This window comes from Spea bombifrons, chromosome 1 (assembly GCF_027358695.1).
Source record: "Spea bombifrons isolate aSpeBom1 chromosome 1, aSpeBom1.2.pri, whole genome shotgun sequence".
Lineage (NCBI taxonomy): Eukaryota > Metazoa > Chordata > Amphibia > Anura > Pelobatidae > Spea > Spea bombifrons.
This window is the reverse complement of record NC_071087.1, coordinates 17,031,667-17,103,755: the sequence shown is the minus strand read 5'-3', so window position 1 is coordinate 17,103,755 and position 72,089 is coordinate 17,031,667. Positions and strand designations below refer to the sequence as shown.

Genomic DNA, 72,089 nt, shown 5'->3' with positions numbered 1-72,089 from the left:
TAGGCAAGGAGGGTACAAAAACGAGGTAAGGGGGGCTGGTCCGTCATATTAAACATTGTGTAAACCATCACACCGTTTCTCATGTTTTGCTTTGAAAATGAGAATTTTAAAACGATTAAGGAGTTGAGCAATATATAATTACACACACACACCCTAAGACGTCTTAGTAATGAACTCAGAAGACTCTCATGATAATGAATTAAGAGCAATTGATTCTGAACTGAACCCATGCCAGATATCACAGCTCCCAGTAAAAGGTGCCCTGCATGAAGGTCCTTTCCAGTATAATGGCAGGTGCTTACGGTGCCGGGATGTTTAGCACCATTTTTAATGAGCTAGTTATGATTGAGTGGAGCCAGATCCAAGCCGGGTTAACCTCCTCCTCTTGCACAGCATTTTGTTCCATATCCACAGGACTTTCCTAATGTTTCTTTTTGTTGCAAGTGAATGACTCTTAAGAAGCCAATCCCATTGTTAGGTTGGGCCTGTCGCTATACCAGCAGCTCTGTACCACCAGTTGGATTATCCATCTCTATTCTTTTTACTCAAGTAACAATGCCATCTGTTAAATCTCATTGGCAATTTATATATATAAGATCCTCTAAAGCAGGGCAAAAGGTGTAACTATTCAGGGCCCAAACATAATATAGGAGCCTACAGCAGCTGTCCCTCATATCAAAGTGATGTGGCAGGAGGGGGAGGTAAATGGGATGGTGGAGAAACAATAATTATATTATGGTGGGATGTGCAGTTCATTGATATAGAAGTTGTAGACGCTTGGTGGAGCTGTGCGAAAAGAGCTTTGGGGAAACTCTTGCAGGGACCATCTTGTATACTCTATGACAGATGTTGTAACATTTCAGGAAATAAGTGTGACATGATGTCCTTCAACAGAAACCGCTCCCCATTCAAACAAAAAGCCTCCTTTTTCCAGTAACTCTTTGGATGATTTTTAAAAAAATATTTCATCCATCATAAGTACTTGGGACTGGGGGGGATAACACACATGCTCATTTATGCAGCATAAGATCTCTCACAGATAAAAAATATCATGTTATGTTTTATAGACACTATATGACCAAAAGTGTGTGGACACCCCACCTAATTATTGATTTTGGTGGTTGCTAATAGGTGTTTAAAATCATGCACATAGGCAGCCAGGAGAACACTATCTACCCGAATGCATAGTGCCTACTGTAATGTTTGGTGGATGAGATATAATTGTCTGCTGCTGGTTTTTAGGGTTTGGGCCGCTTAGTTCCAGTGAAGGGTAATGTTAATGCTACAACCCCATTCAAAGATATTTTTAGACAAATGTGTAATTCCAAGTTTTTGGGAATAGTTTGGGGAAGGCCCTTTCCTATTCCAGCGTGACTGTGCCCCAGCGCACAAAGCAAGCTCCATAAAGACATGGTTGGATGGGTTTGGTGTGGAGGAATGCGAGTGGCCTGAACACAGCCCTGACCTTAACCTCCGTTCAACACCTTGTGGATTAATTAATGTGAGCCAGGCTGGTTGAATGGACACAAATTCTCACTGACACACTCCAAAATCTTGTGGAAAGCCTTCTCAGAAGAGTGGAGGCTGTTATATAAGTGTGATATGCTTTTGGCCATACAGTATATTTGCCACTGTTGAAGTGTTAGAGTGTATACATGGATTGGATGTTACACATCCAGCAAAATAAAAATTGAACATGCATTTTCATTTTAACAGAGAGTGTAAAATCCACATATGTAACATGATCACCCGATGCCCCCTAACAAGTAAGCATGTAAATGTATAGAATGCAGGTCCTTGAATGTTCTGAATGCCAAGCTTATATAAGCATTACATATGAACAACAAATTGGGTAGTGGGTGTATAACATGAACCTTTACACCAGCCCTGGTGGCACTGAATGGGTTAACTACCTCCCGACTGCTCTATAACCCATCTGGCACTGATAGGGTTAACCTCTGCATGGCAAAATGGGTATTAAACATTCCATGTTGCAGAAAAAAAACACCATTGGAAAATGTTAAATGCCATATCGTTTTACTTTGAAAATGCTACATTATATTTATGCAAAACACACTTCCTAGGCTCTAGGCGGCCATACGTTGCGCTCTTTTGTCTCCTTCCAGTACGTGTAATGGCATTCTGTGCACTTGCTACACTACAAAGAACGGATCGGGTAACAGAAAACAAGTAAATGATAGGGAAGCAGAACAAGGTGAGCAACAAAAGCGGCCGCTGCAGCCGCGGAGACGTGAAAGTGTCTGCGAGAAGCGCTGACCTCGTTTCTTGCCACTTACTGTGAATTTAAGCTGTGAGTGAGAACTAGTTCGGGCATGTGCTTCGCCACTTACTGCAGCCGCTGCCAACCAGCAGGATTTGCGTTTCTAAGGAGATGCAACAAAAGGGAACTGTCACAGTGCAAAGTGTTCACGATCGGAGAGAACCAGTCGCAGAGGTATAGACGCAGATATGTTTGGTAATATTATACCCTGGTTACAATGCTCCTTTCTCTGAAAAAACATTTAAAAAGAAACAAACAAAAAAAAAACACCCAACAAACAGCTGCAAAGAATACTGTAAATGCCGGATACCAACCCGTAACTGTGTTAAAGAGTTAATTATAACCCCTTTATAATATAATACCGACAAACGCAGCCTAAAAATTTGTTTCACTGTTCAAGAAAGCTCGCTGTTTTCATACGAGAACCTTTTGTGACTTATGATTTCCTTTCAGCAGGCACTCTGATCACTCACAGCCAAAAACCCTGCCATAGATAAACAGACTTAGCTGTAGTGACCTCTATTAAGGCGCAGCAGCAGCTCCTGATCGGGAGAAGGGCTCTATATTGTCATCTGACTACCTCTTAAGTGTAAAAAGTGTATATACGCTGGCTGATAACGAAGTTACATGTTCGATCGCGGTCATAAGCATCTATTTTTAGAAAACATTGAAGTAAAATTTCAGCACTCGCAAATGAGTGCAGCCACATGGCATCATTTTCCACTACCTTTTAGTTATAAATATCCCTGGCCATGCTCTTTACATTCATGCAGCCCAGTGCGGACCCTTTTTAATAAACTGCTATGTATGGCATGAGATATAGCCATACGGTGACGACGGCAGGTGTAATATTGTATACATGGGGGGGGGGTACTTCTTGCAGTATAAGAATGATAGAGACAAATAGAGGGATAGACAGAGCATCCTCTCTCTCTCTCTCTCTCTCTCTCTCTCTCTCTCTCTATATATATATATATATATATATATATATATATATACAGATACCTCTCCTGTACGTGAAATTCTCGCTATAACTAAGTTAGCATTATTTCATCCAGTCCATCTCACACAAAACAATCTCGCTCTATGGAAATCCCATTTGTACGTTTTTTTTCCCGGTTCAGCTGTTTCTTGTGACCCCTCAGTCGCAGGGGCATGACTGACATAGATTATACGGGAATAAAAAGACAACAGTGTTTTGCCCCATGTTCCTGATTCCCCACGGGGCCGTGTACGGTGCAATACTCCTCGAACTGCCATAACAAACAGGCCCGTGTGCACTTGAGTGTATGCTTCGTGAGCAACAGCAGATTAAATAACACACATGCCCCTTGAACACTCACTATAGCGTCACCATTGTCTGCAACTATGATATTTATAGCCAGTGTTTTGGGGCTCCTTCCAGCGCCGGTACTTGCCAAGCCAGAATCATCAGCATTCTGCAACCGGCAACATTCAGCTGAAACAGTTACAGGATCACTTTTTTTTTTAACAAAGTTACATTAGCATGCTGGTGGGAATCCATATTGAGCAAAATGTTTTTGTTTTTTTTTCTTTCAGAAACTGACCCTTTTAGCAAGCGTTTCAGTTTTAGAACAGAATCAGGCAGCTTGAGGGCCCCAACTGCCCTTGGGCAAGTGTTTTGGTTCCTCTCAAGCTCTAAACTTCTCTAAAGGTTTTCTTTTTTTTAGCATACTATAATGTTTCCAGGCATGTTTCATGGCATATGAGCCATTTATATGTGTCCTACTAGACATTCTGACTCCTTATTGTACTGCTTTGTGGGAAACAATAGAATGTATCAGTCTTAATCACCCATCCGGAGACTTCTGCAAATGAAAGTCTATTAAGCAACAGACACTAACAGTTCGATGTTGAACAGCGGAAATCACCCAAAATATCACATGACTGCCAACAATGGCATCCTCCAGGCAGTGGGGCCAGTAGGGTTTGTGCCACCCAGTGTGGTTGCTCCTGGTGTCAACCCAATGGACCTCATCCAGCACCAGGCCATACAGAATCCTTAGACCACGTCCCTGTACGAGGATGTCTGATTGGTCCCACCACCGTCTCTCTTCCACTCCCGCGGGAACTTAAACCTCCGATTCCGGCACATTGTCACTTAATGATGTCACCTGCACCTGCTGCTAATGATGTCTGCAGATATAGGAAATTTACAGAAACAAATAAAATCAGGTTTTTGTCAATGCTAATCTACATTACTGTATAAAACACTGGATTTTAGGAAGGAATCTTATTTTCCTATGTGCTTTCCCCTTTAAGTATGTTTTTGTGTGTGTATTGTTGGGTATTGCATCTGTATTGTATGGTACTATTTAATGTATATACAGGAATATGTATAAAACACCTTGTATTATACACCTTGTACCCTTACTTGGTCTTCCATTTATCCTTTCTTCCAACTTTTTGATTTACAGACCCCGGAAGATTACAAGGAAGCACAAAAATTGGATTAAAGGTGCTATGATAAAAAAAAAGAAAAAGAAAATCACTAATTTAATATTTAATTATTTTAGTGTTTTTTTTATAGCGCCATCAGATTCCGCAGCGCTGCACAAAGGGTGCCCTGTAGTTAAAGTGACAGTCTAGTGCCCCGAACAGCCTTACTAAACAATAATTCATATTAAACCACCTAGTAAGTATGTCCCACCCAGCTTTTGGCGGGAGTTTGGGCCGCTGGTTGCAGCGAACAAGGGCTTATGAGAGCTGGATGCTGGTTCAGTGAGTAAGCGCATCATAAAAATAATAATAATATTTGGTAATTATTGGTTTTCAGATGCATTAAAATCTCCATATCTTGTCTGTATTGTTATCTTTTTTCTACGCTTTTATTCCGTGCCTACTGTCATTAAGCTCACCATTCCTAAATCATGAGAGTATTTTTATGATACATGTGAGACAGGCATAAAGGCCAGACGTGAATTAAATCATTCATACCACCATTCCCGAATAGCATCACAGAGGCCTCAGAGGCTTCTTCTGGGGATAAAATATGGTCTAATCCTTTAGTTTGTTCAAATGCCATCTCAGAGACATAGAGAAATGGGGTAATACGGAGGAGGGAACGCAAAGCAGGGTGAACGATGAGGTGCCAGATATCGAACAAAGAAGGTAAAATGATTGTGGGTGCAGGAAGAATGGAGACTGAAAGACAGAGAGGAAGGTAGAGTAAAGTCATTACATGGGAGGAGAGGAAGAAAGGAGCATTAGACAGAAGGGTTCAGAAAACAGGTAAAAACTTGTGATAGAGTGAACAAGAGATATGAGATGGAGCAAAAAGGATAACTGAGAGCGGAGGAGCTATAATCGGATATGCGAGAAAACAAGGAGCAATGAGGTCAGGGCAGGGAAACGTTAAAATGTAATAATGACTTTATTTTTAAAATGGCACCCAGATTGTTCATAAACAGTGTAACAATCCAATAGATTGTAAGCTTGCACAGACAGGGCCCTCTTCTCCGCCTGCACCAGTATGTTTCAAAATGTGTTAATGTCATTGTCAATTTTTGTATATTATCAATTCTAATGCTGATGTTGGGTTTAACAACCTTCCGGAAACTGTCGGTGCTCTATAAACAAAATGCAGTGTAAAGAAATGCAAGAATTCCACAAAACCAAACCTCCAGAGAGTTCTAAATAAAATAAACAAAAACATAGTACAAATCCTATAAATCCTCCTACATTCTGCGCAGGTTCATTTTAATGGACGTTTAATGGATGTCCTAAATTTTAGAGAGAAAAAATCAATGCCTTGTGCTACAGTACAGTGCTCTCCGTGCGTTGTTCGAAGGGTTAACTCATGTCCTTTGGCTATGTTTTTTTACATATGCGGTGATTAGCATTTGATTGTCACCACAATCAGATATGACATGTTTCCACCTAACTGGTATTTACTGGATGGCAAATGAATTCTGTCTGATTTTGATAATCCATGCCGTTTAAGGCTTTAGATCCCAAAATGCTTTGTGTTCTGGAACAATAGCACAGAACTGATTCTGACAGAATAGAATCCAGCAACACAGATTTTCCATGCGTTTCGTACAGAATGGCAATTCCATCTTTTTCTTTTGTGATGAATGAAGTATGTCAAATTTTATATATTTATCTTACGTTACTTGCCCTAAATGAACAAAGACACTGATTTAATATACAAGGAATGCGAGCCATCATAGAATTGGTAAAAGCCTACATGCTTTAGAACACGCAAGGTCAGCCTTTCAATAGAGATGGAAGGTTACTGCCTCTACATTAGTTAGTAACAAAGTTCCTGGAGAGATGTAAGGATAGAGGTTAGGCTAGCCAATTGGAAAGGATCACATTTCCATTTAATAATGTAACTTTTAATCGAGATAAGGCACAAGTGCCGTATATGTATGGACAGACTGAAAGATATATTTAAATGCATCACTTTGCTATGTTAACCCCAGTGCATACACTACTGTGCAAAACTTTTAGGCAGGTGTGAAAAATGATGTAATGCGGTGATGTAATAATGGTTTAAAAAATAGAGTCAGAAGGTGAGTCGGAGGGATCAAGATGGAAGGAAGGTTTGGTAATCTAGAAAATAAAAAGTACAGAGTGGGATAAAACTAGTGTAATGCATTAGGAAGGACATTGAGAATGGTGAAAAAATGGGGGGACAATGAAAACGGCGTTTCAAAATGATGGATTCTGCATAAAAGTCACAGTTTTTACTTTCCAACATCCTGTGATCTGTGATGTATCTTGGCTGGATGATGTCCTGGGCTTGACCCAGGACAAAACCCGAGACCCCCCCCCCACAACTGATATCCAGAGCCACCGCTCTCCATGCTAACTTTAGAGATTTTACTTCATATCCCAGCATGTAGAGTTTAAAAGACTCTCCGAGTATGTTGAAAATGGAGGCTGTGCCGGCTAGGCACAGTGCACCGTGGTGTATATGGGCCCTTTATAAAGGAGATCTCCGATCTCCCCAACCAGCCTATGGAGCATGACTTCCAAGTGGGGTGATCTCCCCTGGGTGATATGCAGCATGGGATTGCCACCCTTGACCTAGGCCTTGTTGGTCTAAACCAGAATATGCTGTGATTTTGCTAATGAGACAATTCTTTTCCATGTTACCTATGACTGTGAGATGAGAAGATTCAGATGTATCATGGAATGGTTTCTGTAGGTTTCCATAAATCATTGGAGAACACATCATTTATGAGTAGGCTGTGATGCTAAGATATGATGGGGATATTTTGCCGGGGCATGAGTAAGGAGTCCAAAACCTAATTACTAGGTTAAGTAATCAGTTAAAAGCTGTCTTATATTCCTGAGAGAGGAAAAAATACAGTTTATATGTTATTTTAAGGAAGGCTATTTACTGAACCGTGTAAAAGCTGCCTCAGGATGAATACAAGGTTCCGTGTCTATGATAGGAGAGGAAGATTGAAAATCTACACAAACGCACAGTTTCTCTGCCGGGCTCTCTGAAATACAAAACTATTTCCACAAGTATTTTCTGTGTAATACACAGGGTTATTTTGACCCTTGGGTTCAACATCATTAATTCATTTTTTCCCTTGACATTTACTTTTCGATCCAAATTCTAATAATCACCCCACAATAAGTCATATTTACTTCTTCAACCCAGGGAGTAAGATCTTAAACCCAATTATTTGAATCATAACTTCTTATATGTTGGATCATTACAAAGTTAATCACATATGCTCAGCACCACTACATTAATCCCTGTATGTGATTCATAATATTTAACATAGGTCTATTTTAGGACACTTGGAGAGCTGCTCTGTTTTATACACAGGTTCAAACGAATGTCACAAATCAATATGAATGAACCTAGAACCCACTTCACTTATTATTGTCATTATTACTGTTGTTGTATTGCGCTCAGTTTGTGCTCAGATCAGAACTATAAGTAGCTGTCTTTCTGGAACATGATGTGTTCAACAGCTCTAAAACAGTCTAATATATATATATATATATATATATATATATATATATATATATATACATATTGTAAAACGTATATATATATATATATATATATATATATATATATATATATCAATGCATGGCTTAGTCCGTGATATGAACTTATACGGTTTATTGCTTTATACTATGGGCATTGATAAAGGGTATATACGTATATACTCTTGGTTTATATTAAGTAGGCGACAGGTCCGCTATAATTCAACTAAATATTAAAGCAAATAAAACTATTTCACTTTTTAGCCTAACTTGTGGCTAATACAGAAAGTAACGCAAGCAATCACATATAGAGCTTTTCCTTGCTGTAAAAAGTTTAAATCTCGATAAGTAATTTGCATTAAGAGTCTGTCTTTGGATAGTTTCATGATTTCACAGGATGTAGCGCATGCATTAGGAACGCTTTATTGTAGGCGATACTGCTATTAGAACACAGTGTTACAGATCTAATAAATGGTTAGTCTGCATATTGAATGAAAAGATAGAATACTTCAATTATTCTGAAATTTTTTTTTTCAATAAGGAAAGAAAATTAAAGAAAATGGAAGGGGTGTTGCACAGCAGCTAAAATGATAGGTGGGTTGTCAGGTAGGTGTTAAAAGGAGAGATTAGTTTTCCTCGATGTATTTTCTCTTAGGACAAAGGAAGGTTAGGGCTGCATATGATAAGAGGACTTTGATTTTCTTAAGTGGATTGACATAGTAGAGCACATGTATTATTTTCTTCTTAGTTTTGATGCTGAGTGCCATCGGCTATTATTCCCAGTAGTTTAAAATAAAAAGCTCCTGGGGACTGAAGAAAATGTTATTTCATTTGAGCAAGAGCATGTATATGGAATAGCCATCTAGCATAATAAAACGCTAGAATTGTGTACTCATTTGACATAAGAATAGCTTTAAGTAATTTCCTAATCTGTGCCATACATGAAAACATTCTATAATTACTCTTGTAAAAAAAAAAAAAAAGCTCTATTTTTATCCACTAGTATAAAACCACAAACTCTAAATTTACCTTCCAATAGACAATGCGACTGTTATGTATTGACATTGCACGCCATTAAAAGAGCTCGCTGATTGTTCTTCTGGGAGACTGTAATGTTTAGGCATATCATTTTGTGTCTACAGTCCCGTTAGAAATGTTTTATTGGGTAGGAGTGGATATTGTACATCACAAACACACAACTAAGCAAGAGACCAGCGCACAGCCAGCAATAACCATTCACAAAACACCTATATAAGGCATAAATATTGGGGATTCTGTCACACTATATGGCCGTATATAGCCCGCCACTACGTCAAAGGACCCCAAGTTTGGCGAGTCCTATCTAATTTTTCACGGCTATATCGCTTACCAAGCAGCTGAATCAGTGGGACGGCATTTTAACCCAAATCAGACTCTCAAGCAATTTAAAGCCTTCTCTGGGCACCATTAATAAGGCTCTTGTGTGTCAGGTGGGCTTTTCAACCCTAAAGTTTGGTCAGAACCTGAAAATATGCCCCAAAAAATGCAGAAAGGCAATCACACCCTAAAAAAACATACATATTCAGATTCCAGGGTGCTGCTGAATCGACCAGCAGAAATAGTGGGAGGGATTTAGGGCACAGAGTACGCTCTGATTGGCTGCTCAGCCGCCTTCTTGCCTTCCTACATGTTACATGGGCTTGTGTGCCCAGTCGCGGGTTGTGCAGGAGCTGGAACCCTGCTGGTCAGAGGCCTGCAGGCCCCAAGTAGCATGAAGAGCAATGGTCAATCGGCAACTTAAAGGAACTTAATGCTAGTTTTTTCCCACCTCAGTGTTGTGTTGTATACATAATATTACTTGCCAACAGTCCTGTCCAATGTCACGAAACATAGCTTGTACATGTGCAATGGCCAGGCCTTCAAGAAGTTGGGAGATAATGTGATGCCAACGCTTAATATGACCAGAAAGTGACATCATGAAGGAATGTAGAGAAATCCGAAATTAAGTTTTAATTAATATACTTTTTGTGCACATATCCCCTAAAATCAGTTGTGTGCCCGCTCCATATGTGTTATTAATGACAATCTTGAATTAAGTATTTATACTACATACAGAATAATCTAACGTCGATATTTATGTTTCCAATAGGCACGACTAGTAGGCTCCTGATAACCCAGGCTCATCTTTAGTTAGGTTACAAAGAAACAATTGTTTCTAAAGTATATTAAAGAAGCAACAGGTTTGTCCGGAGCAGCCATGCGTGTCTACAAAGTGAGCACTTGGATGTCATATGGCTATCCTGGAAAAACAGACGACGAAACAAAGGAGACTCAAATACACATAAATCCTGTATATTAAATACTAATACAAGCTCTACTTGGAGCAACCTGAGAGTTCTTAACTAAGCAAGAGCAGGCATTAAATATTATTCAAGACGTATTATGCTATAATGTTTATAGGACTGTTCTTAATATAAAGCACAGTTGGGCTTAATTAGAAAGTGATTGGCCTATCTATCACGAGCCTGCATTAGGCATCTGGATACCTACAACATTAAACTGAATGGGTAGTTACAATTAAATCATTTTTATTGAATAGTTTTTATTTCCATGGCTTTCTATGGTTTTGTTTAGCTTATGAGATATTCTGTGTCCTTTTTAAAAAAGCTAATTTGGTACTTGGAAAAACAATTTCATTGATATTTTATTGGACAGTTCATAGAGATTTTATGCTTCTTTTTTTTTTTTTACAAAGCGATGTCTTTTTTCTTGAATATTCTGCCTATAGACTTATTTAGTAATATTTCCATATATATTACACAGGAGGGATTTCTGAGAGATTTCACATTTGCTGAGAAAATAAAAATGTTTAAGTTTGATCATATAAGATAAAAGTTTAGCATGATGGCATTTGAGTCTTAATAAATGTTTCTCCTTGCTACAACAATGCATACGTGTCTCATATAAACCAATATGTCTTTTTATCCATAATTGTAACCCTAGATATGTTATGTAAATTAACAAAAAGTTGAGCGTTTTATGGACACAGTCGGTTCTTGTACAGTTGGGGGGGAGCTTCTACAAAGAAAAGCCTAGAGAAGCCATCAGGTGGAAGAGCCAAGAGAAGCCATTAGGTGGAAGAGTCAAGAGAAGCCATCAGGTGGAAGAGCCAAGAGAAGCCATCAGGTGGAAGAGCCAAGAGAAGCCATCAGGTGGAAGAGCCAAGAGAAGCCATTAGGTGGAAGAGCCAAGAGAAGCCATTAGGTGGATGTCAGCACTAGCAGGCAACTCAATGGGCTTTTTTGTTAAGGGAATACTTTTTTAAGAGTGAAATTGAAGTTTAGTGGCCCTTAAACACAAAGTGAATTTTGGAATGGCAAAGTGGTGGCACTATTTGATGGCAACACTATTTTTTTAGGAGGACAATTATCAGTGATATGAGACATCTATTCCTCTGAGATATAAACTTCTTGACAGTGCTTTGAGTATCTATCTATGTACATATGCATATGCATGTAGGCTCTGCTTTCTTTGCAGATCACATGCTTTGCGTTTCAATGTGTTTATGCAGCCTTTTCCATGTCCTCGCCTGTCCATGTTTCCCTGGTGTAAAGACATGTAATATTACTACAACTCACTCTGTAGTGGATCAGCCCCATTGCTTGACAACCTCTTAGTTTCCCTCACCCTCATAACTCCTGTTTCTCTTTATTTTCTAACCTTTGTCTTTCAATGAAACTGTATTTCCAGTTTTTAACTATCCTTGTAAAAATTCCAAGATGGCAGCATGCAACAGCTATACATCAAACTCTAGATAAAACTTTCATTTTGCCATTTTGTGAATTTAAGCCCAAAGACTTGGTCTGGGTATTACCTATAGGACAGACTTTACATTATATTTTCTCAACATACATCTGCAATATGTATTTTGATGTCTGCTAAAGACCAGCTTTAGGGCTCAAGAGTCCTTTAAGGGCCTATTTTTAGGTCTGGGTTGACAGTCGTAAGGTGGGAGATTTCTTAAACCTCTCCTCTCTGATTTGGCTATGCTTAATACAGGGCCAGATTTAGGACCACGGGACTTCTGTGAAACATTTCAACTCCCTGATATCCCTTTGGATTATGAAGGACAAGCCCCAGTCAGCTTCTTCTGCAGGAAGGATTGATAATGATGTTTCACTCTCCTACAAACTCCCTCTTAAGTAAATAGACCCCTTTGGCAGGCTGTAGTAGGCATGTTGTTCCATTCCTCCTCAAAGCGCTATGCACAGAAGACAAAGTCACCCTGTCTTCACGAGGCACAAGTGAGAAGAGCAATAGTTTTAAGCGACCAGCTACACAAACGTACTGTAGATACAGAAAGCAGGCGCGTACACTCTTAAACATTGTCTGCCTGCCATGAAGAAACATTTGCCCTTATGCTTCGATACTTTGGAGGAATCAAACAGACGTCATCTAATAGCACTCTTTGGGGCAAACCGGTGGCAGTTTAAGCGGTGACAGTGCCTACGGAAACAGCACGCTGTGCATTATCGTCTGAAATAATCACACCCATTCATTTGATATTTTTAATCAGGGTATCTGCAGAGAAGGACACATCACAGCAGAAGACATTTTGCCCTTCATACTAGATTAGTCTAAATGGGTATTGCACACCATAACTAACAGCCTCTGTTAAGCAATTGTGAAAAGTGGAAGATAGCTATTGTAGTAAAGAGAAGACGTATAACTGTGGTTTAAAAAATGCTCGTCTGCAGCACAGGGCTGTGAATGGTTTTACATACTGCAGTACAGACCTAGTTTATGATTGCTGCTTTCTCTCATTTAAAAGCCGTCTTATCACTGAGTCTCATCTAAATACAGACATTAAAAGATATCTCTGCTCTTCCTTTATCTTGAAATTTAAAAAGTAATGCACAATAGGAGCTGTTTTTATGCCTTTTTCCAATTAAAAAGCATTTTTTTCCTTGCGTCTCATCTTGTTTTATTTTTTTTTTTATTTTCGTTAGATACCATCGTGCTATAAGTTTTATTGTTCCTGAAACGCTTGTTTTGATTTAAATAACACACGCTTTCTCTTTCTTACATCTCTTTATGGTAGAAGCACAGATTATGATTAAACAATGGTTTCAGTACCAATGATCTCAGATGCCTTATTTGGTTATCCAAATGTGTAGATTTTATGGCACGATGAATAACAAAGAGATGGGAACACATCTGGAATGATTTTAATAGACTTTAGAGACCTTACAGCTGGCACAAAACTAATACTTTTACGCTGATATAAATTGTTACCGTTTACAGTATATGTTACTGAAAGTGAGATGTCATAAGGGCCGTGTGTGGGTGCCGAAGCATAAGAGCAGATGTTTATTTTGGGGTTTCTTTGAAAGTAGTCACTTCGGCCACATTGAGATTGCAGTAAGGTTATATACCGGATTGTAAGCCCCTTAATATCTCAGTTACAGCTGCAGCAGTGAGCATTGGGGCTATTATGACATTTGCTGGTTGCACCAATGCTTGGTGGTCATTAAAAGTCTTGAGAACTTTACGCTAGGTGCATCAGTGGTTATCAGAATGTTTAGCTTTCGTGGTCACAGTGCCTTGTTCTAGTTCATGGGTCTTGGTAGCTAAACGCTGCTATGTAGAAGTACATGAAAGTTATTTCTAGGTAATGTTTGCAAATCTCTTTCCGTGTCCATTATTTACCCACCAGCTGTTATCAGAGGACAACTGAGGGTTCTTCTGATAGTGGATGGCGGTGAAAATCTTTGAGCAACCTGTCATATTTTAATAAAGACATAGGAGTCCAGTCCATAAACTTGTTGGTCTTTTAAGCATGTTCACACACATGTTTTGATTATTACTCCCCATTTATTTTATTTCAACTTGGTGAAGGCTTTTGAAGTAAGAAGGAGAATAGACTTGGGCTCATCTCCCTTCAACAATGGACTATATAGGAATTGCCACACAAGGTACATCTGTTAGATCAAAAGTATGTTGAAATAAACAATAGTGTGTTTTTTATTAATGTCAATTCAATGAGATAAACATTTCAGAGATGATGGGACTATTTTTTTTAACTATAGTTTCCATTCTAACTTTTTATTGCCCAATAAATCTTATTGTTATTTACGTCCTTGGTGAAACGCACCTAAAAGATCAGAGCCGTGGACGGTAAATGCCTACGAAAGAGAAATCTGCAGAGAGAGCAAATTTCCAGACCACCTTGTAAATGTGGGAAATAATGGCGCCATCTGCACCATAATTGTCAAGCTAGGTCAGATAATATTTATTTGTAGATATAATAGAATGTCTGGATATACCTGGAACAAACCTGTAAACAAGATTGATATCTCAGTGTACTCTATCATTCTCTGCAGTATCTCTATATAGAAGTCAAAAGCTGTCTCTACTCTCAGTACACCTAATAACCCCTTTACCACCTAGACAGGTTACACATTGACATGAATTCCTCAGCAAGTATTCTTATTAGTGCTGCTTATTTTTACACTATATATATCTATCTCTATATATATATATATATATATATATATATATATATATATATATAACCCTTCCCTGGCCATACACTGCTTTGTTTGTGTATCATTAATCAGCCATCAACAAATAAATGGTGGCTTGCTCTCCGATATAGATTCATTTTATAGAATAGCTAAGCCTCGAATGCGGGTTGACAACTGGGTTCCTCTGATCTGAAGATTTTGCAACAATACCAATCAATTTTTGTTTCCTCTTTTTTGTGTATGTTTTACTTAACTTTTCGCTTCACATATAGACCCTATGATGGATAGTGTAGAAGTAGCAGTTCTGCAACAATTATACCATAAATTGATCTGTTCTCTGCTCCTTCTATGACACTTCCTTTTGGATTTCCTGATAAGAATTGTATTTCTATTAGAAAGTAGGTTTTTAATATGTATAATAAGTAAACTATATAGACTTTTTTAGGGCTATAAGAACCTCTCATTTTGCCTCCAGTGGGGCACCCAAATATTTGCTCACTCAGTAAATTTCTTTGATCTTAGTCAACTGTGCCTAGGCTGGCAGATCCTGGGCCATGTGATTGATTGGGAATGAGACAAGAACGGTCTACCTATAAATAATTTAATCTATATCTATGTGGTTTTGGAGCAATCTGAAGTTCATAGCTCAATTTTTTGGAAGTCCGCAGTCTAATTGTGTCCTCCCTGCTATCGTGTACTTGCCGGTTCACTGCCCGGTGATCATACTGTATTTCTGGCAGCCACAACAGCAAAGGGGTTAAATGACTCAAGGGTCAACATCTAAACTCTAGGTATAGCTGTATATCTGAGTGATTAATATACTAGAAATCGGTCCTTTATCTGCTATTCCTTCTCTAACTTATCATGCGCAGTATTGTCATATTTCGTTCTTTGTGCTGCTGTAGACATGACTCATTATGAATGATTCGCATAAATATTTGTTTACATTTCTGGGCATTGAAAAGTGAATCAATTCTAAATAATCTAGAACAAAACAAGCAAAATAGTATAATTCAGAAATGTAAGAAACCTCCAAACTCCGTATTTATTGTGGCAGACGATGTGGATGATCTCATTCTCTTCAAATGAATAGAGGTATAGAAAAGAGAATCTGGCAACGCTTGCTTTCGGAAACCAAAATGCGCCATTATTGTCTTCAGGAACGATACTCTTACGGACGAAGAAAACTGCCGACACTTTAGAATCAAGAGTTTAAACAGAAATAATACAAATCAACGAATTTAAAGACAAATCCACCGTATTAGAACAATCGTGACTTGAACCAGGTGGATTCCTGAGATATTGGCTGGGTCTAAAAAAGTTTCAGGAAAATTGGGGTTTTAGGTCATGGCCTGGATAAGGGTTGTGTGAGTTGTAGATCAACAATTGCATTTTAAAATATGTCTTCTTTATCAGATAGTTCACCCCCGTGCTAATAATGCATTTCAATACCCGCCGTCTCAAACCTGAGGAAACCTCTGCACTATGGCCGCATTCGAATACAATTCCCATCATCCACAAAGCTATGGCATCCAAACAGCTGGAACGCATTACCGCTGGCACTCAAAGTGTCAATGAGCTAAGAGGGGAACGTGAAATAAAATTTCCATATAAATCCAATAGGTATTCTAGCAAAAAAAAACCACAAAAACAATGGCATATTCCTAAACCGCATGTCGTATTTTCTGGCAAGGTGCTTTCTCTTCCTCGTAACGCCACAAGGGCAGAAAATATATAAATATTCACAATCCTTGAACTGCCTTAGTATATTGTCTCTATAGAGTAGCAGACTCCTAATCTGTCATTTTAAAGGCCATACATAGTGCAAGGTGGCATTTTGACCAGTGTAGACCTGCTGCGCATGTTTTCCATTAAAGTCTCCTTTAGAATGGACAATTATTCAAGCCGTGGCATTGTTAAAGTACAAAAGCATCATAAAGCTTTGAACTTACCGTTACTCTATTGTGATGTGCTCACTAATAGTGTGTTTGAAAGCCTTGTGGACAATTCCAGATCGTCATACAGAGAAGTGTTTACATTATTTGTTTGTGTTTTAATTAACAATGTTTACTGAGACCGTGTTTTAACAGCATTGGATTTCAAGAATATCGAGTGAGTAGAATAACCAGCCTTTGTGTCTTCAAAAGGGTAAACTGCCTGCAACCAAATATCAGCCTTGTATAACCAGCTTAATCTTGAAGGTGATGGGGGTTTAGATGGCGTCGTCCACTGGAGGAACGTTAAAATTACCACCAGACCTCTCTTTCCGCTTCAAGGTCATGTCTCTTGACAACACCCCAGGAAGATGGCATATTGTTTTGAAATAGGAGTCGATATGGGGGTCTGAGCATTCCTGAAATGTCGACCTCCAAGGCTCTTTGCCTTCTTCATGGCAGAATGGTCATGGTTCCGTGTTATGACTAAACTATTTATATCAGAGAGTTAATATGATGAGACTAAACATGGTCACGGAGGATATTTATAGCTTCATAGGTAAAATATATATAGCGATATTTTGTTTATCACCATTTCTGTTTAGCTGAAGAACAGTTGTCAGAAGTTAAAATTATCCCGATAGAAAGGAATTGTGTTTTTTACTGCTTCTGAGGAGCTCTGCATTATCATCTGAAGTGCACATTGGCGTTTAGAAGAAACATTGATGGGAGGCGTTTGCCTGCTATGTTTTCTCATGTATATTATAGGCTTGCTATGTTTTCTCATGTATATCATAGGCTTGCTGTATTGGCCATTCAGAGAGGATACCAATTAATTCTATCTTAACCCCTTAAGGACAATGGGCGGTCCCTAAACGCATTGAAAACAATGCATTTTGAGCCCGTACATGTACGGGCTTTGTCATTAAGGGGTTAAATGGTAGTGATACGTTTTCCATCCGTGTATGAATTTATGTCTGAGTATACATGTAGGATTCATTGCATTCATGTCTGATATGGACACATACAGTATGTACCTTCCTCTGTTAGTCTATTTTACCTGAAAACAGAAAGTCTATCTAAGTGAAAAATGTTTTGACCACAATTAACTGAGCCAATGAACTTTCCATTATAGCCAGAGGCATAACTAGAAACCCCGGGGCCCTGGTGCGAAAGAAGCCCCGGGGCCCCCCAATTTCAACAGCTAGTCTGTGCCACCATTGCCCCCAAACAACTTGTCTGTTCCTTCTTTGACATTTGCTCCCCCTTCCAACACACAAGAAATGTAAACGCATTTATACAAATGACACACACTTACTTTTAGAGGCTTTTCCCATTTCTATTAGTGCCTGCTTTAGTGTCACGTGACAATTAAGTGTACCTGGCAATAATTATGAATGAGACAAACTTTTACACGATTAAAGTTCTGTGATCTGTTAGGGCTTTCGGCCGTACTAGGAATGCTGTTTCTGATGCAGAATTGAGTTACAACAGGGTTACATTTTGTAAATTTAGAGTACCCAGAACAGCACCTTTGATATGTTTCCTTTACTGAGAATTGCTACCAAGTTATTCACATGATAGATGCCTCTTGGTCCGTGTGATCATGTGCCCAATCTCCCAATGAATTTTCCCTTATGACCAGGTTATTCATGAACTCCACGACATTGGTTTATGACATTGCATGTATGCCTGCTAATCAGGCTAGGGTGTCAGGTCCACAAGCATGCGGTTTCCTATAGAAGTACTATAGTCGTAATAATGATTGCTACAATAGCTGGGTACTAACAAAAAGTTTGCTATAGTTAAGCAGATTTTGGAGGCAATACCCCCCCACATACATACACCCTCACACACTCACACACTCACACACACTCACTCACACACACTCACACACACTCACACACACACACACACACACACTCACACACACACACACACTCACACACACACTCACACACACACTCACACACACACACTCACACACACACACACACACTCACACACACACACTCACACACACTCACACACACACTCACACACACACACTCAAACCTGCCCAGAGTATTCATCCCCGCCGTTAATGTGCAATCCGACGTTACATAATGAAAACAATTAGTTACAGACAGATTTTTCCTGCCAAACTCAGGTTCTTCCCTGATATTGTATTTCCAGCATTACAGCCTTGGTTGGACAAGTTTACAAAGCAAATGTGCCGTATATACCAAATGTGCTATATATCGTAGTTCTTTACTAAGTCGACCAAGCTTATGCCAGTTCTGTAGGGTAGCTACTGGGACCGATATATGACTGCATAGTTCACATCTAAAGGATCTGGTCTTTACCAACAACATAATTAACAACTGCTTTTCTAACATGTTTAAACCCCCGCTAGACTTTTATATTGCTTTGTCATTTGGTTGTAAGGAACTTGTGTATAATAAGTGTTGCAAAAAGTCGAATTAGTTGTAATTTTAGCTTTTATTTCACGTGAGTACTCACCTATTCCTTGCTTTTCGAGAAGCATTCTCACGACCCGGAATCCTCATATGGATCAGAACACGGCACCGATTGCATCACATGTGGCGTAAATATTTATAATGCGAATGGAGTCCTACATCCTTATGCAAGCCACATATTGTTACAAAAATATCAAATGCATCATTATTTGCAACAATACTCTGACTTCATGCAATGCGCTTCTGACTTTGGCTCTGCAAGCGCTGCCCTAAAGTGTCCAAAGCCCATTTAAGAAAGGCGACACTCACCTGTAGTGAACCCTGAGTTTACTGCTTATTAATCCCACTGGGAAAAGTAGGGACTAAGGAACACCTGTGCAAAATCCGTACCCTGTGTCCCTGCCCACGTAAGCAGATAGGTGGACAGATTCCAAAAAACAGGACTGTCTCGTTAAAACCTTGGAAAGTAAGAACAAACCTACTTAGCAAAGATGGCTAGGTACCCTACTGTCAGTAAGAGAAAAATAGGAGGCGTTCCCCTTCAACCCCTTTAGTGCTCGCAGTTTTGGGGTTTTTTTGTCGTTTTTACCATATGTTGGTTTAATCAAGATATTCTCCTTTTTCATGTTTGATCTACCCACACCGATTATACGTCCTTTGTTTCAGGACAAGTTTTAAAACTTTAGGCTCAAGCAAAACAACAATTATGAGTGCTAGTACAGAAAAAACGTATACTAAAGTAAAAAAAGCTACAATTTTTAGCAATTTCGCAGTAGGTGCCACTGCTGATCAGTGGCCCAATTAACGTTCATCAACATCTCATGATTACAGGGATACCCGACAAATATATTTTATATGTTCTAGAGGGCCAGGTCAATCATATGACCCTATAGTGTATTACTTTAATACTAATGGCTTAACGTGTTTTGAAGTAGTTTTTTAAAATACATTTTTTACTTGTAGTGCTAGGACAACAAGATGGGGAATTCTTTTTTTTACTTTTTTCATTTTTTGGAAGAGGGAGACAGTTTGTTTCTCGCTTTCTTCCCACTGATCTCCCCTGCACTGGTGTCACTGTGATCAGCAAGCATGGTTCCATAGTATTGTATTGGTGATCACATTGTGTGTGAGATCAGCCAGCAGGGGAGCAATTAGAGATTCCAGTAGGGCCTGGACAGAACCTCCTCATTCTCTTTTCACCTTCCAGAGGTTGTCAGCATTGACTCCTACCACAAGGGCATGCCTGATCGGACGATTGGGCAGTCATGCTATAACGGCTTACGACGCTCACACTGCGCGCCATTATATTCGATCTGCCAGCAGGAGCCAGTGATATCGTTGGGGAGCATGATCTCCTGTGCAGCAGTCATGAGATGACCCTGCCGCTGCAAAAAAGGCATGACATACCGGTATGACATAAGAGCTTGCCTGACCTTAAAGGGACGTACGTAGGTTAACAAACGGGCTAATATTACTTAGGCAACTGTGTTCTAAGCATTTTTTTCACATACATGAAAATCCATCAGTTTTTAGCTTGTTATAAACTTGGTCATGAACTTGTTTTGCTTGCTACTTTCATCATTCCGCGCATGTAAAGTTGGAGTGCAGCTAAGTTTTTAAATCCACTTTCAAACAAAATGAAAACTGCTAACAAAGTGCTTTTGAAATTTTTTTTGGAGCTCAAGCACAAATCTTCAGAATTTCTTCATAAACAAAGATTCATGAGAAATGGAAACAGCTGGAGTTATACCTCCAAACATCCCTCGGGGATACTTCACAGTCATCTTTATTTCGTATGCAGTTTTAGTTTAATAAATTGCTAAAAATACAATGATGAAATACTATTTTTTTTATTTGAAACTACTCACAGGATTTGCTGAAATGGTGCTTTACGCTGTGAAGTAATATGCTGATGCTATGCAGGGATATCCTCAAAAAAAGACGGGGCGAAAAAAACAAAACACCATAATCTCTATTTGCAAACCAAAATACCAGAAGAAGGCACCTGTAACTGAACAACAAATTTGAGTTAATTAATCTACATCAAAGAAAAAAAAATGTATGTTACATGAAAAATAAATTCATGGGTGAGAAGCAGATAAAATATTATTAATAATGAATTTCCGTCGAACTGCCTTTTTTCCTAGTGGCACGCGTGGCACATCCAGGTGCTTGCTTTACCCATTAGTAAAAGTGACCTAATCATTACTGTGGTAGAATATTAATGGGTCTAAGGAGGGTCAACATGATTTTTTTAATTTTTATTTATTTATTGTGGCCGCAGGCCTCATCTTAATTTAATTGAGCCTTTTCCTACTGTGAAACGCTATTTTTTTTCCTAAACACGCCAGCTGTAAAGCAGATCAAAATGATAATACTAAATAAAAATGAGCAATCATCATGAAATGGGGTGCTAGGCACAAAACATGTCCAAGGCACATATGCATTATGTATATATATATATATAGGTACACATATAATTTAAAGGGAACTGGTCACATGCATTGCTTTTATCATGACTTAATTAATTTAGTATAACTATGTTTGGTTTGTACGTATTTTGTTTTTCAGTCAGTTTATGATTTTTGGCGATTACTAGTTATTTTAAATGCCATAAGATGATGGACATTGGAATGAGATCATGGAAAACCACATTTTTTTTCTTTGAGCATAAAATACAGTGCTATATATACAGAGGCTCGTCATTAAAGAGAACTTGGTATCTTGCTCCAATAAACTTCCTTTATCTGCAGACCTGGAGGCCGCCATTGTTGTCGGTCATGTGATATTTTGTGGCTTTCCCTGCTCAAGCACCACACTGATGCTTTATGGCAATGCTAATGAAATCCCGATTATCCAAAGAAATAATTACCCGTCAGGCTAGGTGATTAAGACTGAGTCATTTTCAAGAAGTCAGGGTGTTTGTCTAGTAGTTTGGGCTAAGATAATAGCTCTAGAGCACATGCCAATGGCTACTATGAATATGTCATAATATGTAACAAAAAAAGAACTGCTTTAAAAGGAAAAACAGCATAATATCCTTGGAAATGTGTTTCTTATCCCATATGTAATGTAGTTTATAAAGACGGATGCTCTCATGGCTTCTAATACGTATAATTGCTCATTTTATGTGAGAAAAGTTCAGCCTGACGGATACTATATTTTTGAACTCAGAATCTATTTAACTACATTCAACTTACACAAATTAATGCTCCTAATCAGGATCATCTGTAGGCACCGAGAGGGTAACATGTATGATTAGCGGAATTAACCTTGGTAAATTGTTTGCAGTCTATAATTATGTTGAAAAGAGCAACACGGCAGAAATTCATATAAATATGAAACGGAGAAGAGCGACTTGTCCTAGCCGCTGTGTACTCATTATTTAAGCAATGGAGAACTTGCCAATTGGTTTATTTAAAGTATCACAAACTCCAGTGTCTACTTTTAGGGAATTAGCAAGAAGATCATGTCTCATAGTCATTTAAAGAGAATAAAAGACCTTGTGTCATTGACAACTGCCGATTACGTAAATAAGATAGCATCCCGAACGTATTATTTTCATTGTTGGTCAAATGCAGGTGGACATCATGCTGAGAAGTGCTGAAAATTACACGCATTTATTCTCTAGCTGAGAGCGTTAACTCAAACACGTTTAATAAGAAGAATTTTTATCCCATTTAATCCCTATTTTTAAGTATAGTGTAAATTATTATTATCTTTTATTTAGATGGCGGCAACAAGCTACACGGCGCTTCTTACAATACACATATTCAAGGGTTATGACAAACCAATACAGTAGGTGTTAAGAGGACCCTAAATGCAGAACAACATCCAGAGTAGCGTAACAAAAAATACAATTCTGACTTCTAACATATGTTAATTCATAGAACAAAATAGCATTTTACATTTGTTATTATATATGTAGCAATATTCTGGTTCCAGGAAGGTGGTTATGAATGAGATGTTAGATTAAAAAAAGGCTGTAGGTGACAAAAAAGTGTTTTTAAAAAAAAATAAAAATAAACTTATCATTGACTTTTCAATTGATTATATATATTTTAGAGTGTTTAGATATGACTTATTGGGTACTGTGCCAGTTGGTTAAACGCTATCAATTGGTACTGAATATTTTGAAAATAAAAATGTATTATCAGGGCCGGCCCTATAATGGGGCAGACTGGGGCAATTGCCCCAGGCGGCACTTTAGAAGGGGCGGCGTTTTAAACTTCACCCCAGGCGGCGTTAAGTCTTCGGCCGGCCTGTGTATTATAATAATAGTGACAGTGATGACTTGTTTGGTGGTCACGTCATGTTGACAGCAGAGATCCATTTAGGGGCTTGGGTGGCATTTGCTGCGGCTGAAGGACATCTCTGTCTTTCCTTGCCACCAAGCTAGAGATTCATGCATAAGAACTCGGTGCTCACAGGACCTCAGTATGTTCCCCATGGTGAACATAAGCCCACAAGAGCTAAGTGATAGCCCAAAATCATATCTGGGAACTCTCTGGGTTTGACCTGGATGAAAACCTGTCTCCACTGGTCTCTGGTTCCGTTTGTAATGTCTTCTGGCAGGGGTGGTGACCATACCCACTCTCTTTCCACTAAAGACCACCCTCGTACAACCAAACCCACCTTCATGCATGGCTCGCTCAGACCTTCCCAAGGCCGCTCACCCAGAAGAGAGAGAACTCCCAGGTATGCTGATCACCTGGTATTTTGTGTCATAACCATCTTTCATATCTCTATCACTCAGATCTATCTCTTCACATACTTATTTATAAATACTCTAGAGGTACTATATCATTATATATTGTTCCATTAATTACGTAATATTATAAGGACAGAACAGCCTAAAGTGGACCGTGTGCTTCAGTTTCATTCCAAAAGTTTCTTTTTTGTGACATCTGATTTGTACCTCGTGGTACCTTTGGAAATGCATTGTGCAATCGCTCATATGACCACTCGTGCGAGTTGCAAAATATACGCGCCTGGTACGTAAACGACACAAAATGTCCAAACCTACTGTTTGTGTTAAATCACATAGGGTTACCATTCTTTCATGTACTGTCACATGATGTGACCTTTTTCCATTCATTGATTCAGAGGTTTACAAAGTTCAATTCATCTGATGCCAGCAGTACAGTTACCAAAATCCGAGGCAAGGCTTGAGCAACCCACTATCCTCTCACAATGGGTTATGCCACCCCATAAACCTTCTGGTTGGCTAAGCATGATGGGAGGTATGTTTATGAAGTGTCTCACAATAAGTGATGCACAATACAATGACTTTTATCCTTTATTAAGGAACATTTACGTTTGTGATACGTTTTACTTGGCCAGTGGGGACAGGGTGAAGTGTAGTAAATTCTGAAGACCTCGGTGGTCCCTTTTTTGAAATATATTTTCTAGGAACAATATGGAAATATGTCATTTTTTATTAAGGGAAAAAAAGGGAGAAAAAAAAATAAAACATATTCTATTTACCACAAAGACTTTTATCACAACAGTTCCATTTTTGCATATATTTCCAACATAAATATGAAAATCACAATTAATCAATTATATATATATAATTGGCCAGAACAATTTTCACTGGTAGGACTCTTTGTTTTCAGTGTTGTGAAACGTACCTACAATGGTTCTTATCTTTGCTGCCAATGCTCTGTTTGGCAGACAAATGGTTAAGCACATAGTCAATGAAGTCTTTGTTGACTTTAGACACCTTATACGTCAAAATGACTGCCAGGCACTTTAATGATTGCAAAGAAAACACATTCCCATGAATTACGTTCCAGATAATAGAAATAATGGGATCTATGTATCCTTGAGTGTCTGGAACCTTCACGTGACAGGAATGTCCTGTAGTATCTACATTAAATGTAAGAAGCGTAGTGTTCCCCGATGCATAAGGTTTCAAGCTTCTATTATATATACTGTATATACAAGGGGTATGTGGTGAGCTCCAGGCTGGACTGGCCATCTGGCACACCAGGCAAATGTCTGAAGGGCTGGTGGCCAATAGGGACACATACATCCTACAGTTTGTGGCCACCAGCTGGATCCATGCACCTGTGTGCTGCAAGGATATAAAAATGGAACATGTGGCTGCACATATGTCACTTGGTGGCTGCTGGTCTTAAAGTGCCATACTCAGTCTGGACCTGGCCCAGCGCCATGTTTTTAGGGGTTCTGCAGGAGGCAAGTGGCTTAATTGTAGCCTTACTCATGCTTCGCTCTTTTTGACCAAGCTGTACCCCCTCTCTAACCATTCCCCTTCATGCTCTAACCATTTCATCCATTTGGCCTTCCTCTATATATTTTGAACATGGGTTCATCATTAGCCTAGGTGGCCCTATGTATGTAAATCCAGCCTTGTCTGAGATTATCTTTTTATTTGTCTTTGTAAGATTGGAACCCTTGGTTTGATGGAGTACCCAGGATAAGGGGCAATAAAGTGTATGGGCATAGGCCTGGCTCACCATGCCTACACATAATTCAAGCCAAGTGGTCTACAGAGGCAAAGGTGCGTGTGTTCCTAAAGATCGATGACCTCCTGACAGAGGCGAAGAAAGGGCTTTAGCCATTTTCTGGTTCCAACTTGCCTCCCGATAGCACTCTTCTCATTCTTGTCCGGCAGAACCAGACATCGTATTCAAACCCACTCAGGCTCACCCAAGATACCAGCCATAAAGTTCACCAAAATCTTACTAGTATACTATGACTGGTATACTCTGGAACTTTGTGGCTCCAGATGCCTGGTTAGCTTAAAAATAAAAGATTGTAAAGTAGCACAAAGCTGACCCATTAAAAAAAATTAGCCCAAAAGAGCATCAAACATAGAAACATAGAATTTGATGCGAGATAGGAACTATTTGTCCCATCTTCTTTGCCCATTTTTCCTGATCTAAGTCCTTGATCATGTCTTAGATTCAGAAAAGCTTTATGCCTATTCCATGCATGTTTAAATTATATTAGTCCCTACCATTTCTGATGGTAGGCTGTTCCATTTATCTACCACCCTCTCAGTAAAGAAAAACCTCCTTACATTATATTCAAACCTCCGACCCTCTAGTTTTAGACTATGACCTCTTGAAAACAATGGACCAACGTGGTCATAATATAATACAACCATACAAATGTGTCAAAAATGAGAGCTACTGTTTCAAAACGGCATTTCCAATATGTAAAACTAGTTATCCTTTTTCCTAGTTTATTATGCAAATGTATTTGGCTAAAAAAAAAATTTAAGAAGTTAATCATTTGTTCTTTGGGACGGGAGGCTGGAAAAAAAATTAAAACTGGTCACGGAAAAAGAGTATTGCGGTGAAAATGCGTTATTATAAAAGGCATGAATGTAAGTTTCACAAAACAATGCTCGTCGCAAAGTCAATAAACTGAACACAATTAAAAGAAAGAACATTGATTGTAGAAGAATATGTTACCTAGCACAGATCGGCGGATAATTTTTAACTCTTTGGATGCAGGAAGGCGACTGCCATTGACTGTTGAGGAATGTATGGTAGGGTTTCCAAACTCTGCGGGGTTAATATTCCAAATTGACTGCACTCGGATCAGTCAGCCAACGACATTATTTCACAGTTCAGTGTACGAAGGGTAGAGTGAGTGACCTTTACCCTATCTCTCAATAATTTACTGCAGTTTTATCATTAAATCAGAATCTAACTGCAAAGGAAATTAGTTTATTTTCAAAAGGAGGGTAAAGCTAAGCTGTTAATGTAATCACTTGGAGAAGGTACTCTTTTCTGAAATTCTAATTGCAATTTCCTAATTGAAGAGTGTTTTGATGTTTTTTTTTTTTTCTAAGACAAATAAGTTATTTTTGTTTGGTGTAGAAAATGTTTTGTTTTTTTTGTTGCATTGCTGATGCCCAAAGGACTTGGAAGTTAAATATTAAGACAGAAGGCGTTCGGGGTATTGTGAATCCCCAACGCCAAGTGCTAAGAATTTGTGGAATCGGGGGCAAGAATAAGAAAAATACTTGTAATTGTAACCTCAGTTTACAAACTCTAGCGAACATCTGTTTCAATTTTTTTTTTACCCAAACCTTACTTGTATTAATACTGAGGTTGGCATAATCCTCCTATAAGAGTTTCAGCAAATTCCTTATTTACTTACCTGTCGATGTCCATTTTTGCCCTACTTCTGGTCTTTTCTAAAAAACAGGGGCTACAAATGTGGGGTGAGGGGCAAAATATAACATAGGCGTAATAGGATGTCCATACTATAGTAAGGATTTGACTCCGCAGTATGGACATAGCCAGCCACCATAATGGGAGCATGGAGAAGGGGCAAAGGAAAGTTAAGGGGGTCTTCTCTAAAGGGAGCCTTTGGGCAAAAAAAAAAGGCTCCTTTATGAGCAAATGCGCTAAAATGCCATTTTTTACATACGTAAAACTTTTTGAGAAATGAAACAATATATACAAAATATTTATATGTTAATATTATTAAAATGCTACAGAAAATATTAAAAAAGAATGTTATCAACCCATATGGCCAATTTATTGTTTATTGGATTTATGCCACATTAATAACAGCACCAACTATATAATCACATAATATTTACGCACAAATGCCAATGCACCGTAGCGTTTTCATTGGAAAGTATTGTTCTGGATATCATCTCCAGTAGTCATGTGTTTTATTTCAGGGAAAAAAATGAGATTTTCTGCTATAGCACATGGTATATAAATAATATAAATAATCCACAGATATGATGGACAGGCCTGTATTAAAATCCAATCATAAACATGATAACATAATAACTATGGAGTTAGATAAAGTATGCATTTTAGTCAATTTTGCATATCACTAATTATTATAAGATAATGCAGAAGTGAAATACTACACAAAGTCAGGTTTACGGTATGAATGGCAATCAAACTTTGGACTTTGTAAAACTTGGTTGTTAAATGTTGGTCCAGACCCAGCACTCGCTAGAATTAAGAGGAAACAAGAACTGCAAATTCGACTAGAAAAGTGGACAACGGTGGCCACAGACCAACTAATCAACATCTCAAAGGGACAGTTACTATCCCATGCAGCCTCACCAACAAGTACTGCATACTAGATACTTACCTTAATGAGAAGCTGCAGCTCCAGGAATGAAGGGTGACACCTACTCCATGGTACCGTTTGTGCCACTGATTGGCTGCGTGAAGCTTGAGGTCTTGTTAGGTGTTGAGTACACCTTATGGGCGTTGGTAGCAGGAGATGCGCGTGGGTGGACAGCACTAGAGTTCCAGGGGGTCTAACAAGACCCCCGCATTCATATGCAGAAAGTGTTCCCGTTGACTTCAGTGATTGGCAGCTTTTTGGAAGTCAAAACTGGCGAAAAACATGGCGAGGAGAGTGGAACGAACAGAATGTGATGGTTTTCTCCAGGTAAAGAATGCATGCCAAAATACTTTAATATGCATTCTTTGTTGGTGGGGCTGTGTGTGTCATTAACCCCCCCCCCCGTTAATATCAGGGCAGAAGTTGATCATATATGCTGGTTTAGCCATCTTTCACTACTGATACTACCTGATGCAATCAGGTTTTACTGAGTAAAGTAGTAATTTTACTATTAATAGTCAGCTGTTACACTGATTGCATATCTCCCGAGGGTCCCGGGCACAGGGCATCATGGGACAGTTGGGAAAATCCTTGGACCTGTAAAATCAATGGAGGCCTGTGCATCCCCCGTGGCTCTTCCAGTACCGCTGGCCCACCCGCTCCACGCTCAGCATCCAGTTACACCTCCAACACTAGATGTGGTGACCTGAAATGTTGGTGGGCATGTGGTTGACAAACAAAAAGCGCCAGCTGTGGGTTGTTTTTATAAACAAATGTAATTACCCTAAAAACCCTAAAAGCGACCGTTCCCCTTTAATATGGCTTTAGATAAATGCAAATTGCACCCCAATAAAACCAGCCATTCCAACCTCCCCCGTTGGTGAAATCCACCGCGAGAGCAGGTCCCCCCGGTATGCTAAACATAATTATTTGCTTACGTAGGATGCACCGAATGCACCGTATACAGTAGTGACTCAACACAACCCATGAATAATTAGTGACATTTCAAGTCACGCAGACAGAAAAGACTTGCCCTGCTTGTCACAACTCTCACTGCCGTTTATGTTCCTATTATTCTCAAACGGTACATCTGGCCCGCCATGAATAAATAATAACAACAATAATAATAGGCATCAGATGACCCGAAATGGATGGCTTTTGATACTCAGGCATTTGCGGCGTCCAGTTGACTTGGTCCTCGCCGGAGCAGGTGGGGGTTGCGTTCCACAGCGGCGTAGGATACCTGCCCGTGTCAATGTTGTGTGCCACACGCAGGGATTCCCACTGTCATTCTAGGCTGTGTAAACAGTTTAGAACATTCATACCTGTTACAGCTGCCTGGAGAACTCGGCTGGGTGAGGGCTACCCGAGACCTTTCCACCCAAACCTTTGGTGACCACGTAAGGTCCTGGAGAGCAGGTTCAGAAGTGTCAGAATCCAGAACCCACACACACAATTTTCAAACAAGACGCCGTGTGAGCTGCGACCCCACAGTCACAATCAGATAGAACATCACAACTTATCAAAGTTACATTTACAACATCTGTATAAATGGCTTTGTTCTGGAGCTGCTGAGATGACAAATCATACTTGTTATGAAATCTGTTTTATGGAAAGATTTATTGGGCCTGCCCAAACCGCTGCTGTGATTTATCAAGGGGAGCCTGCGATTCTTAAGTGACGCCATTTGCATCGGGTTGCGTTTGCGAGAACATACACGGCGACGGGGTTTTCATTATAATACGGAGAGATGCACGGAGGCGAAGCTCCAGAACGCTTGCCTCGGAAGCCAATCTGATATCATATAGTAGATCGCTTTAGCGTGTGCGGCACCCTTTGGTCATTGATGAATGATCTCTTTACTGCGCTCGTATATATATTCCGCTCGGCTGTACCTGCAGCTCGCCGTCCCCCATTATCTCCCAAGCGCCGGTGACAGTGGATCCGTGTGTTGTTACAGGCTCGTACCTTAAGTGTGAGCAAAATCTAAACATGCGCCCGGGGGCCCTGGCTATCTGCACGCTGCGTTTATTTAAAAATACACCAGAGGGTCGGTGGTGGGAAAACCCTACTTATATGGAAATTGAGACAACACTTTGAGCAGATAAGGGAGGGCCGGGGGTCCTTATGTGTGACCATTTGCCACTCCTTCCCATCGCAGACACACATTCATGAAATCACTAATGCAGCATCACAAGGAGATTGTTTGAGCGGAATTTATTAACATGCAACAGAGCGCCACACGCAGATTTACGCCTTCAACTTAGCATCATATATGTGAGAGAGATCTCTGTACGGCAAGGATTTTTATACCGGGAAATAAATCACGATAACTGGATATGCACCTATTTATATATATACCCACATACGCTATACTGTGCCTATATATTTATATGTCTATATATATGTGTGTATGTATATATGTGTATGTGTGCGTATATATATATGTATGTGTATATATATATATATATAACTATATATATATATAACTATAGATATATGTGACTATATATACATATATACCGTATATGTGTATGTATATATACCGGTATATACGTATATATATATATATATATATATATGTGTGTATGTATATGCGTATGTATTTATGTATATATACCTATATATAAAAATATATATGTAAATATGTATATATATGTATGTGTTTGTATATACGTGTCTCTATATATAAATGTATAATTGTATGTATATACATGTGTATGTATGTGTCTATATGTATGTATATATGTTTGTATTTATATATATGTGTTTATATAGGTATTTACTGTTTTCTCTGTGAACCCACTGTCGGTGGGTTGTTTTGGAAAGTAAATTAAAAAAGATTTTAGGGATTGTAGTTAATATATGGCAGCGTTCTCGCGGAGGGAGAGAGGGGGCAGGGGTGGTTGTACTCAAATCTCATTTTAATCAATGTGTGTTGCTGGAGGCTTGTGTCGCCTGGGCAATCAGGAGCCGGCCAGTGCTGGTAGCACATTAATCCCACGGTGGGTAAAGTCCGGACTGGTTGGGCCACCCCAGAAAGCTCACGGGTATAGGAGCCGTCACCGGTTTATGAAGCCTTTTTTCCGTAGTGCGAGTTGGAGATGGAAAGCGTTCTTTCCCAAGAGGTTCTACAGCAGCTAATGAGCCAAATCCCTGAGCGTTTATTATTTTCCTCCACGTCTGTCTCTCTACCTGTATGCACCGTGGAAGCGCGACTAACAATATTCATTCGCAGGATAAAAGGCAGGAAACCATTTAGATCTCCAGTGCCTAACAAGCTGCTGCTCACGCCGGTGCGAAGGGGGTTAACATGGGAACGGAATCCATTCAGCTTGCCGGTTTTTCTGATGTAAAAACATTAATGAGTCATAAGTCTCATCTTAGATTCAGGATGGCTTCACGTCTACCCCACGCGTGTTTACACTCCCTCACTGTGTTAACCTCTACCACTTCAGCTGGGACCTGGTTCCACTTATCTATCACCTTCTCTCTAATGGGGGGGAGGAGGAAATAAGCCTCCTGTTGTGCACAGCTTGCATTGCGACAAGGAATGACGCGCGGGCAGCGAAGAGGTTAACAGCAGCCAGGGAGAATTCGTTCCATAGGAACTGGGGCTGCCTTGCCCGTGACGTCACTTCTCGCAGCGGCTCTCGGAGAGGGCTGGGAGAGGGACAGACCAGCCTCCTTTAATAGCCGCGTCACGTGACTGGGAACAGTAGTAAGACAGGTGCCTTCAGTTCAGCCTCAGTAAGGGGCTAGCAGCCTGCATGAGTGCGATCTCTGTGCGCGACTGGGGATTGTAGTTCCAAAGGTTTACTTACTGCCGTCATTCAGGGGCTGGATGGCGTGGGAGATGTCCAACCAGGACTCTGTTTGGAGTGACATAGAGGTGAGTTGCCGAATGCACAGCTTTTGCTTTATTATCCTATTCTTAAAATATTATTTTTTCCTTTTCCAATTTTTTTTTTTGCTTTATTATTTCATTTTTTTTTTTTTTGTTTTTGGCTTTGCATTTAAGAATTTTACATTTGTATTATTATTGTGACGTTTCATTTATTTTTATTTTATTTTTTTAATATATTTTAAATAGATCACCTTGCAAAAAAAAATAAAAACAAAATAATAATTATATATATAACAAAAAATAATGAAAGGCTAAATCAGCCAGGGGAGAAAGTCTGAACGTTATCTGAAGTGCTTGGAAATGGCTATTTTAAAAGGTTTTACTTGTACGATGTTGGGAGTCAAAGATTAGCTGCTGTCATCGGTGTCTGTTGCAGTTGGAAAGTATTTGCATGTGCCTTTGGCTGTCTCTGTAGTCACATGCAATATGTATGCTCCACGATATTGATATGAATCAGTGTCTGAAGTCTTTCCAGTGGCCTGCTTGGCACCCTGCCATGCCTATTTATATGACAATTAACTTAAAATAATCTCACTTATTACTGCTTGCATACTTGGATCCTGCATGCTGCACATTGGATGGCAATCCCTTAAATCCCACTGCATATAGTGAGCTAATATGTGCATTATTATTTTATTATTATTATTATTAGTAGTATTATTATTGTTATTATTATTATTCTCTATGCAAGCATCTACCTGTGGTCCCTGTAATAGATCTATTTATCATCCAGTGGTAGGTGGCGATCAGCTGTTTATCTCTTCACGTAATTCAGTGCTATTGTAATAAAAGCAGACTAGAATGTATAGGATCTGTGCAAAATGCTGCCGCATGTGTCAAATCGGTGGCTGTGTATCAACATATACATCTGCTGGCTACAATTTATATATATATATATATATATATATATATATATATATATATATATATATATATATATATATATAATAAAACAAGCAGTTTCTGTGCTGGCCCCTGGAGTAAAAACATCCTTCCAGTATTCTGTGTGTTTTCACTATATGGATCGGAAGCTTTATTATGGAACATAAAAGTAATGAAACTTTGTTGCAATAATTATAATGGAACGCAAGGTTTAACATAATAAAGAGTGCTCTATTGAAATCCTAATCAGTGTGTGTGTGTATACAGTCTGTGTGTGAGTATATACACATCTATAGATATAAATACCGTAAATATATGTATAGATATGCCTATATAAATCCATACGTATACGTGTATGCTATATATGTTTATATATGATGGCCGGTTGTTGTTATTATTTCATTCGTTATGCTTCACACAGAGTAAAGCCATTTCTCTTGTATGTTGCGAGTGTGTGATATGCCAAGCGCATGCAATTCCCATTTAATGTACATAATTCCGTAATAAGTAAGCTCGCGAGTGGATGGCTCTGTGGCTCCCAACTCCTAATTGTTTTTGAGTAGCCGGCGAATCTTGTGGGCTGCTCTCTGGCTCCTGGTGTGGCTCTCAGCTGCTGTATCCTTTTTTTTTTTCCATCATGCATTATTCCTGATGCTGCTAAGAGCTGATTGAGAAGCAGCTTGCGCGGAAATATTGAAGATTTATTTTTGTAAACCAGTGACTGCGTGTCTCTTATCAACTGCTCTTTAACTTATGATCGCTAGCATGGATAGGCACTCGATGCCCTCCCTGCAGCTCAGGCAGCCTGATGGGAGTTGTAGTCCACAGCAGCTGGATCACCAGAGGTTATGTATCCTAGGGTTTGGGAGGATTCCCCCCCCTCTGGCATACTTTATGTGGTGCAGATTAACTCCTCGTGCCACCAGGCTTACACACTCCTTCTGTGTGCGATGACATGTTTTTGCCTCTTGCTGTTTTTTTTTTTTTTTTTGATAGCTTAGCAATCTTAGCAAATTCATAAACCCTTGAGCGCCAAACCAGAATGAACAGCACATGGCTTTCAGAGCCGGTGGCTTGTTTTTATGCAGAGTGTTGCAATCACATATGGCACCCAGAGGGTTAAGCATTGTAAGAAGGGGGGGGGGTCTGAAAGATTAAAAAAAACAAAAACAAAAACAGGGACGTCTTCACTTGCTGAGAAATGCAATGTCTGCTTCCCAAACTGGACAGACTGATGCTCCAATTAATAAGGGCCCACATTTTAATAAGGTAGATGTACGAGCCGACTGCAAAGATCAACAAAGCTATTTCATGGGACACAATTGCGATATGTTTTATATGAAACAGTTGTGTGTATATATATATTGAACCCATCCTTGTATGAGTTCAATTGGCTATTTGGGATTGGAGGGGTTAACTAAAATGTGACGCTTCACCCTGGGCCCTTTGGCCCTTGACCACCAGCAGTAGAAAGAAAATCCATGCAAAATCTAATAGGGATTTTAAAAGTAATTGCAATTTTTTTTTATTGTTATTACTCGGGCTGTTTAGCTAATTTATTATTTCACTCCTCAACAACGAGGGACAGACCCGGGTTAGATGAAAAGAATGCACAATAATTGTTTAGAAGGTTCTTAGATCTTCTAGGTGATGACTGGGCTGGGATGGGAATACACGGGCCTTTCGGAGCTGCTGGGGAAATTGCTAAGCACCTGTTACAGACACGCAGCGGACTGCATATCTCAGTGATGGGGCGTTAGCGGCGTGATGCTTGGCATCTGCCGGATGGGCCAATGTAAATGATCGGTGCGTTCTGTAATAGTAATTGATGCGTTGAGCGGGCGAGCTCTAATGTGCCAGTTGCTGGGGGCTTTAGCCAACAAGAATTAAGGATATTGGACACAAGAGGTCCCCATCTAAGGCTGGCTTCTTCAGGCCATAATGGAAGGTTCCTGGTCAAAAGTATTTGTCACACCCGATACATTGTATTAGCTAATGTGCGCCTCTCTAAAGTACTTTTGTAAATAAAAAAGACACTCATAAAAATTGGCCATGGACCGCTACTAGTAGAATGCTGACCCTGCTTAACAACAGGTGGAGTCCCATTAAAATGATAAAACTGGCATTAAGATCATTGTTTTTATATCAACGTTGGCAGAGTGTTTTTCATCTCTAATCAACATCAATTACATATTCATTTAGGCCTCACTGTTAGAAATTATTTTAAAAAAACATTTTTTTATATAATTTTTTTCATTGGTGGTGTTTGACATTTTTATACACGCTGAAGATATATTCCTTAACATGTGTCTAAGATAAGCAGCCTAGCCTAGTTGGATATGACCATAGCATCTATTTTAATTACCTTTATCCAGGAAAGACAACTGCAATTGATTTATGGACTCCACTTTCTCTCATGCTTACTAGGTCTTGTAATCTGATTACCGAGAAGAAGAAAAAAAAACATCACAGGGTATTATTCACCGCCGGCTACTTACATGATAGGACTGTACGCGGTTGACAACTAATGACGTGCTATCCAAAATTTAAATACCATTGTAACGGTGTTTGGAATGACCCTTGCTTGTGTGTTTATGGAATGTGGCTGCGTGCCATATCTTAGAAAGACATTTTGATGACCAAAGTATGGCAGAAAAATTGCTTAATCTGGAAGTCTTCCAATCCTCTTTAATCGTAGAGTAACCTTGATGGCCAAGTCACACACACAAAAAAATAGTCGATGAAAGCTTAATTCAGATCACATGTTACTACAGTTAATAAATTCCTAAAACTTACACATCTGTTCTATTTCTTGCAGTGCGCAGCCCTGGTTGGGGAAGACCAGCCCCTTTGCCCAGATTTACCGGAACTTGATCTTTCTGAACTTGATGTGAATGATTTGGATGCTGACAGCTTCCTGGGAGGGCTAAAGTGGTACAGTGACCAATCCGAAAACATTTCCAGTCAGTACAGCAACGAATCAGCGGATATATTTGAGGTATGACAATTGTCTACGCTAAGAACCTTCATGTTCCTAACATTGTTTATCAGTCTAGGACAAGGGTGTCCAACCTGTGGCCTTCCAGCTGCTCCAGGACTACATCTCCCATACTCCTCTGCCAGCCGTTGAGCTGAAGGAGCATTATGGGAGATGTAGTCCTGCAGCAGCTGGAGTGCCGCAGGTTGGACACCCCTGGTCTAGAAGATGCCTCCTGAGATACAAGGCACGCTCGTTTCAGCAATTAACAACCTTACTGTAATTTATTAAGGGTCACACAGAGATTATTGGAAAACGTAGGTGCACGGTACGTTCGAGTGTTGGGGGGAACCAGGTAGACTTTTGGCTTTGTGACACTTTCCAGTTGGGTTTCTGGTAGCATTTCTTTAGTGAGCAAAATTACATTTGGAAGACATTTGACTTGTTTTGGGTAAGTATTGGGTAATGTCAGAACTTTGTGTTTTTGAGATCTTTTGCACTCAAAGGTATTCTTTTGAGAAAGCAATCATTTTAGTAGGCAGTTTGTATATTTTTGTAGAAGGAATATAATTTTTCTGTGTGTTGTAGATCACCCAGATTATATTATACTATATGTTATACAGTCATGATTGGCTTGTATATTGAAATAAACAGTTTCCTGTTTGGGTCTGGTTTAACATTTTGGACAATGCTGAAGGGACTTACTCTGCTTTTGGTTGATGTGCCAAATCTGTTATGATGTCACAGTTATGTTCCACATACCTAGATATTTGTGACTTTTTTTTCTCTTTAAGCACACATTTTGTGTCTAAGAACCAGCATACACCTTGAAAGGATAGGAGGGTGTGAAACTTTGGGGCTTATATGTATATGGCAGTCTTTTTACATAAACTGATAAACGTACTGTGGTCATCGTGGCAAGCACTTCTCAATTTGGCTCGCCTATTTATAAATGTTCCCTTCTCGCCTCTGAAGCATTAACTTACAATTAGCATACAAGTTATGGCGGGTCAGCATCCTTTCCTTAAGTTTCAATTTTGGACCGACCTAATCTGACTTGTCCTTCAACAATGGTGAGGAGATGCTGTGCTCTAGAACATCACTGTTTCCATTGAAACCCAGACCTTGATTGGAGGTTAGTCACTGTAGGCATAAGGTCATCGGATATTGGCCGAAAATGATTTTATTGATTTATGCCTCAGACTCTAAATTGCGAGGGAAGAGGATCGTCTTTGGAGACAGTGACAGATAGGGCCTACTTTCATGTCCAAAGGAGAATGCCTTGGAAGACAGCTGCCGCAATTGTTGCCCTTGAACTTCACCAATGCTTCCTTTGTGAGTGTAACTTTACACTGGAATGAAAAACCAAGAACACGAGTAGGACAGAGGCCTAGTCACATGCCTTACTTAGGTTACAGCAGCTAGTTGATGGAAAAGCCTTCACTAAACTTGGCAACAATTACTTTTTTTTTTTTTTTTAACTCTTGTGTTACTGACTGTTTAACAGAGTAGCTGATCTTTTCGAGGCAACTTGGAATGCCGGGCTGGTTTCTGAGTATAGTGCCTGCACGTGGCAGAGGAAAATGTGGAATTAAGTCTTAGAAAAAGGCAACTTATATTTGGCTATATAATCCATGGAATCGGGTGATTTAAAAAGTTTTTATCCCACTTTGGCTTTCCCACTTTTGCTGTTTAATAAACATTTTTGTTTTGTTCTTTTCCCCTGAAAAACACACTTTTTAACTATTAAATGAAATATCATATAACCTACTGTCCTTATGATTTTGCTAGACGTGGAAATGTGTGCGTAATACAGTTCCCTTGGCGCCCGGAAGGGGTTAACTCCGGTCTTGTTAGGTCAAGTCACATGCATATCTCCGTAGGGCTTGCTGCCTCCTGCTGCACCTATTCAACACCAGCCTTAACTAGTAGGAGGCCAGTTGATACCAGAGACTATTGAATGGAATACATTTTTGTGGCTGGCTGCATTTCAAGAAAAAAAAAGTAATAAAGTCACAAGACGCAGACATGCAGGTATACTGACAACAGGTACATTGTCTGTGCGTTCGCCACCGAGCCTGCAACGTTTGACAAAAATATATAGTTGGGTAATATACAAAGGTTATCTTTGTTACAGGTGCACTTTTGAAATGTTGGTGGAGTACAATCTTAGACTTAGTCTTTTTTTTTTTTTCTTTTTAGTTAATATTAGCCCTTGTGTTTTTCACATATATAAGTGCAAAGTGCTGCATTTAGTATACTACAAATTGCGTAAGAAATGTGTAGATGAGGTCCTCATAGCAGAGTCTGTTGGCCTTGAATACAAATAATAGCTCCTCTATTAACCAGTGAACATAATAGGCAACATAGTTGGGGCTTTTATATTTTTTTGAAATATGTCACATTTTGTGAGTTAAACATTACTAAACGTGAGTGATGACATCATTCTTTCACTGCTATGGTCCTGATGCAGCGCTAGCCCTGAACCTGCAAATTCCTGGACAACGGATGGGGAATCTTCAGGCGTTCCGTCTTGTGTCGACTCGGATCAGTGTTCACCATTATTAGTATTTATTGATTTATATAGCGCCATCATACTCTGCAGTGCGGTACAGTGGGCAAGATATAACAAGTCGTACATCATTTGGGATAACAGAAACAAAACTTACAATTCAGTAGCACAGTGCACACTAGCATGGCTGGGCAAGTTCTGGAGCTTTTGCTGTCGGGGACTACAACTCCTATCATCCTTTTACCCACCTAATGCTTGCTGAACAGCAGTTGCAGCACTGCAGTATTTTTCTCATACAATAGATAACGGTAAACTTGCCGTAAGCTTAACGTAAGATTTAAAAGGGTTAAACTGGCCCTGTGATGGGGAGAACATTTTGCCCCCCCCCCCCAAAAGAGAAGTTTGTGGCATTGTTATTTTGTCAACCAGCAGGTGTCACCCTGTAATCAGTCTCGCTGCAGGGTGCTGAGTCAACATTACTCACAAGTCTTCTCACTTAGGAATCCAATCTAAATCCACGACTTTGCATCCATAGTTCTGCCAGAGAGCGTCTGAGCGTTTCCCGGCAGCTGCGTTTCGGAGATCGGGCATTTACATAACTGAGCAGTGATGCCCGGCTCACGGAACGCGGAACGCGGGCGAGAAGCGGAAACTGTTCTGCCACTGCTTGAAACGGCCCAACGTGACTTCAGCTGTTCCCTTCTAAGAGCCGTGACAACACTCCGCGTATGAATTGCCCCCCCCCAAAAAAGACGAAATGACTCCTTTAACTCATCAAACAAGTTTAGAGCCGGGGCTGAGATTTTTTTTTCATTAGTATTACGAAATCGTGATTTTATCAATGCAGTTTACGCAGAACCTGATGATTTCTTTTTCTGTGAACGTTCCAGTTTTTTCTCGAAGTTTTGCAGACTCGGCTGATTAATGAATTACCAGATCTTGCGTAAAAAGTGACTTGGCCTGATTTTTACACAACTACCAGTGTTTTCTTTGCCGGCCTTGTGACTAGTTTTAATGGATTTTCACTCAACTTAAACCTCCATAGAATTTTTTTTTTTTTTTTTTTTAAATCCCGCATAGCCAAATGCCTCAGGCAGGTAGTTCAAGGAGACACAATCGCGAGGAAAAAGTCATCATAGCTGAATTGTTGATGGCGTGTGCCCTTCAATGCCAAATCAGCATGATTTATCATCGTTACATACTCTGCTCACGTTTCTACTTCACGCCCTGAACGATGTATAAAAAGGTGTCTGTTCGGCAAGGTCCGAAACCAAACATATTCAAGAAATATTTGTAAATGGTGCATTTTAATTAGCGATTACAATTTAAATTTAAAAGGTCGATTGGTCGGGGATTCTTTAATAAACACATCAATCTGTTACTAGAACTTTGTTACGTATTATTAGCCCTTGTAAAGGATAAAACACTTTTTAAATGCTCAGTGTAATCTGTTAGCTTTAGATCAATAAAAGGCAACTTTCGACTGAGTATCACGGGATTTATGGAGGTTCATTTACTAACCTTTTGTGTTTGCAGATGAGTTCAGGGAGGTGAACCTGCCAGGTTGCATGTGCTCTTTTTTTTATATATGTGTATATATATATATATATATATATATATATATATATATATATATATATATATTTATATATATATATATATAAATTTATAATTTTTTTTTTAATTGTTTTTTTTATTTTTTGAATGACTTGGATAGGATAATAATGCTACATTCAACTCATTAGGCCTGCAAATGCATCGTAATCACAGCAGGATAATCGTGCAGAGTAGTTATATCCCTTGCGCTTTCTTCTGTTTTGTTACACTGAGTTCAAGGTACAAACACGTTTTCCTGGAGTTGTTGTTTTTCGTTCATGGTAATGATCTTTGGAATTATGTCTTGTAAAACCAAAGACATTCTTGGAAAAATGGCCATGTGTATAGATGTTTGCGGAGCTTGCAGATTAGACGTGCGCTGAACATGATGGGAATTGTAGCCTGCAGCGGCCGTCTCACCGAGGATGGCCGAGGTGCTGGTCCAGCTGCGGTTGAGTATTCGCTGCCATGGTCTCCAGAAGTTGGCAAAGAATCATGAGAACTGAAGCTATATTCTAGCTACGCCAGATTCTAAGAGAATATGACCCCCATGGCCCTACGTGTACCGATAATAGAAACAAAACAATCTTGGAAAGGGTTAAAGACGCAAGAGTCCCATCGTATCCCCAACTCCATGCTCCTAGGATCAGTGCTCTCGGCAGCAGCCAGAAGTGGTTTCCGGTTCCAGGTCGCCTGTATCTGCGTAACAACAACGTTCACAAATCAAAATGAGATGGCTTGGCCCATTCTCATATATTCTGAGGTCCAAAAGCATGCCACGGTTAGAATCGCCAAGACCCCCAAGAGCTGTGTTGATGGGATTAGTTAATGCTAGTGCAGGTTCAGGTGACACATAGCACTACGATTTGTACAGTTCTATATAACAAACAAAGCTGATGCCAAGTCAAGGTATTGTACTTTACAAGACTAATAAAAAAAGAGCTTAACTTGGCCGTAAAAAATGCTTATGGCCATAAAAATGTCTGAATGTATGGTTAACCTTAATATGTACCAAATGGGACTTTATTGTATAGTAAGGGATACCCTTTTGGGCATCAAATCGGGGTAAAATCAGACAAAGAAAATAAAGGATCATTCGTCTTTCCTTACTTTGTACCGAATGGTTTTAAACAATCCATTTTTCAGTATAGCTGCCATCTTTAACCTATTAGTGTCCTTGTCTTCTGTCTCGTGGCTGTAGTCAAAAATTAACCAGACCTGTGAAAAATCTAAATGGGCTAACATGTGACAAATCGCAAACCAGATCTGGCAGGCTTTATGCATTCCAAATGAAGGATTATGTCAATACGACCATACTTTTTGTTATAGAATTCCATCCAGCAGAGCCAGTCTATCCTTCAAATAAATTACCCTGTCAAAGAAAGTGGTGATTTTTTTTTTTTTTACTTCTCCCCCAAGATAAAGGGGCTCAATATTGGGATTGTCCTTCCAGCAATCTCTAAATGTTTCCTTATGTCTTCCACCAAATAACTTTTGACATTGACTACAACCTTCTCGCCTGTCCTTGATCAAGCCGACGCTAAAAGATTAGGTGGACAAAAATGTACGTATTAGCAGGAGAAAGAATAAGACAATTACGTTGACAGCTCGTACTGTATGATGCCTTGCGTGGCTCCGTGCCAGTTGCGAGCACATGATCAGGCCGCTACGAACAATCTTTCAGTTCAATCCAGTTACACGGACATTCCGTCGTACCTGCCAACTCTTCGTCTACAAAGGACAAGGTTTATAGTACTCTCTGTCTCTTTACGTAATACCCGGCACAGGTCCTCTTTAGTAAATCGGATCTTTGTGCAATGGTTTCGTTTTTTTTTCTTTTTTTCCACGGAAAACAAAAAAAAAAAAACGAAAACGTTATTTCACGTCTATGAAACAAAACACATTTTTTTTTAGAATCAAAAGGCAACGTTCTCGGGGTACAGCATGTTCTTGACACCGTCGCACTTCTAAATACAAACTAGAGTCAGCTGCCACAGGGACGTTCGGAGATAAAAGTGCGATGGCCTTTCTTCACGTGGGTCATCGTAAATCCATTTCGGCCTCCCTGCACATCTGTTTTAGCGAGGCGGCTCTTTCTTAAGCCGGCGTTTGGTCTTCAGCAGCGTGGGAAAGAAACCTGGCTGTAAATTCACACCCTTCCAACCATTTTCCCTAAATACATATACGGGTTCATGTTCATACCGGTAAAACCTTCGTAACTTCGTCAGTCTATCTGTAACACGGGACAGTTCAGCGAGCGTGAAATTGTGTGTTGTCAACTTGCCACAAGAACGGAGCCGCATCCCGGCCCGTCGTACAGGAGGAGCGTTATTTTACCTAAACCGTAACTAGGGTAAATAATGATAGTTGGACAACAGACGCTTTAATTTGCCATTGAAACATGTTTTCATTTATCAGCAAACAGCTTGTTGGCTGACAGCTTTTTGTATGAGTGGCAAATGATCCTTTCTGGCATAGATAGCAGAAACCTTCACGCTTTATCAGTTGAAAATGCCAACCTATTCTGCAGCGTGGTACAGTGCAATGTAGTTCCAAAGAGGACGTAAGATAACAAAGTCTCTGGTTAAATGGTACATGGAGCAGCTGCTGCAGAATCTCTTGGCAATGCGTCACTTTTTTGAAGACGAAGAACAGATTTAACCCCCCCCCCAAATAGAACGACTGTTTGAGCTTCGGTAGTGGATAAGTCACCTCCTCTGGTCGTCCGAATCATTAAAATCTCATCAGCCCAAGAGGAATTTGTTCACTCTGGTCTGTTTAACACCTGTCATCAAAATATAATGGTTCTGTAGTTCTTAATTAAACTTACAGATGTGTATCTCATACTTGTCTACACTGCAATTGCACATTCCGGGTAGGTTTAATGCGTTTAGCGACTGATTTCTGTTCTGAGCTACATGAACGGACACAGTTCGGAGACCGTTGAGCCCTGCACCGAATATCACAGTATTATGGAGGTAACGAGGAGAAATTGAGTTATTTTTAATATTTGAACTTCTCCTATGCGTGTTCCCTTTAGTGATTTATAGTCTCGAGGAAGGAATACGGCTAATTGTTTGAATACAAAAGCTTTTCTGTATCAGTCTTTGATATGTATGGCCTTTTAGGGGCATCGATTACCAACAAATGGTTAAAATTTTTTTTTTTTTTACCTTTTAGTTATTTTTATGTGTGTGTGTGTATATATGCTGTGTCATTATATTAGAAATCAATACACCTTTGCAAAGCTAACTGATAAAGTTTATTAGGGCCGCTGATAATGGCCAAGGTGCCATCACATCGGGACTGATTTAATGAACGACTGGGGTAGTTGCAAAACAAACAAACAAAAAATCTACGGAACGTAAAATCTGTGACTGCCACATGTTTTGGCCCGGGTATTTGTGAGTTATGTACAGAAACAAAAATATTTTAATGAATTTTGCTTTCTATCAGCAACTAGTCTTGTATTCCAAGTCATCTGGTCGCCCACTATGGTCATATTATCAAGCAACTCGCCTTAACCCAGAATATGTCCCCAAAATGTAGATGTAGGTCTTGTACTTCCTAAAGGCTCAACAATGCGTGGAGGACGAGCAGGAGAAGTATATTCTGTGTGTTAACAGATAAAAAGGCTTCATGACTAAGGTGCTGTTTGGTTAGGGACTGGCCGTGCCGTCATCGTGTTGATACATATGACTCTGGTGGACCTATCCAACACCGATGTTGGAGACTGACCTCAATAATTTCTGTTGTGGTGTAAGAGTTTTGGAAAAGCATAGCATATATACATATCACGGCTTCATCAGTTTAATGGCAAAGCCCACAACCTCCCATCAGGACCTAAATATGATTGCAGGGATAGTCGGTTAGCAACGTTAGGGAGCTTGTGATTTCCGAAACGCTTGATGGGGCAGCTGGCCCGGAACGCTGATAAACCATGTGATGTTGTGGAAAAATGCCGGCACAGAAATGCTATCTGTGTACTAAAGGGTAAATGCCAGTAGATGACAGATTCTCTGCAGTTTGTTCTTGTTCACACTCCGACCCCTGGTACATAGCTGACCTCTGCTACAGAAGAGGGATTGGGACTTCTCCGACAGACTCATGAATGATTTCTGATAGCAGTTGCCATATTCAAGGCTATTTTGAAGGAGCTCTTTGAAATCGATAAGGTTATTCTGTGCGGTTTGTCTAAGGAATTTTTCTTAGGCCCTACGAGCATGCGGGCAACATGAATACATCATTCGGTGTAGAAAAACAGGTAATGGCACCTAAACTGTAAAAAAAATGACGTTGAGTAATAATAATCATTTTGCAATGATGATGAGAAATAGGCGTTACAAATGTGTTATCACGTGGGGTATTATGTAGAGTGTTGAAGACCGGCTGAACCTAAAAATACGGAACATCTGAGCTGCATACTGCAGAAGGCAAGCGTGTCGCTCACGCCGCCCGTGACAGGTTAAATTTATGGAGCGATTTATGAGTTTGAGATGATCAGACACAATGTTGGTTCCTTTGCTATTCTTGCATTCGGAATGTACAGCCGTGTTTTAAGATCTCTGGATGCGGAGCAAATGCAAAGGATTACTGAAGTGTTACTGGTGTGTTTCTCCGGATAATGTTACATAATTACGAGGATTGGTTTGACTTTTTTGTTTTTTTTTAGCCACACCATAGATTTTCAGTGAAGACAAGTAGATCGCGTGGATCTTGACTCGGTTTTGTATCAAAAAGGTGTGTGTGCGGCAAAGGGTTAAAAAAAAAAAGAAGAAACCTTGACATTCTAGGATTGTGATTTAAGGTACTTCAAAGGGTTAAAGATAATCAGAAATCCCTGCATGCTTCCCTGTAGGGTGACTGTGGTATGTGTTAATCCTGACCTTTTAATTTAAGAACGTTCCTTTTTCCCCCAGAAACTGCAGTGTTTGGGGGGGGGGGTGAGATGAATCACCCCCTCCTGCAACACCGAGTCTGCCAAAAAGGTGGACATTTAGAGAAAGATAACGAGAAAATAGCTAAGTGAATCAGAACTATAAAAAGCGCAGCAATTACCAAAAATGGAAGCATATGCCAGTTATCTGCATCCACTGGGTTGAACAAGTTTTGTAGTATTTAAGATAATTCTCTAGTGCCTGCTATTTATAGGCCGAGGGTAAGCTTCAGTAAGAGCCTTTCACCAACCTGGCCTTACAGACTAAGCTAATAAGCTGCCTGACTTCCATATTACAAGGCAGATATATTAAATAAGCCATTCATGGATCATTATTGGAGACATTTATTTAGTTCAGGCAGCCCCGGGTAGTTCAGACAACCAGAGCCCTTTGTGCAAGAAACAATATATAACAGATACCTATAGAACAGTATATATGTGTGTGTATATGTGTGTATATATATATATAATATATATATATATAATACTTGGTAATGTAATAGTCAACTAGTCAGCCCTCTTACCATAAACATATAAACTCTTAGCATCCTCAGCCAATAATGGATATATTCACACAGCCCATATAATGTTTAATTTAACAGATAAGGTTAGCTAGAAAAAACTATCAGATATAGCAAAAGCATGTAAGGTTGGATTGTATTCTATTATTATAAGAGTCGGCTTAATGACTCCTATACGTGCCAAACTGGGGCCATGAACTTTGTGTTAAAATTTAATGCGTTGAATTTATTTATTTAATGTCATCCTCTTATCGGGACATAACTATTTTAGAATAAATTTCCATTATTGTTTTGTATCCCATGTTTCGCCATTCTGTAATATTGTAATTTTCCATGTTTTGTATGTTTATTGTTTCTCTTCCGTGTGCAGTCATACCGCAGTCATCATGTCCCAAATCCTGCCAGGTTCTGAGAGTCAGTGAGTCTCACAGTTATTAAACAATTTCGTCCACCTCTCGGATTTGCTTTGTAGAAGTCTACTGCCTTGTGGAATCCTGACAGTTCTAGTGTGGGAAAGCAATAAGCTGGCACATAGCCTTGTAGCTGACGGAGGGCTTGGCCAAACTGTTATCGGAAAGGTACAGGAATTTAAAAAACAAACAAAAAAAACCCCCTTAAATAATATGAAACTGGAATCTGCATTTCCGCGCATGATTTGCAAAGCGTGTGCGTATCGCCGTAGATTGTGTGTACGCGTGTGTTTGTCTACACTGAAATCACACAGTGTAAATAAACGTATGAAGGTCACCCAATGAGTGAAATAGTTTAATGCATGGTTTATGCTGAGCTTAAACATTCTATGAATGGAATCTGCTTTATACTAATACTGGTTCATAACACATTGTGTGATTGAGGACCATTTTAGAAGACTTTGGGCGCAACGGTCCACCTCTCTGATCCATGCCATGTGCAATCATCAAAATCATTGGTTCTACCACGTCACAAGGATATCACATGGAAGCCGAAATGGAACAAAGATGAGCATCTCCCCAAGCCCCTTTGGCCGCAAAAGTGGGACAGTGGGGCAGCTACCCGGGGAAGAAGGAAAGTGCCTGAAAACCAGGACTATCCAATGTAAACTGGGACTGTTGGAAGGGATGCACTGTAGGCCAGCGCTTTACAACGACTGGTTGGCAACATGATGGGGGGGGATGTGATTGATACCCTAGAAAAAATGGCTGATGTAGTCAATTTACATGTTTGGAGAATGTCCTGACTTTTTTTAAACACATATGATAATTCAATTATTCAACAGTATTTGATCATCTGGTGGCAAAAACGCAGTATTCATTAATACTTTTCCAAAGTCAAGTTGTTTTGTTGAGACATCCTACCCTTGGTGATCCCAATCTCGCAGAAATCATCTGGCTGTAGGTAATGCATTTATTTACTAATCAGCAAATTACTTTACGCAGTCAGTAAATGTTAAGGGCTGGAGACTGATAAGATCATTTGCTTTCAGGTGTTTTCTCAATATTGCTCTCAGCATCAAGTAGAAATTGAAAAGAGTGACCTTTTGATACTGAATCAAATTGACTGCATTTCTAAAGATTCACTGGTTTCAATTACCATAAATTTTTCATATTGGGACTACAACCAAACTCTCTGGCACCAGAAGAACAATATCTTATCGGTGGTTTGTTAATTCAGTTAGCTTTGCGATAGCCGGTTCCTAGAGATTTCTTTCTTTTCTTTTTTTTTTTTTTCTCGTTTACAATAAAACACGGCAAGTGTCAAGGACGAACAAGATATGAAGTTTACACAAGAAAATTCTAATCGCTAATTGACTTAAAAAAAGGTGAATGGTTCTTTATGGCCATTGTGGCAAAGCATAAAAATTCTTTGTGGCGGTGATAAAACTTCTATTGGAGTGCTAGTCTAATCTGTTTTCTATGACGTTTAATGGACACTTTTTTTAAGATTAGGTGTAAATGATAAAAAAAAAAAATCATATATCCGTTGAGCAGAACTGCTCTTGTAAGACAACTATTGGCGAACCTCAAATACTTTTGAATAACCTATGTAACCCTACAAAACAAATCCGTCACATCAGGCCGACTAACCTTTACATAGACCTTTTAACAAACAGTAATGAGATATTTGGAAAGCCGTATGTGTTAGATTACTTTCTTCCAGCTGTATTTGGCCTACAGGCCTCTTGGGTCTAGAAGCTACAAGGTGACCTGCATCCGGTGGGAGACATCTCTGTAAATCCAATGTGATTTTATGGAGCCCATTTTTTATGTTGACAAGGTTTTTGTACACGGAGTAGAATAGCGCTAGGATGTATACGTCTGGACGTGGGTCACCAAGCCTTTGTTATGTCACAGAAAATGCTCTCCGTGGTATTTGTTCACAAAGTAAAGAGCAGCTCTTAAAAAAAGTCATTCTAAATGTGGCTATGTTGTTCAAGCGATGTGGCCCCATATAGCTTCCAGTCACATGAAATGTTTGCCCTGGTCTGGTTTCTTAAAATAAGCTATATGGGGATGTCAGTTTATGTTACCCCATCCTAATGGTTCCAGAGTCAGAGAAACTTACTCGTTATTTCTCGAATATTTAATATTTATATTGTTAGATAATTGCCAGTTCTCAGGTTTTACACCTACGCGCAACATCACAATTTTTACAATTAAATACCAATAAAACCAATCACTTCCTCCGCTCTTCTAAACAAAAAGTGCGTGAAAACCTTCTTTCTGGGGCTTTTAGATGGATTTCTGTGTTCTTTGATAGATCATGGGAAATGGAAAAATTTTTATGACGTGCCACGGCTTTTGCCCACGTTGGAGGCTAATGTGATGTCAGAGCTGGAAACTATAAATCTGAATAACATTAAAGAAAAATAATAACATGAGAGGCAAATGGTTATCGGCGCAGGATTCAATTATGATTTTATCTTGAGTGAGATGGAGCCTCTTTAGGACATGTACAGACATATACCATTTCTTGGTATTAAAGATGTTCGGCAGTAGGGACTGGATTTCCAATGGCCGGCAAATATCCCTTAGCATTATGAAAATGTATTTTCAGATTTTTTTTTAGAATGTTTTGACACGTGCACGTGATGTAAGACCATTTCCCCTTCCAGTTGAGGACTATGTGAAGGTCCTCCTTGTTTGTGGTCTAGAGCTCGATATGCATTGCTATGTTTTTTTTAGTATTCACCAATTAACTAATGCATCGGCTGACTTATGTAAAGCCGTCTATTGATTTCCTACCTCTGTCATGTCCCTTGTCCCATATCCCTCTATTCCTACCGGGCCTGATTCATAAATATGGACTGTCAGTGATCCCAGCACTGAGAATGCGGTTTTAGCATCAGCTGCTTTGATGAACCATCTGTCTGGCAAGCAGTACCTGAGACCTAAAATCATAACTCCTGTTATTCATCTCTATGTCAATAACTTCATCTGACATCTTCTATATTTCATTTCAGTTCTTTCTGAATCTCTTTTTATAGCATTGTCCCCAAGGAACAGCTTTATAGGGACCATATTTCACTGTTTGTCTCCAAGACTCATATTCTGAAGGCAGACCTCGAAGGATAAGTGGATGCAAATGTCTGACACCATAAAGCTATTGAACACACGTGAAAAGCTGTAAAGGATAGAGGTTTTTTTTTTCTATATTTGCCAAAGCCAAGCAGTCTAATTCATATCAAAGGATGCGAGTGGATTGACTTCCTAATCTATTATTTAGAATGAAAGCAATATATTTTATCCAATTCTCTTGTCCTCAAAGCCATTTTCCGAAGCTGCCTTACCTATCGCAGGCATGTCTATTTATATACTATTTGTTGTACAACCACAGAGGTTTTGAGTTTATATACAAAAAAAAAATGCCCTCTGATAAAATATTAAAATATGTTTGAGTACGTAGAACACTCAGCTACAAGAAAATTAATCTAGAAGCCATGGATTTTTCATGATGATTTGGGATGCACGAAACAATTATTTGTACCCTGTTATACATAGTGGTGCTCTATAAATAATTGATAATAAATATATTGGATATGGCATTGAGAGACATGTCTTATTAGTTTTGTTGGGATTTGGGCTGATTACACGGCAGCGTTCATCATTGAGTCTACATAAAAATCGAGTATTGCGCCGTGTTCCGCCGCATGGTCTTTGAAACGGCTCGTGTCTTAATGGGTTTTGGAAACCAGTTCCACTCTCCGCTGGAGGGTCCACTTTCATATTCTGTCAATGAGTTGCGTGTCCTCCAGTGATCAGTAGAGGGAAATTAATTGCTGGCTGCCTCCATTCCCATGTAAAGAATCTAATTTACAGCCGGTGTAAAACTCATCTGGCATTGCCATGAAGCTCGTTTCCACCTCGGATGAGAACTCATTTAAAGCGCCTCCTGAAAAATGTGTTGGGTAATCACCGCTCTGCCGTAAATACTTACAGGTCTATTGTGGGCGCTCCGTGGGTCATTACTCATTGCCACCTAAAAATACATCTATAGTTACCATGATTACAGAAACAAAAGGGAACTCAAGCTTCAAAACGAATGTCCTCTACTCCTTATCCAAAGAGTGAAGAGGATCCCAAAATCTGCACTGGTGTGCCCCTGAACGCAGAGTCCTCGTATCCCACTTCTAAGCCATTCATCCAATTGTTGATACACACACACACAAAATCTGTAGGCTGAAATCTTATAGAAAAATGTAATTCTAAAATGTATGAAATGCTGAAAACTGGAGACTTCACATCCACGAATTAAAAAAAGTGTTATTTATTTTTAGAAAATATCTTACAGATTTGTCTTGTAGGTCATAATAGGGTATTTAAGAGAAATTTCGTCCAAACCTTCATATGTACTTTGCATACGATAGCCGCATTGTTTCGATAAACTAGTACAATACATTGATACAATTTTACTAATCTTGTGACTTTTTTACACTCGTTTTTCACTTTGGGAGCTGTGAGATCTCATTGGTTCTGGAGCTTTTACCGTCAGACCGTTCTCGCCCACTAATGATAAAAATATACATTTTAATTAGGAGGATACATTTTTATGTATTATGTGTATTTTCTATTTTCATTACATTTACTATTTTACTAGGTTTTACATTACATTTGCTTTATTGTACAAATGAACTTTTTGTGTGAAATATTTCACGTGTGGATTGGTGTGTTTTAGATCCAAAATAATTCAGTCCCTGGCTTCCAAACGAATTGTCTTCGGCACGTTGTTCTGAATTACAGTATACCCATGAACCATTTCTTCAGCAAAGTCATTGACCTGAAACCTGTGACCCTCCAGCTTTGGTGGAAAAAGAAATCCAATGATCCAGAAACTAAAAGTATTTTGATCTTAGCTGCAAGTACTCTAGGTTGTCACCTATGGTTCGGCAGATGGAGCATCATGGGACTTGTAGTCCAGCCGCTACTTAAAGGCACAGGAACCCTGGCCCTAATTCCCCTAGTTTATAGTTGCTTCTTTGTAAAGAGTTATTAGCTCTGTTTCCTTTCCCCACCTATTGATGAATTTGTTTTTCAGAAATTAGCGCACATCCGTCCCTCAGTAGCTCGTAAATTTATTTCTATTTAAATAGCAATTTGGGATAATTAGAAGTAATAGCATAGTCAAAAAAAAATAATTCCAAAGGTTACCTTGCCGAGTCATTTTAGTAAGTAATGGGTTCTGCTGCCATGTCAGTTTGGAACAGACATGTGTTTGTAGGCAAGTGTGCTTCATTTATTGTGACGTTGATTTATTTGCTGTGTAAATTGGGACACAGGCAGTAATATAATGTGACATTAATTGTTTTGCGGAATCATCTTTGTTACATGCGTTGCGTTCTCCTGGGTGTTTGATTGCTGAAAACTTGTACAAAACTAATTGAGTCTGCTACGTTGGAGACCCGTGCCCACGGATATGTCAGCCGCAGCTTTGCCAGCTTTCCTGTTACAGTGAAACGTCTAATGACCAATATTACGCATTCATTACCTCGGTGCGGAATACAGACATCTGTGCCGCTCCATAGAGTTTCACCAACTCTTATTGTGAGTTGAAATTCAAATTGGGTGTATTGGTTTTAATAAATCAACTTTTGACCTTAAATATATAATTATTGGATATTTAATAATAATGTAATAACATCAATGGCACCATTTGTGGAATCACTTTTGGAATGTGCTATGTTAGCTAAGTAGGTAACTTTCATGATGGCCCAGGATGGGGCATGTGCCTTCTGGCTGGGCATCACGCATGGAAATGTTGTCGTGTTACTTGTAGAAATAACTGTGATATGGCGATTTAGCTCAAGGTCTATTGTTGTCAAAGTGCATTTTATACCCTACACCACAAAGTCAGATAAAGTCGGTACTTACTACATGGTGGTTTGGGGAAAATGTTGAGTTTGGACATCTTCCATTGGAGCAGGACCTTTACATAATGCTGATGATGATGATAAGCCATAGCTCTGCACCCACGTTCTTAATATACATTTACTACGAGCAGACTGATCCCAGCTTACTATATCCCCTTCTGTTCTTTCTTTCTTGTAGAAGATAGATGAAGAGAATGAAGAGAATTTGCTAGCCGTTCTTACAGAGACATTGGACAGCCTTCCGGTGGATGAGGATGGATTGCCTTCATTTGATGCACTGACAGATGGGGATGTGACCAATGAACATGATCCTAGCCTTTCCTCTATGCCTGACGGCACCCCTCCAAGTCAGGAGGCAGAAGAGCCGTCACTAGTAAGAAACCTTCCTACTGTTTAACGGGAATTGGATGTGCTTCTGGCTACCCGCTGCATGGGTATGATGTAGTCGAAATAAGGTTTGGACTTTACCTTTAGGTAGAAAATAAATAAATATATATATATATATGTCAGCTGTGAGCATTAAAGGGGAGGTATCGCTTCCACCACTTTACTAATGAAATTAATGTGGGAGTAGCAGCATTGTAAACAAACACATCTGCATATCGTTCCTTCCGAGGATGATTGCTTCCCTACTCTCAGTTTTCTCTAGTATTACTGGACTGATTTGGGGCTTTTTAATGGCGATGGTGCCTTTGTGCACATAAGAACCCATTATTCATAATAATAACATACGTTCTGCATGCTTTTTTTATGATACTTCCCCTGTAAACCAGTTCAATGCATCTAAATTTCTCTCGTGCATGAATCCCTTTTTAAGTAATTCATTATGTTTTTTCGAGCGGGCTTTATCACCAAAAATCTGTCACTTTTATGGCACTGCTTACAATGAAACCTTGAATTTCCAGCGCAAGCACTTTCAGACGAGCTATACTTGTTAGCGCCGGGCTGCTATCTTGCTCTCCGTTACCGTAAAGCCACTTAAATCGATGTGTATGTAACTCATCTGCTCCGGGCTACACACGGCTGTAAATGACGGCACCCTGTGCACTTCCACTTGGCGTCTGCTCATGTTACTGTTGATAGTCAATCGTAGAACAGGATCTAACGCTGCAAGTCTCTCTACCCACAGCCGATTCTTAATTTGTACGCGTGTTGATGAGATGATGATTGCAAAAAATTTTGCACTTCAAAATGTATACCAATAACTGATTTAAAAGGGTGACATGAAAAGTAGAGATAAAGGTTATACCGCCTTTTTTTAAAGTATTTTTTTTTCACCAGTCCATCTGGTGTTATAAAGATGGCGGCGCCAAATATCCAATGCATGGAAAATGGCGCCCAAGGCTTCTGCGGTCCCCATGTAGTGTAATGCAGTAAAGCAGCCCGTAGACGCGCATCAGTGCTTCGTTCAGATCTATAGCAGATGTTTGCAGAAAGCCATGTTCCGTCCAACATTAGCAGCGTGGCAATGAAAGCGTTAAATGATTTTAAGAAAATGGAACCGTGTTTCTGTCCTCCACTTTCAACCAAACTCTGAAAAAAAGAGGTTATGTCATCTGCTTTCAAAGGTGACTTTGGTCCCACTTTGTGCGGACAGTAATTAACCCTTTAAGAATTACAGCCTTTTAAATCACTAATTTGTAACGTTTCTGGGGTTTTTGCTTTGCGTATGCTGCATCCATAATAACTGCTGCCTGTCTTATGTGTGTCTTTTATGTGCCCACTCGTGAACATAAATTGCTGCTTGACCCGATGTGAAAATCCTCGACGTCTTGTTATCTGGCTAAAGATTGGGGCTTATTATTGTTATTATCATTTTTTAAGAACTTTAAGTTAATCATCCTACTAACTAATGTGACAGTGTATAAATTAGCGATTGTGTTCTCCTGCGATTCATAACCGTGCCTCCCTTCCATGTGTTTTCAGCTTAAGAAGCTCTTACTGGCTCCAGCTAACGCTCAGCTGATTTATAATGAATGCATTGGTCTCACTACGCAGAACCATGCCAACCTTAATCAGAGGATCAGAACAAGCTCTGCGGTTGTTAAGGTACAAACTTTTTGTCTTTGTGATCAAGCTCAAAAGCACAAAAATCAAAGTAAACAAACAATGACTGGTGCGGATTTAACGCTTTCCCAGCCAGAGTGCCGAGAGAGACGACTTCCGTATAAAGCTTTCAGTGCGTCCCTCACGCCTGGCACCTAAGAGGTTAAACAGTGCCATGTACTGTCTGTTCATACAGAAGTTCAGCATTATTTACAACAGAAGGCCTTTGCTCAATAAGGTCCCGGAGCGGTAGTGTATAGTAAACAATGTTACCTGTTTGGAGATGCTACAGTAAACATGGTATGGTCCACGTTTGGTTCCCGGTACAGCTGCATTCGTGACACAGGCGTGGCTGTAGAAACCGGTTATTGGCCCCTTTTTTTTTCCTCGGTAGACACAAGTTGAGTAATTCCAAGAGACAGAATTGTTATCTCACTTGCTATGTACCTGCGAGGCTTCGGGAAGTCTCTGTAGCCAGGGTGCTGTTGATTGCAATGAGAGCTGGCATCCCTTTAACTGTTAGTGGGGTTAAATAATGAGCCCTCGGCTTCTCATCACATGGATAAATGAAGCTTTCAGTTCAGTGTTGGTGTGTGGGTTGTCTGGCGGGGAAACAAACACTCTATCACTGAATATGTGATGCTACTGATGCTGTAAATTCTTGCCTTGGAATAGTTAACTAATAACAGGTCTTTAAATGCAACCATTGGTATTCCTATGGTTAACCCCTCCTATAATGCACAGTATCCCAAGAAGTGATGGATGTATAGCCAAGAGGGTATGAGCAAGTTCTAGATTACCCAATACATTGGCATATAGATTTGCCATACCACTTGAATGTATCCATACATTGTTGGCACCATATAGGTAAAGATAAGATGAAGAAGAGGAACGTGGCTCACTTTTACGCAACCGTCGCAGGTTTTCGAGTTACATATAACAACCTTATAACTCACAGCATGTTTAGCCAGAAACGATATCTTGTTGGTAACGCAAGGATTTACAAATATTGTAGGAATAGGCATAAAAAGTTGACTGAAAAGCCTGAGGTTACTTAACTCGTTGTAAACATGTACCGTTCTCAGTGAGTGCTGATAACGCAAGATTGGGTATTGTTATGTTTCCGCGAGTAAAACTGGAGCGCTGGAGAAATGAAATAAAGCTCAGTGTAAGTAGCATTAGGGAATTTTAAATGTAATTTTCTTTCCTTGTTCTGCAAACAATTATTCATAGATCCCAAACCTAGTGTACATATTGTGAAAAACAATAATAAAAAGGGAATATTTCATTTTATCATGTGTATTTCTCCCCCCCCCTTTTTTCAATGTAGTTTTTTTTATCATTTTTCATTTTTTTTCCCCAATATTTTTTTTATTTTATTTTTTTAAGACCGAGAACTCATGGAGCAATAAACCGAAGAGCATTTGTCAGCAGAAGGCACAAAGGCGTCCCTGCTCGGAGCTTCTTAAGTACCTGACTGCAAATGATGACATTCCTCAGACCAGAGCGTCGGAGAGCCGGAGTAACAGCAAGCTCGACAAATGCAGCACCAAAAAGAAACCCTATCTGCATCCTCAGCCACATATTCAAGGTAGCTTGGGGATTTTATTTTCTACGCGGCCATCCTCGGGGCCGATTCAAAGCAGACTTTGTTTATTCAAATTGGTCGTCTGTTCGCTTTTCTGTCCCGGTCACATAACTCATGCACCCCGTGAGCTATTTCGTATGCAGAATTTTCATGTTGTTCTGTGCCGCCGCCATCTATTTAGAACAAACTCCTATGTACTGCTAACAAACGGGCGCTTTAAAGCCTTTCGGTGAAATAGAATCTTATGTAAATGCGAGTGTAGTTTCGCGCAGGCTTCAAGGACAACTAGAGCAGGAACCTTCGTCGGGGGGCTGTTCCTGAACAGGGGGACACGGAGTAATAAGTGCAGTAGTAGTGTTATAAAGGAGAATATACATGCCGCTCATATCTTTCCCATTTTATTAACAAACAGCGGATACTAGCTGTCGTGGTCCGAGCTAACGCTGCTAAAAAGCGCTGATCATCATCATGCATAAAGCGCCATATGAGTCTCTGTCCTGGGGCTAATGTGCTAACATTTCTGGAATCTCAAGAAAAAGAAAAAAAAACACGGAATAAAAGACATAAGAGATTTGCATCAAATCATATATTCCTTATTGCAATGCTGTGATAACAAAAGAACGGGGGATGGGGGGAGGGTGGTTTTCAGAGGATTTTGCCACCAGTAATCTTTCCTGGAACAAAGATCAGTATCCAGCCATTTAACTCTACGACAGCCGGGAAGATGTGACCGACTCGTATGCTTTGCTGTTTATCAGTTTGAGTACAGGTGGTTGGGGGCCGATGTGTTATAACGCTCCACGGTGCCCGTCGTATTATCGGTTCCTATTACTACCGTTGGTTAATCTATACTGATTCCAGAAGGGCATTAATAAAGGCTGCGTTTACATTCGGCGTGGGGTACAGAGATGCAGCGTGACCTCTGGTGTGATTCCAAATGTAAATACAGGCTGAGGCGTAAGCCTCTGGGATACTCTTCTCCGATACTCAGAGTTATATACAGTAGCATTTTGAATTCAAACAAACACGTGGATCATTTATTATTATTTTTATTATTTATTATCTTAGTTTTTTAAAAATAGGTCGCTCCTTCCCCTAGTGTTACTTTGAGAAGTTCTAAGCCGAGCTGCTTGGCCACCTTCTCCCATGATACCAGCACCCTAGGGACTCCAGAACGTTTGTTACCATGCAGTTTTTATCCGATAAATATAAACAATTTGTTCTGTGCGGTTTCTAAAGTATCTTTTTTTCTTTTTTCCCTCACTTTTGACTTGCAGCCAAGACGACAAGCCTGTCACTCCCTTTGACGCCTGAATCACCAAAGTAAGTATTAAACGCTGACAATCTGTATTTACAAGGGTTGGGTGTCTTCTGGTCTTGGCTACAATAGCTCCATTTCAGCTTGTTTTTATAAATATGCGCTGTCTTCCAGTGATCCCAAGGGTTCCCCATTTGAGAGCAAGACTATTGAACGAACCCTAAGTGTGGAGCTCTCTGGAACTGCAGGTGAGCGTAGTAGCCAAATGTTTGATCAAAGGGAAACCTGAATTCATAAACCATTTCACATTATTAATCCTAACTAATGGCTTGTTTTGTTATACTATGTATAGTAACAAACCGAATGATTCCCGCATGGAATGGTTGGAACGATTGGTGGCTGCTGAGAATGGTGACCTCTGTCACGCTTTACTGTTTTACTCTCTGTACGAGACTCTCTGTAGGGTAAGGGGCTAGAAAAATATAACTTGGGAAATAAAGAAACTAACATTACCTTTAAAGTACTTAAACCGTGCAAATAACATTTTTTATTTAACCCTTAAAGGGACGCTTGAGCCATTATATGCATAGAATTCATTTGGTTTCCAGTGCAAGTTTGCACTGTGTCCCCCCAGCTCTGTTGCTTGCATTCGGCTGAGCATTGACTCGTGTGGGGGTTCCAGGGAGTCTAATGAGACCCCCAAACGCATGTGCAGAAAGCATTCCCATGGGGGGATTTCTCGCAAGTAATTGCCAGCTTTAAGCAGCAAAAACTGTTACAAACGGCACAAAGTGCTTCTTCTTAAGGTAAGTGACTTCCAAAGTATTTCAATGAACATTCTTCATTGGAGGAACTGTATGGGACATTACTGTCCCTGTAATAAGTGATATTAAAAATAAAAATTCTCTCTATAAGCTGTAGATGTGAATCTGTGTCCCTTTCAAAGTATTATTGAATTGTGTCAGCGTGTAGAAAATGTCCAATTAACCCCCCCCCCCCGGATACTCTGTGTTACATTGTTCACACTTTTTGCATAAGACTTTGTGTTTAATTATAGTGAAGAGTGCTAGTGTGGTTAAGGCTAATGATAGGCAAGGGTGTTCGCATTAATAACACGGAATGAGTTCCTTCCACCCGGTGCGCTGCGGCTCTGGGCAGCCATTGTCTTGCTGCATTTTCCAGTCTATGATGCATCCATCGGGATATGTTTTGGATGATCATGTAATGTTAGACCGTTTTGTTTCAAGGTGCTAACCAGACTTTGGCATTTGAACTTCTGATTAAGTCACATTTTTCAGCAGCGTAACGTCATTACCTTTAAGGGTCAGCTATTAGAATGTAGATAATATCTGATCATCGGCACTCTGTCAATCAGTCTGATCAGCGTTTGGATTGCAGGCTTTGATCTCTCTTGCTTTCTTTCGGTGATCTTTGACAGTATGGTGGCTGGTGGGGTTATTAAGGAGGCTGTTGGGATTGTTAGACCAGTGAAACAGGTGTCTCCGAGAGACGGGAACATATTTCATCTTCAAGCACGTAAGGTTCAAACAGCCTTAGCCCTGAAAGACCTGCTTGCCTTCAATTACTATAACTTCAGTTTGAATCTCTCGACTTGTTTTTTTTTTTACAGTTTAGTTTCCAGCTTGGAGACATTATTTAGGTTAGTCCAGTGGTACAAATACAACAAATGGGTTTTGTGGTTTTTTAGGGTGAGTGAGCATCAGCCTCCCGATGAGTATTGTCTTAAACTTCATAAAGTTGGTACTCTCTATAGCGGGTCCTAAAAATGTAATGGCATTCCAATAACGAAGGTCTTATCCCAAACAAAAATCTTTTTTGCGTTAGTTTTGATTATTAATACCTGCATAATCAGCCCCACAATGGATTATAGCTTAGTAGCTGATATTTAATTCCAAGGTGTACTGAATAGAGTATAATGGAAGCTCCTTTAAGAGGTATTCTCTGTACCCCAGTTTTCTTTTGGAGAGGATGCAATAGGAATAAAGGTGCAGAAGACGGTAGGCAGTTGTGGCTTTGCAGAGATCTGCAGATCCTTCTGTGACGTAAGAGCCATTGTTTTCTATGTTGAGTGTTTTTCCCCTTTTTTGCATGTTTCTTGGAGAAAAAAGAGAAAGCACAATGTTTGGCTTCAATCTTACATACGCCCATGGAAAAAGTTTTTAGTTAAAAGTTAAGCTAATATATAAATATATTTTTTTTTACTTGGTTGACTTGATGGATACCAGCAACCTTCGCTGCATTGTCATCCTACAGTAATCTCGGACAGTTAGTTCTAAATCAAAACTCTTTGCCAGAAAGAATTCAAGAGCTTAATAAAAAAGCTGCCTTTATGACTATGTCATGGGGAATGTTGTTAGATCCGCTCTGCACATTTGTCCTAATACCAGTTATAGTAAAGGTGCCTTGCAGCTATAAAAATGTACTTTCGACTATGAAACAAAAAAATATGGGAAGCGGTTTGATGTTTATAAGCGCGTTGCTAGTATTACCTGAGTTTGTCCTGCTCTGTAATGATTCATTGGCCACAGGAACAGAGTTGTACACAGTGTATCTAAGCTTGCATGCTTGGCTAACAAACTCAGGTAATAGAAAATACAATGATACATGGGTTTTATTCCCCACCTTTTATTTAGAGCAAGTATTATAAATGTTGTTTCGCAGACGCAGGGCAGACCAACCTGGAACGCAGCCCAGGCGATTTCATGTTGCGCTGATGTTTCGGCTTGCTTGTGATTCTAGAACGAGGAACCCTTTTTCTTTAATCTTATAAGGAAGAATGAATCGGGTAGAAGCAGGCAGGTCTATTTAAAACCGCTGTCATATTACTGGCATGTTCTGTGTCTATAGTCTCTTTATGACCAATGGCTAGTGGGATTGGGGGAGGGAAGGTCAGTTTATGATGTTCTGCTAACCATTTGCTGGTTGATGATCATTAGAGGTCATTGACTGGACAGCTGCCTATGGCCAATGCATCCTATTCTAGAGCCGAGGTCCTGGGGGACTGGAGACTTATTGCAGTCCTTGCAGGTGCCACCCTTCTGAACCAATTCATTATCCACACTGGCCGTGCATCATCTTGTAGTTGTTAAATCTCTCTGGAGAGCTACAGGTTGGCTGTTCACCTTAGTGAAATGAGACTTTGTGACATATTACATTGTCTGGAATGATGATATCTTCCTGATGGACGTTCGTCGGCATTGGTCTAGCGATATCGGGATGCGCTCTCACTGTGCTAACAGCAGATGTTGCTTTTACGTTTTTCAACATCATTCATCCAAAAATATTAATACGTATTTATGTTCAGCGTTTGAAATAACAGCCGTTTGTTTTAGTTCAGAAAACACAATGTTTAACACGTTCCTTGTAGAGCGGATTTTCTGCCTGTTTACACACCTGCTTAGAACTTGACGTGAGGATTCTAATCAAGCAAATCTCTATGTAAATGTCAGGAACGGGGATTGTTCAGTTTACTAATTGGATTCTTTTGACCAAGTTTTACCTTTTTTTCTTCTTTTTCTTCAAACAGTAACATGCAATTAAACAATTCTTCCTGATATGGTATCTTCTAAAGTAGATTAGATAAGCAAATATAGTGGACTCTATGTGTTTCAGGTCACCAAAGTAATTGACCCATGATTGTCAAATTTACTTATTCCATACATTTGATTTATGTGTGTAGATTATGTGTTTATATATCCCACAGTTCCAGAACATCGTATATAAAGTTACATCTATAGGTGATTAAGCAGCCCAGGCTGTCTTTCTAATAAAGACTGAAATATTTACCCAAATTATATATATATATAAATAGAGGAGGCGACTGGCTTTTTAAGACCACCGGCACCAAATGGCATAAGTGTGGCCACCAGCTGGAAATCCGTGGCTGGACGTTACATTTTCTCTCATGAGTAGGTTATAAGCTAGCGATCGCTAGGAACAGACGTAGCCTTTAAGGCAGGGATAGCTAATTTTTGCCTTTTTAGATGGCCAAGCATCGTGGGAGTTGTAATCAAGCAACTGCTGACGACCTATAGGATGACCGCCTTGCTTTTAAGGCATTAAACGCTCATCGCATTGCCTTTTTAAAAAAAAAATATTAATTATTATAATGAGCCCTTAGTAACGAAGGCCCTATATACGTCCAAATAACCTCATTCCTATTCCTTAAGCGTCAGAGGCTATACTAACCGCACCGACGGTTCATTTTTAAAGGTTTAGTGCTTCCGATGCTGTTCAGTGCGCATTATAAGGGAAAAACAAATGCTAATCTGGATCCATTACAAAGTCTAACCCAAATAAAACGGCTTTGGAGCACAGGAAACTAGTAACAGATTCTGAGTGCCAAAAAAAAAACCAGTCCATAAGTGTGAGAGATATAGATGTAGTTTATTACAGAGCACATTTCAATGCAGTAATCATAAATACTGCTAAGGTTGTGCTCCGTTGAAATATGACCTGCATTGTTTTGATTGTTTGTGTTATGCGATTTGTCTGACACCCATTACATTCTCGGTAATGGCAGCTATTTGTTGCTGTGCACAGCAGGGTCCTTTCACAAAAGAAAATAGACAGCAATAAAAAGCATAGTCAGAATTTCATTCTCAGAAGAGGATCGGTGCCTATACTTTGCGCTAGTGTGATAACAGTGTTCAGTGTTGCCTTTTGTCGGCCTGCAGCCTGCATGAGCCACCTGTCCTTATAAATCCATCAGTTCTAGGTGACAACAAATGAAGAAGCGCTTAATGTTCTTTAACACCTTCATGACCTTAGGGTGTACTATTACGTCGTAAAAAAAAGTGGCCCGAACTACCTTAGGATGTAATAACATGTTCTAAGGATTTTGATACGGGGGATATCATTGCATGTTTGAATGCCCAAAGTTTGTTCCTTTAAGGTGGTGCCAATGTTGACACCACCAAATACATCAGCTAGTCTAGCAGAAAATTTACAATCTGTAAAGACTGATATCTGGAGTATCTGATAACTCCCTTGCAGGCTTATACAGCCAATCAATGTTTTACTAACTATAGAGGAGGCAAGAGAAAAAAAAATGTTACCCCTCAAATAATAACAACAATAATCAGTAATGTCACCATGACATCATCTGGAACAGTGACCTACTTACAAGACATTTCTGAAGACCCCAAAAAAGATCTATAGTCAAAATAAGGTAAAACCAAAAGATAATAAGTAGTTGATGTAAAAAAAGGGGAGAAAAATACCCACAATCGGCCCATAAAAAATCATGCTTTCCAAACCAGAAGTATTAAAAATATTGCAGCATTTTGCCCTTCAGAACATAAAAGCCAATGCATGTTGGATATCACTGTACTCGGAGGATGTTGCTGATGTTTTTCAGCAGTGGCACCTCATCTATGGAAGTAAAACTAATGAAAAAATGCAAAAGTGTTATAAAATTTTAGTGCATTTCAAAAAATATTCTAACACTAAAATTAGATTATAAATGACCCACTTTTCCTAAAAATAAATAAATAAAATAAAAAAAATATATATACATACATATGTTCACTAAACACAAAAATGGGAAAGTATGGTTAAATGTTGTTAAAATTGCAAAGCCTATGTCCTAGGGGTTAAGCAGCACCCTTACATAACGGCACTCGTATTGTATCTTGCTATCCTATAATAACAGTAAGCATTTTTTTCCATTACTCTGTGCCAAAAGCATGTAACAAAAACCCTACATTCTCAGCAGAACACAAATATTAACCTTTAGGGCGATATCCATAACAGGAAATGGAACCAATGTAGGCCAAAAACACTGACATGTATAACTTTTTTTGTTGTTCATTAGAGTTTTGTTATTTCAAGATTTTTTGGGGTTACTTGAATGTGAAAGTCTTAATTTATTTTCTAGACTTTCTGTACCTGCATTGAATAGCTACTGAAATCTTACTGCCTCTTTTTTAATTATTTTTTTCAAATAAATATAATCCAGGCTAACACGGCCTTCCAAAAACTACTAAATATGAAACCAAACCGTTTCTGAATACCGGCTTTCCAGTTTTCATTTCTAGTACTAGGCATCACTACTTGCATTGTGAATTGCGGTATTACATTAAAAAAGCATTTTTTTGCCTTTTTTCGTAGTCATTATTAGTGCATATGATGGCTGGAGTGTCACTCGAATGCTTCATTAAAAAATTGATTGGGCTGGGTGGCAGGAGTTGCTCGTTAAGATGTTTTTGTAAGTCTCATCAGTAACTTCCATGGATGAAAAACCTATGAAAAAATGTTGCATAATACAGTGAGTTAGAATAAAATCATTTTATAAATTGGATATAATTATGCTGTTTTTAATACAAATAGCCTTTTGAGTCTGTAAACATAATTATTTAATAGGACTAATTATATCTGGATTTGTTTAGAGCAAAGTGAGGAGAAAGTAAATGGGGGGGTGTATTATTTATCTACCCTGGAGCTAATGATTTAGCATTATTAGCTTTCTGTTTTAGGTACATAACTTTGCCTAAATTAAACTACGTTCTCTTGCATCAAGCCTTTTGCTGCAGTTCATTTAATAAGTTCTACTTACAGAGGTGTAGAAGGAACCCTAAAAACCATTGGACGCTGAAGCTGAGGATAACCCATCAGCTCAGTAAAGACATCCCCTTGATGCTGCTAACACTACAATTGGTTATCCTTGTGGTTATGCATGAAAATTTATCCTTCTCGCCCCTCCTGGTTTCTGCGACCAAAAGGTCACCCGGGTTTTATACTTAAAGCAGCGATGCACTGATTACAATATAAAGCCATACCGATGTGACTTGAAACATCTAAATTCCAAAGTGGATTGCTGGGGTCAATACCATGGATTTTCAAGGGAATCATTTGGTTACTTGCATTGTGTCGGGTAATGTAATGTGCGTTCTACACCAATGGGGAATGTGTACTTGATTTTATGTGTGGAAACAGTAGAAATAAACTTTTTTTTTTTCCTTTTTAGGACTAACTCCACCAACGACCCCCCCTCACAAAGCCAATCAAGATAACCCCTTCAGGACTTCTCCTAAGCCGAAGTCGTCCTGCAAATCTTTTGCACCACCTGCTAAAAAATCTCGTTTCATTGAGTCTTCCAGTGTCCAAGTTATTAACGCTACTAGGAAAGGTCCAGAACAATCAGAACTGTATGCACAACTTAGCAAAACCTCTATAGTATATGGACAGGAGGAGAAAAAAGCAAAGCGGCCTAGTTTACGACTCTTTGGAGACCATGACTACTGTCAGTTTATGAATTCAAAGTCCGAAATACATATTAGCTTATCTCAAGAATTACAGGCCTCAAGACACCTTGAATGTAAGGATTCTTTGCTGGGGAAAAAAATGCCGGTCTGCTTAAATGCAGATCGAGAGCAGTGCCAGAAAGATATTTTTCAGGCAACCATGCCTGGTTCTCAGACCAGCAATAGGAAACCACTTCAAGACCAGGAAATCCGCGCCGAACTCAACAAGCACTTTGGTCACCCGATAAAAGCCGTTTATGAGGAAGAGAACAAAGACGGTGAACAGAGAGACAATGACTTCAGTGATGAGCATTTTTCTAGACTACCTATGTTTTTAACTACTGGCCTAGGGATGGACAGTTTGTTTGACGACAGTGAAGATGAAAATGATAAACTGTGCTACTCTTGGGACGGAACCGAGTCCTATTCCTTATTTGATGTCTCGCCTTCATGCTCAACATTTAATTCTCCCAGCAGATACTCTGTATCACCACCTACTTCTTTACTTTCACAAAGATTGTGTTCCAGATCCCGTTCTAGATCATTTTCTAAACATAGATCAAGCTCTCAATCGCCCTATTCCCGTTCAAGGTCCAGATCACCATCCAGCAGATCGTCATCAGGGTAAGGAACACCCGTGATTACAAAAACACAGTATATAACAAGAAATACATTTAACAAGCTTTTCTAAAAGACCATTTATCTTGTGATTAAAATGTTTAATAATAAGTTGGTTATCATTTTTAATAACACAGTGTATGCCCCTGTGAGTGTCAGTATTGATCTGAATATTTGGTCTCCTCCGTCCTTTGCTTTTGTTTCTGCCCTCCAAGCTAGACTTAAAATGGGTTGGAAATTGGTGATTGATAACTTCTCATGCCTTATAGCTACAACAATGATAAATAAATAATATTTGTTGCTGTGGGCAGGAGCTAAGTTACATATGCTTGGGCCCAGGGCATCTGCCCCTTTTGCCCTCTGTTAAAGAAGGCCATGTTTAGATGATGTGGCTCCTTGACTGATGGAGTATTTGAAGCACTGATGTAAGCTGGATATCACTAAAATTGTCTTTATCTGTGGAAATAATATGAGTTTCTGCTCTGACTGGCCAAGCACAACATACTAATGCATGTTTCACAGTTAGAGGGTGTTGAACAGACCAAACCCTTGGACCCACAGCATTTAACCTCCCCATCTAGGGAGTTTGTAACATAAAACAATTTAAAGCCTACATTCTTATGGGTTTTTATGAATATAGTGTGATTTGTACAGATATATTTTCTAGAATAGCAATTTTCTTACAAAAATATTTTTCCAGGTCTTGCTGCTTCTATGAGACAGATCATTGTATCCAAAAACATTCTCCAGTATATATTCGATCACGGTCAAGGTCACCATATGGTCGCAGACCCAGGTATGGAACTTTTATATATTTCTTAATTCTTGCGCGGAATCTACATCACATTTTAGAGGCTGTGGAATGGTTTGCTGCTTTGCATGTTTTACCTTAACATCTGGATAATTTGTTCACTCGTTTCCCAGATATGACAGCTACGAGGAATATCAACACGAAAGGCTGAAGAGGGAGGAGTACCGCAAAGAATATGAGAAACGCGAGTCGGAGCGAGCTAAACAAAGGGAGAGGCAAAGGCAAAAAGCAATTGTAAGCGTTTTTTCTAAGAACCAACCCTCCAGAATTATATATTTTTTATAAGATTTTTTTAAATTACATTTTTTTAAATAGTTATTCTATTAAATTAATACTGTTATGGGAAAGGGAGACAATTGCAACTTAAGTCATTTTATTTTTATATTCATTTATTTAATATTAGATCTTATTAATATATATATATATATATATATTTTTATTATTATTATTATTTTGCGTGTATAAAAATAGGTTAGATTTTGTCTAATATTAGCAAAGCACCATCATCAAAAACACTGCTTTGTCTCAAGCGTCGAAATGCTTGGCTAGGCAGAATTGCCGCTTGTAAACTGGTGAAGCCACATATTCGGCAGATGTTCCTGTCTTTGGAGGTGACATATGTGTGTGACGAATTTGCCTGAGTAGCAGCTGAAGGACATTGCCATAAAGAATATTCGCAGTATGGATTTTCCCACGTATCTTAGCATGGGATGTCGTCATAATTCACATGTGGTCAATACTTCTAAATCATTATCTGGCTGATCACCATCATCTGAAGGGTGAAGGCACAGGGGCTGAATTAAGGATGGATCCCAATCTTGGGGCATGTCAAAAATATATTAACTCCTCGCATGCCAGACAATCAACAAGCCATTCGTTTGCAATGGGAAGCCAACCCTTCTTGCACCTAAATATGTTATAATATTTTTCTGTGTTTTAGTATTGTTTATCAGCTAGTGTCTACAGTTTGATAGATATAATATAGCTAATAATTAGCCTGCGTTTGGTGCCATATCAACAATTTCAAAAATGGAAAGAAAATCATTAAAAAAAAAATCCGTCCCACCCCCCCCCCTTTTTAGTAATGTGTTTTCTTAGGGGGTAGGGGGTCAGCAGTAATTATTTGTATTTCATGATCCTTGCATTGCTTACCACTCTTGAATGTCTCTTTGAGAACAAACAAATTGGAATATGAGCCAGGCTATGCCTCATAAACCAGCAGGAATGAGTAAGTGAAGTGTCTGAAATGGCAGACAAAGTGTTGGAAGGAAAATTAAGTGTGTCTCAGAACAGCACATGCTGTCAGCCACTCAAACCACAGAGTCTAAGGACTGTCAAGCTGTTCTGGCAATCAAAGCATATATGTCATGACACTGTGTGTGTCTATATATATATATATATATATATATATATATATATATATATCTATATATATATACATATATATATATATAGTATATATAGTATATATACACGCTGTCATGAATGGGAAATATTTGCTAGTATAACCACTACTAGTGCCCCTACCCCTTGGAGCTTACAGTCTAGGTCAGCGCTAAGATATTTAATATAATATCCATATTATACCTATGCGTCATACTTCAGCGCACCAGATGATATTTAGAAGCACCTATCTGAGACATAAATATTGGGAATTCCTTCACGATATATATATATATATATATATGTGTGTGTGTGTGTGTTTATATATATATATATATATATATATATATATAATCTATAATCTATAGAATCTGGGCCAATAGTGTTCTATGATTCTTTAAACATTTTGCCTAACTTGAGCAAGAAAACACAACAATGTTCGAAGCAGATGACCTACACCCACAAGTGAACTATCCGAAGGGGTCTTTCTTTTTGTATCATTGTATAAGTTTTGGGTTGACAAACCCTAAGCTTTTTAACAATAACGGGCACCTCAGCAATTCCAGTTATTTGTTACATTGAATAGTTGCGGGTATTTTTATACTTTTTTTGTAGAACGTTCTTGAATCTGTACTTTTCTCACACAGAGTTAAAAAAATCATAATGTGTTTTATTGAACAATAAGTCCATAAGATCCAAATTTAATTACCCTACAGGAATATTTAGTTCTTATTGAATCCATCTGTGTAAAGCACATATGACCCGCTTTTATTATTATTTGAGCTTTTGTGCGCCAAGGAGAATTTTATGCGAAGCGGATTTTAATAAAAAAGAGATACAGAGTGGACTTTATAACAATTGTGCGGTGCTAAATAAAGCAATAGAATGCAGACATTTTGCTTTAAACGCATTAAAAACTGGAAGAGATAAGAGAAGTGTTGCTGAATTCCTACCAAAAAGTCTGTGTATAAATATCACTTAATCTGTATGTCTGAGACAAACCACAACAGACATTTTGTTAAAGAGCAAGCAAAGTTTGAAAGAGGTCTTATCACCATATCAACCAATGTGATAGTCCAATCATCAGTAAATGTTCTTTGGTTGCTATGGTGATAAAGCCACTTTTCAAACTTGACACCAGTACTTCTGTTGTTAATTACCTTAGGAAGCCGCTACTCTCAAAAATGTTATTTGTGGTACTTTTATGCGGACATGTCTCGTTCCTCCAGCAGTAATCACATCATAGCTATTGAGCTGGTAATTTACTAACATAAAAAATGTTATGTGTCTTGTAGGAAGAACGCCGAGTGATTTACGTTGGCAAAATGAGAACAAATACAAGTCGGACAGAATTGCGGGCCCGGTTTGAAGTTTTTGGTGAAATTGAAGAATGCACGGTGAAGCTTCGAGACGACGGGTAAGAATCTCCTTACAAAAGAGGTTGGCGCGTTGGGAGGAATGAATCGCACGGAGTCGGGTTGTGGGTGTATAAGAATGTACGACAGGAAGTGACAGATGACACATTGAGTTCCAAGTCTTATTTATTTTCTTTCATTCTTATTTATTAGTCTTGCTAGTTGAGATCACTTCCCTCACAAATAAGTATTTAACTTCATGACAGGACAATCACACTGATAAATGGAAGCTGGAGCTCGGGTGTATGTAGCACCATAACACCAGTCTGCTTTTGTTAAGGGGATGGGTTCCTCTTGCCCCTTGGTGAAAGCTGCTTAACACGTTCCGATATACACGCTCCGATATACACGCTCCGATATACACGCTCCGATATGCACGCGTTCAGCTACACGCGCTCCGATATACACGCTCCGATATACACGCTCCGATATACACGCTCAGCTTCACGCGTTCCGATACACGAGCTCCGAAACACGCGCTCCGATACACGTGCTCCGATACACGCACTCAGATATACACGCTCCGATATACACGCTCCGATATACTGATATCCTTGTTGTTTATCTCTTCTTTCAGAGATTGTTACGGTTTCATCACTTACCGCTACACCTGTGATGCATACGCTGCTCTCGAGAACGGTTACTCTCTGCGCAGGTCTAACGAACCCGACTTTGAGCTTTGCTTTTGCGACCGAAAGCAGTTTTCCAAGTCCAACTATGCAGATTTAGGTATGGTCTATATGACGCGTTCTCACCTGGTTTTGGAAGGGGTCAGGAAATGTTAAGGGGAGCCTGTGGAGTGGTGAGGGACAGAGAGAGGTGTATTGTAATTGAAATGTTAAATTGACACTCGTAGATCTCACCCGTTTGCTGAGATAGCCCTCCATAATGCATAATCAATACGGCGAGATGTAATTATTCATAGCTAACCCGATGAGGTGAAGCCTGCAACGGAAATCCTTCTGTCTGTCCACCTGTTGGTCTATCCGTCTGTCTGTCTATTTTGATATTATATCATTCTACACACAAGAACATGTTTACTTTTTTGTGTGTATAATATTCATTATTTTGACTTAAAGCAAATGAAACCAAGCTCAGTGTAACTGAGAACGTTCCCTAAATGAATAAACTAGCCTGTGATATAGGATTACATTTTTGTAGGCCTGCCAGGAGGTAGAAATAGTCCAGTGAGATCAGAAGCCACCTCTGAACGTTTTTTGTTTTTTTTGGAACCCCCATAATGTATTAGAGCTTATAATGAACAGTACAGCAAACGCAGCTGTTTAATTCCATGGCTTATTAGACTTAATTAAGTGAAAAAACGATAATTCCAACAGACTTGAGCACTGATCGTAGGCTGTATGATGGGAATTGTAGTTGTCTGATAAGTGGTCCTGACTCGTATGTCAATTCCTAGTTTACAAAAGACCTTTCCGCGTACTATTTGAATGAAAGCCGCTCCTCTGTATAATTAACTCCAGTATCGTCCTTCATTTTGCAACGGGAACACAGATAATCCTCTGGGAGATCCCGAGTTGATTTGTCTCGTTCTTTCGCCTGCACAATATTTGCATTTGCTCACAACCTGTGCACATTTCAATGTCACAATTCAGCTTTGGGACAGAAACATCTGCTTCCAAATTTGTATGTTGTCAACGTTTTCAAACAATGCAGCTGAAGCTTAAACGGCTCTCTGACATTTAGGGGTTGTTTGGTATTTACTCGGCGGTGTAAAGCTGCACTTATAGTCTTGGAAAAAGTATAATGAAAAAGATTTCAAGGCCATAGAGAAAAGCGATAATGGGATATGATTATCACCTGGCACTTTTTTATTTTATTCTAAATGGGTAACAAACAGAAAAATGTGTATTTTTAAAGGGAATTCTCACAATCTCAATTAACGGCTTGTTTAATAGAGCGTGAAAATGGAATGTATGGTATAGCGTGTATCTATATTAGTAATATTTTTTCAGACGGTTCAGCAATCTTTCAATGTATTTTAATAACAACTTTATACAAACATTAAAAGCTCTTGTGTGCTTATAACATATTTCCCAGCATGTATCTAGCCTGTTTTTTTTAGTGATCCCATTTATTTTCTGTTCTTTCTTTTTTCTGTTTTTTTTTTTTAATGTTTTACATCTGATAGGGAAACCGGGAGATCAGAATGGTGTAGATGTCTGTCTCTTATCATGAATTCCACGGCTGCTTGTTTTTTGTTAATGACGTTTTGAAAACTGCTAACTAGTTAAAGTGTAGACACAACTTTCAAAGAATTTTTAATGTCGTAATAACCAATTGCGATAACACTACATGCGATAAATGGTAAGAATGGTGTATCACACAAGGTTGAGTTTTTTAACTTTTTTTTTTTTTTTTTTTATTTATTTAGATACAAATTCAGATGACTTCGATCCTGCTTCCACCAAAAGCAAGTACGACTCCTTGGATTTTGACAGTTTGTTCAAAGAGGCACAGAGGAGCCTACGTAGGTAACATGCATCGACGCCAAGCTTCATGGAAAGATGGAGAATACCTCACGGACATTGCGTCCATCAATAACAAACCCTTGAAAGTCAAACCTAGGAATTTCTCCTACTTTACAGTCTCTGTACTACAATGGTTTACATGAACAAAGCTGCTGAAGACTGAAGAGGCAAATTGATTGTCAGTTATGCACATATATCCACGGGTGTCAGAAGATAACTACTTCACGGTGGCAGTTGTTATATCCATGCAAAAGACAACATCCGCTTTCCGTCAATGAGGAAGGTGGAAGCCACTTATGAAAGCCTTGGCAGTCCTAGAGACAAATGCAGAAAATAAAGTCTAATAAATATATTAATATATATATATATATATGTTTAAAATATTTTTTAAAAACTTGGAAGCTGCTTGATGCTTAAGTGCAACACATTCTTCACTTTTGTTTGATTTCAACAGAAGCTTCTTCTTGATGGGAAAAAAAAACATTGCAATATAGACGATGCCTTAGTGACTTATTTATTATTATTTTTTTATTTTATTGGGAACCTAGTGGCAAAATCAAGGAAGTGACATCTTTTTTTATAGTAAATACAAGTCTCTGTGTGCTCGTCTGGTCGTCTTTGATTCTGACACCCCATGTAATAATGCTCGAGTAATGGCCTAAGGCCCCAGCTGTTGCTTGACAGCAGTTTCTGCCGTCGGAGAGCCGGCCGAGGTAGACAACTCTTACAGTCTGGTAACAGCCGTAGCCACCAATTTGCCAACCTAGGTCTATGATGTTCATCTTCCGTCTCAAAAAGCCTTGTATATGGTCAATTTCACAGCTTTTTTCAGCGTTCTTTTTTTTTTTCTGACGAGTGGGTGTGTTGTTACATAATTAACAGGAGTCAAACTTTTAGAAATGTGTCCAGGTAGTTTATACGCTACATTGTGACATTTGATAAAGTATTTACAGTCAGTCTGCTTTCCTGGCAGAGGAATCGGCAATGCAAAATACTGCATGCTGCTCTGGCAAGAGAGTGGGTTACATGGAGTATTTTTATTTTGTGTACATAGGAGTATGACAATGTTTTATTATTTGTTACAGCTATGCACTGTAAATGCAGCCTTCTTTTCAATACTGAAAACTTTTTCTTAATCAGAAATATTAAAATGTAATTATATAAGGTGAAGCACCTATTGTATACTAATCTATTTAGGAAGCTATCTTTATGCTTATATATATATATATATATATATATATATATATATATATATATATATATATATATATATATAATTTGATTGTAAAACAAAAAAGACAGTGT

The 72,089-nt window shown here is 39.2% G+C and overlaps 1 protein-coding gene across 1 annotated transcript; it reads left to right on the top strand.

Annotated features, from left to right (window-relative positions):
• Window positions 1-31,928: 31,928 nt before the first annotated feature.
• PPARGC1A (PPARG coactivator 1 alpha) lies at window positions 31,929-71,122 on the top strand. Its single transcript, XM_053458332.1, has 13 exons — window positions 31,929-32,129; window positions 35,845-36,024; window positions 52,090-52,284; window positions 53,838-53,960; window positions 55,347-55,548; window positions 56,823-56,868; window positions 56,978-57,051; window positions 63,792-64,692; window positions 65,387-65,482; window positions 65,611-65,731; window positions 68,176-68,297; window positions 68,873-69,024; window positions 70,688-71,122. Exons 1-13 carry the CDS (start codon window positions 32,082-32,084, stop codon window positions 70,789-70,791), a joined length of 2,364 nt encoding a protein of 787 aa, XP_053314307.1. The 5' UTR covers window positions 31,929-32,081; the 3' UTR covers window positions 70,792-71,122.
• Window positions 71,123-72,089: the final 967 nt, after the last annotated feature.

Excerpts from the sequence above, each read along its gene's own strand:
- PPARGC1A (XM_053458332.1), top strand. The coding sequence starts at position 32,082 with ATGGCGTGGGAGATGTCCAACCAGGACTCTGTTTGGAGTGACATAGAG. Across the intron at positions 36,025-52,089 it reads AATCAGCGGATATATTTGAG|AAGATAGATGAAGAGAATGA; the intron begins GTATGACAATTG and ends TCTTTCTTGTAG. Across the intron at positions 68,298-68,872 it reads GTGAAGCTTCGAGACGACGG|AGATTGTTACGGTTTCATCA; the intron begins GTAAGAATCTCC and ends CTCTTCTTTCAG.